Source organism: Amia ocellicauda, chromosome 15, assembly GCF_036373705.1.
Source record: "Amia ocellicauda isolate fAmiCal2 chromosome 15, fAmiCal2.hap1, whole genome shotgun sequence".
NCBI lineage: Eukaryota > Metazoa > Chordata > Actinopteri > Amiiformes > Amiidae > Amia > Amia ocellicauda.
In genome coordinates, this window is record NC_089864.1 from 21781715 (window position 1) to 21853803 (window position 72089).

General features: G+C 37.2%; 4 protein-coding genes across 4 annotated transcripts; all 4 read left to right on the forward strand.

Annotated features, from left to right (window-relative positions):
* The first annotated feature begins 4698 nt into the window (after window positions 1-4698).
* On the forward strand, window positions 4699-7169 carry LOC136771942 (sulfotransferase 6B1-like). Its single transcript, XM_066724525.1, has 6 exons — window positions 4699-4878; window positions 5089-5297; window positions 5431-5557; window positions 5909-6003; window positions 6141-6327; window positions 6654-7169. The coding sequence occupies exons 1-6, from the start codon at window positions 4740-4742 to the stop codon at window positions 6773-6775; spliced, it is 879 nt and encodes a 292-aa protein (XP_066580622.1). The 5' UTR covers window positions 4699-4739; the 3' UTR covers window positions 6776-7169.
* A 7448-nt stretch (window positions 7170-14617) lies between these two features.
* LOC136771929 (sulfotransferase 6B1-like) lies at window positions 14618-17018 on the forward strand. Its single transcript, XM_066724507.1, has 6 exons — window positions 14618-14838; window positions 15049-15257; window positions 15390-15516; window positions 15868-15962; window positions 16100-16286; window positions 16613-17018. The coding sequence occupies exons 1-6, from the start codon at window positions 14700-14702 to the stop codon at window positions 16732-16734; spliced, it is 879 nt and encodes a 292-aa protein (XP_066580604.1). The 5' UTR covers window positions 14618-14699; the 3' UTR covers window positions 16735-17018.
* Window positions 17019-22355: 5337 nt separating this feature from the next.
* On the forward strand, window positions 22356-26601 carry LOC136771937 (sulfotransferase 6B1-like). The gene is made up of 7 exons (XM_066724521.1): window positions 22356-22455; window positions 24011-24302; window positions 24513-24721; window positions 24855-24981; window positions 25331-25425; window positions 25563-25749; window positions 26076-26601. The coding sequence occupies exons 2-7, from the start codon at window positions 24164-24166 to the stop codon at window positions 26195-26197; spliced, it is 879 nt and encodes a 292-aa protein (XP_066580618.1). The 5' UTR covers window positions 22356-22455; window positions 24011-24163; the 3' UTR covers window positions 26198-26601.
* A 7430-nt stretch (window positions 26602-34031) lies between these two features.
* LOC136771947 (sulfotransferase 6B1-like) lies at window positions 34032-36562 on the forward strand. The gene is made up of 6 exons (XM_066724534.1): window positions 34032-34262; window positions 34473-34681; window positions 34814-34940; window positions 35301-35395; window positions 35533-35719; window positions 36046-36562. The coding sequence occupies exons 1-6, from the start codon at window positions 34124-34126 to the stop codon at window positions 36165-36167; spliced, it is 879 nt and encodes a 292-aa protein (XP_066580631.1). The 5' UTR covers window positions 34032-34123; the 3' UTR covers window positions 36168-36562.
* The last annotated feature ends 35527 nt before the right edge of the window (window positions 36563-72089 follow it).

Genomic DNA, 72089 nt, shown 5'->3' on the forward strand with positions numbered 1-72089 from the left:
GTTTTTTATTTTTAATAAATTTGCAAAGATTTCAAACAAACTTCTTTCAAGTTGTCATTATGGGGTATTGTTTGTAGAATTTTGAGGAAAATAATGAATGTAATCCATTTTGGAATAAGGCTGTAACATCACATAATGTGGAAAAAGTGAAGCGCTGTGAATACTTTCCGGATGAACTGTAGCAGTACAATTATAAAACATACAAAATAACCAGGCCTACAGAAGCATAAGACTGAAATAGAACTTCTTTTGCAAAGTGAAAGAGCTTTGAAATGTCGCTGTCTGTATTACAACTGCATCCATCAATGCTGAAAATGCACTTTTCTACACTACAGTACCCTATGTAATTGATTCAGAGACCTGATCAAGATTGAATTCCAAAGGGAAGTTAAAAGAGAGGTATTATCAGGTGCAAATCTGCTAATAAAATACATTATTATTATAATATATGAATATATGGATTATAGAAAATCATGTGTTTCAACAATCAACATGATTCACAATTACTAATTTTATTACAAAACCCAGATTTTCAGACAGATTATATTCAGTATAGCCTACCGCAGATAGAGTTTGAGGAGTTTACAACTGAAACACCTTATATATTTAATTCAAATATTTAGTAACATATAAGAATGGATATGCGGGAGAAATTCACATACGCAGAGAAATATACTTTTTAATTTGAAAAAGCCACACAAAAAGCGACTCTGGTGGTTCTAGTATTAACAGCGAAATGCATTACTAATAGGTCATTTCATATTCAGCTATTTCATAGTTCTTTTATTGAAGAACCAAAAAGTGCAAAAACAGTTTCTGAACAAAAATTTGTGATATACAAAACTGATCTGACAGTTTAGCTTAGTTTCTGATGTGATGGTTTGTAACCCTGTCTGGTGTCATAACGAACCCCTTATTCCTTCAGCAGTTTCATCAGTAGTTTCATTGATTGGATCAAGATTGCCCGGCAACCGTGGTTTTATAGTACAACATCTGGCCACCAGATGTCACTGTGGTGCGATGTTTAGAAAGCTTGAATCTCTTTCCGAATCAATCGTTTCAATTGTTTCCATCGCTCAAAAGCCCCATTTATGCCATCGTTAGCAAAAGGTCACACCCTTGTCTTGAGTCTGATTCTCACCTTTGTTCCTCTCACACCTGCTCACCTCCAGCTCCTACACACCCAACAGGCTAGGTGTTCTGGCTTCCTGTGTTCATGCAGGAGCCCGGCCTGTCAGGGCAGTCCTGCAGCTCAGGTGCTCAAGAGCTTATTCATCACCAGCGACTCTGGGTGAGGCAGTGCGCGTCTAGGCGGCCATTTTTATTTTCTATTAATCAAATTAATATATTTAAATAAACTCCATTCAATCCACATGGTTTTTTTTATGGGAATTGTATGTATCTCAATTATTTATTTCAATAAAAAATGTTAACCTTTGACAAAGGTTAAATAAGAATTACCCATCCAGCTGTACATTTTCAATAAAACGTGCATTCTGCTTGTTGGACTCTGTAGCGTTGTCGTAAAATATTATTATTCTGTAGACAAATGTTGTGATTTGAGGTGGCGGGCCTGGCTTCAGAAAAAACAACATAACACTTTGATAACGGATGTGATGAACGGGAGTCATCCCCCGACTGGTAATAATGCGCACATATTGCGCCATGTTCTTATTCATGAAACATGTCAACTGTTTGTTATTGCTAGCAAATTCACAATCCTCCTTTTCATTTTGGTACTGAAGAGCATAGACAAATGCTCATTTCCAGCATTGTTTACCCACTGTTTTCTTTGTCCCTTCCTATTTCACTAATGCGATCTACACCAGTGATCAATGTGTCTTCCCTTACGTCTCATTGCTGTGGGTGGCGATCCAACTTGATGAACTTGGGAACTGGCGGTCACTCAGGTTTGAGGATTAAAGAAAGTACACAAAGCTTTCCTATGCCTTTAGTTTTGAGATGCACACTGCAGGTTTATGCCTCTCTTACCAGTCTGGGGAGAAGCCGCAATTGCAGTCTATAGCCACAGAGCGGCGTCTCCGCACTATAATGAATGTTCCTGTTGTACTATGGCAGCGTTAAAGGGAAATGGGTTTATAATACTTACTATAGGTAAACCCTGATTTTAACCACTAAATTGTGACATCATGAAAGTTATTTAAATTACATCTGTATGCTTCCCTAAGTAATCAGTTCTTAATCTATATTTCAACCATTTATTTTCCTGTAAAGCTACAAGGTGATGCAATACTAGACTAAGTATTAGATCAAAGCATAGCCACACAAATAATAATGAGAACCAGCTACATTAACATGATGAAATGTATTCATTACTAGTATAATATGGTTAACAATGTTTAACCCAACAGCTGACTCAGCTGACAGATAGATGCTGAAGCAAAGTGCAATGCTGTACATTACTACTGACAATGTTGTGATATAATGTGTTTGTGATGTAATATTGTTTGTGCAGCCAGGATGCTGTGATGCAATGTTCCTATAGGGGTCCTGCATCACAGCAGAGACACTCAGATATCAATGACTTCAGAACACATCGACTTATGTCCTGATATTGATATTATTGCTCAATTTATACAATGTCAGATTCTGCTTTTCCCATCTAGACAACCAGCTGTCTATTTTGGAATGTGAGACCTCAACTGGACAAACCGGTGAAAACTGGGCAATTCAGTCATCTGCCTACTACTATAATATTCCCATCTTTGTACAACTTTCAGCATTTAAACTTATGCAGTTACATAATTTTAGCTGTAATTCCTCATCTTCCCCCTTGTGTACACATATCTCTTATAATCCCTATATGTGTCTGTCCCTCGAGTCTTTTTCCAGAGGTGTTTGGTAAAGTGTCAATTCTAGCACTTAACACTTCATAAATTCACCGTTTGTTTTTGCTAAAACCTTCCATTCCCAAAGGATCTTAGCAGATACTTTACTCCTGATTATTTAACTATATCATCACCCCCATATGTTTTATGTAAATTTGATGCCATTATTTCAGATAGAAAAAACTGTCTAGAAATGAGCGTGAGAAAACCGGGAACTACCTCTCTATTGAAAAAGGGAAATTGTTCCATGACGTGTCGTTTCCTGACTGTGTCTGTGGTCAATGACTGAGGGTTTCTGGCATTTCTTTGCCAATTACTTTCCAATACCGTTTCTGACCAGAAAATGCACCAATTGCTATTCTCAATTCAAATTATTCATTTTTCAATTAAAATTGAATTCCTGCTCCATAACTATTTGTTGAAAGTCAACTCTACTTCCATCCATAAAAGTTAAACTCTAATTCCAACCCATAAAACCTAACAAGTTGTGCAATTAAATATACAGACTTGCATTCATGTCATGTACACATCTTACTATGTTGTTGTGTTCTTAATTTTAATATACATATTTATATTTTCTTATCTTAACCATACCATAATGTAAAGTAGAAATATTATATAATTGTATTACAATGTACATATGTATATCATGGGATACCTAAATATTATGAAAACCTCAGGGCTGGTTCACCTTGAATATTTTGAATATGTTATTATTAGACCAGACTTCACCAGGATTACCATAAAGTTTAAAATGCAAAAAATGTAGTTAAGATTTTAAATATAAGTATCATGCATTAGTACATTGCGATAAATATATAGTATTAAATATAAAAATAATTTTAAATCAACTTAGAATACAAATGGGTGAAATGGTTGATTTATTCAAGCAATTCAGTGCAACTGATTTGTTCAAATTTAATTGGAATTGAAAGGATTGGAAATGGAAATGATCAATTTCATTAATTTCAAAATATTGTCACCAATACCAGTTCCTATTGGAAGTGACCTAAACTCTCTTTCTGATATTAACAGAAACTTTCAACATTGAATGGAATGATAATAGTTTTACTATTAGTTCATGAAAACACATACATACAAAGTCAGATTAATCTATGTTTACTGTATTTGAAGTCTAATACATTCAAATATAATGCACCAAAAATGTATAAATTCAGGAACATCACGCTGTCAGTTGACAGAAGTATAGACTTTATTAAATGAATTGTAAATAATTATTACAACAAATATTTTCAGTTTAATTCAAGTTAAGTTTCTTTGACAGCTGTTCATCACTCACAGAACATGAGCTAAAAAGGAAAACATACTTTCGTCATTAAATGTCACACAAAGCATTAGAAACGTTTGTAAAAATACATATTGTCTGGTTTTGAAAGTGAATAGATACATTTTGTATTATTGATTACAATTTGATCGTAGTCAGTTGTTGAATTCAACAAAACAACAACTCTGTGGGCCAGATTAGCGCTCTTAAAGATATTCTCATGATTACACATTGGAATGTTAGACAGTTTAATGACTCTTTTCAATCTTGGGAAGCACAACATTGATTCTCTTTTGTTTGTCAGGGATATAATTTAAACATGTATTTATTCCTGATGCATTGGATCCAGTCCATGAGTGTAACTAGTATGGAGTTTGTTTTGGAAATCTCTCTCTCAATGTTTCTTCATTTACACTCTTGCTAAATGCACCATTTCCTTCTGCTTCCTCAGAGACAATACGACACTCATTTGTGATGTCAGAATGTGCAGCTCCATTTTTCACTTCACTGAGGGATATATAAGGGCAGGAAGATCTCCAGATCAATACCTAGCTAGTCACAGTCCATCCAGAGACACTAACTGTGAGGAAAACATCCATCTCAAGATGCCAGAACAGACAGAGCTGGTCCACAGATTCAGAGGAATCCCTTTCTCCACCAGAGCCTCCACAGAGCTGCTACAGTCCCTGGATGACTTTGAGGCCAGAGAAGATGATGTGCTGCTAGTGTCTTATCCCAAATCCGGTAAGAACATTACAATTTACAATGACTCTTTAAAGATTATTTTATCTTTTAAATCACAACAAATAATTATGTAAACTCTTGTCATTTTAATGATGAGTCCTGACGAATGGAAAAGCACCACATGAACTACATGAGACATTAGATTTAGCCACAGAACTGGAGCACTAGACCTGTTTCTGATTGATTGCTGACGCTCTGTTCTCTTCATAGGGACACACTGGCTGACCGAGATCCTGAGGAATCTGTACAACTGCCACACTGAGAACAACACGACCAGCCAGGTGACTCTGACATCGTCTCTGGAGTTCGGAGATCTCTCCAAATTCCAGGAGCTCAGAAACCTCCCCAGCAAGAGGCTCATCCCAACACACCTCAACTGTGACATGGTCCCCGTGCAGTTCAAAACAAAGAAATGCAAGGTAGGTTGGCCAGTCCTGCTGTATTCTCCCACATGTCCTAAGGGCAGCTGATGAAGCGTTTTGTGAGAAGAAGTGAAATGAAGTGAAGTGAAATGAAAATGTAAATATCTGTGCTTTCTTTTTGTCTTCACAGATGATTTATGTGATCAGAAACCCCAAGGACACGGCAGTCTCTATGTTCCATTACTATCAACAGAATCCCCACCTGCCCAAGATTGACAAATGGTCAACCTTTCTGGAGATGTTCCTGAAGGGTGAAGGTAAATGTTTGGACACATCTTTAATATAGACAAACTTTGTTATGAAAAAGGAAACTAGACCCTGTTATACTGGTGCTCTCTAATGACACACAGTGTCTTCTGAAACACAGCACGTCCATTAACCCCCGTTCTGCTGTTCTCTTCATTCACCTGAATGCGGACAATTTGTTTTTAGAGGAAGAGGGGTGTTTTACACAGGAAAACAAGAAGCTAATGATAAGAAAGTAGTCCTGTTGAACATGTTTTTCATGACCTGTAGAACTATCAATGTGAAAGTATTGCTTATATATCCTCTATTTAATACTTACCTATATAATATTTACAATTAGTTTGTCTTTCTTTACATTGCAGTGGTTTATGGTTCCTGGATTGATCACGTCCTCAGCTGGGAGAAGAAGGAAAATGATGAAAACACACTCTTCTTGTATTATGAGTCCATGAAGAAGGTGAGTTTGAAATGAGATTTCTTCTTTCACAGTTGTGGATGAAGCTGGAATAAGCAGTGAATATCATTCAACAGATGTCTTTCAGTTGAACCAGGAATGAAAGAGCACAAACTAAACTGTGAAATTTGTGTTTCCAGGATCTCCCCACATATGTCAAGGAGATCAGTTCATTTCTGAACATCAGTGTCACGGAAGATCAAATCAAGGACATCTCAAAGAAATCATCATTCAGTGAAATGAAGGAAAAAGCAGAGAAGGAGAAAGTGAATTCAAACCACACAGTGTGCGCACTGACAGCTGACAGGAAGCTCATCTTTAGGAAAGGTAAGGATCTCTAATCAATCCTCTGACACAGCACGGCTGACATAGTAAATAATCAGGATGAATGAAGTGCCTTATTGGTAATAACATTGTTATTTAGAATTCATGACTTCCCTAAGAAAAATCCAACTGAAACTAGGAAGTTTAGATTGAACTTGGAATTCATTTATTTAATATACTTCTATCTCTCCATACTTTTATTACTGACTTATTTGTTTGATGAATAACAGACATGTGACTTTGAAAATGTCAGGTTGTTGTCTAGATAATCCACAGTGTTTTAATGGACATCTGATTCCTAATTGGATCCAATCTCTGTCTCTGTGCAGGTGCCGTTGGTGACTGGAAGAACCATTTCACCTCCAAGCAGAACACCCAGTTTGACGTGCTGTTTAAAGAGAAGATCAACTCTAGTGTATTAGCAAGCCGTGTTCAATATGAGTGTCAGTGAGGGAGACGGACAGATCCACTCACTTTGCTGTTCTTTCATTATTTATTATTGTCAAGCACATTTTCATTTTCTGATCGATTGTCAAAACTGACTTTTATCGTACAAAATTGATGTGTTAATTAAGTTCATCTTATTTATTCAACGTAAATCTTGATATCTCTTCAAACACTTTATATGAACTATACATTAATCTGTTACAATGAATGATTTTTTCTCAGATTGGTGACTGTATTGTTAATGTGTTTTTGTATTGTGAATTATACATACTGTACATATTTAATGGCTGTGCATTTTTAATATTTATTGAAATGTAGATAGATTTGTACTGAAGGTTTCTATGTTTTTTGTATTTTATTCATCTGAATTATTAGTTTGAACAAAATAATATATTTTTCATAATTCAGCTTCTTCTCTTGTGTTCATTTATTATCTGAAGCTTACACTATTCACACAATGCTGTTGTGTGAAATATACGCCACAATACATCTCATCCTATCTTGTTCTACAAATGAATTCTATATATAGGTTTGTCCCAAATTACTCATAACTGTCATTTCTTCACCCCACACGTCACCAATTCACCACCAGAGGTTGTCATGTCCCACATTCTAGCTCTAGTCTCTAACATTTCATTCCTCCACTCCATGTGCAATTCGTTCTCTCTCATTCGTCCAGCAGTGCCAGCCAGTGGCGTATTTAGGAAGGGGACACAGTTTTGAAAGAAATAAGTCCAGACGGAGATCCCTGCTAGGAATTCGACCCACGCACCTCCAAGCGCCTTAGTACTGCATTACCCACTAGACCATTTGGGCTCATATTTTAATGCAGAAGGCTTAATGTGCTGAGGGTTATGCCACCTGTAATGTACTTATATATCATACCAGTCACGACAGCAACAGGGAAGCAATCATTAAGTGTTCTAAAACTACTCTAGACACATTTGCGCACCACTGGGACTGAAGAAAGACTTTATGGGCTACCAGTGCACCTGTGTAAGGATTTCAAACTAATTGATGTTGATATTATTGATGAATTCGGACGTCACAACAGGAGACTTGCATTCACCTACAATCTCCTACATCAGTGGCAGAAACGGCTTATTTCCACTGAAGACGCATATTTGTAGCAGGTGCACTAATCGAATGTTGTACATGCTCACCCATTTCAATTACAGAGCTCCACCAAAATGCATCTCTGTCATTGGCAAAGCACCGGAAACTGCGTCCAGGTTGCCTGTATAATGTTGATTAATGTGTGATTTTTCACTGGATGTGTCCCATAGTGATATGTGGTAGTGAAGCAAAGATATGTTTGAGTCAAAATCTGCTTAATTTAATGGATTTCAGAGATTTTGAGCTACGTTTTTCGACAGACCAAATCATTGTTTTTGTTGAGTATTTAAATAATGATGTATAATACAATAATAATATTGAATGATGTTCAGCTCCTTTATGAAACAGCTGTGAGACAAAAATGAAAAACAAAGAGTTGGATAAAACTTTTTTACCTATGAATATCACAACATTTTCATGGCCAAAACACTGCATTTACATTGACAATTTAGTGTTTTCCTTATTTTGTCAAAACAAGCACACATACATAAATATGAAAATTAACTTTACACAATGTGTACAATGGTATGGAAATCAGTATGCACATATCTTAGCAGACTTACAGTGCATCCGGTAGGTATTCACAGCACTTCACTTTTTCCACATTTTGTTATGTTACAGCCTTATTCCAAAATGGATTAAATTCATTATTTTCCTCAGAATTCTACAAACATACCCCATTATACCCCATAATGACAACGTGAAAGAAGTTTGTTTGAATTCTTTGCAAATGTATTCACAGTCTTTGATCAATGCTTTGTTGAAGAACCTTTGGCACCAATCACAGCCTCAAGTCTTTTTGAGTATGATGCTACAAGCTTGGCACACCTACTTTTGGGCCGTTTGAAGGACCTCTCAAGCTCCATCAGGTTGGATGGGGAGCGTCGGTCACAGACATTTTCAGATCTCTCCAGAGATGTTCAATCGGGTTCAAGTCTGGGCTCTGGCTGGGCCACTCAAGGACATTCACAGAGTTGTCCTGTAGCCACTCCTTTATTATCTTGGCTGTGTGCTTAGGGTCGTTGTCCTGTTGGAAGATGAACCTTCGCCCCAGGCTGAGGTCCAGAGCGCTCTGGAGCAGGTTTTCATCAAGGATGTCTCTGTACATTGCTGCATTCATCTTTCCCTCGATCCTGACTAGTCTCCCAGTTCCTGCCGCTGAAAAACAGCTCTAGGAAGAGTCCTGGTGGTTCCAAACTTCTTCCATTTACGGATGATGGAGGCCACTGTGCTCATTGGGACCTTCAATGATGCAGACATTTTTCTGTACCCTTCCGCAGATCTGTGCCTCGATACAATCCTGTCTCGGAGGTCTACAGACAATTCCTTGGACTTCATGGCTTGGTTTGTGCTCTGACATGCACTGTTAACTGTGGGACCTTATATAGACAGCTGTGTGCCTTTCCATATCATGTCCAATCAACTGATTTTACCACAGGTGGACTCCAATCAAGTTGTAGAAACATCTCAAGGATGATCAGTGGAAACAGGATGCACCTGAGCTCAATTTTGAGTGTCATGGCAAAGGCTGTGAATACTTATGTACATGTGCTTTTTTTGTTTTTTATTTTTAATAAATTTGCAAAGATTTCAAACAAACTTCTTTCAAGTTGTCATTATGGGGTATTGTTTGTAGAATTTTGAGGAAAATAATGAATGTAATCCATTTTGGAATAAGGCTGTAACATCACAAAATGTGGAAAAAGTGAAGCGCTGTGAATACTTTCCGGATGAACTGTAGCAGTACAATTATAAAACATACAAAATAACCAGGCCTACAGAAGCATAAGACTGAAATAGAACTTCTTTTGCAAAGTGAAAGAGCTTTGAAATGTCGCTGTCTGTATTACAACTGCATCCATCAATGCTGAAAATGCACTTTTCTACACTACAGTACCCTATGTAATTGATTCAGAGACCTGATCAAGATTGAATTCCAAAGGGAAGTTAAAAGAGAGGTATTATCAGGTGCAAATCTGCTAATAAAATACATTATTATTATAATATATGAATATATGGATTATAGAAAATCATGTGTTTCAACAATCAACATGATTCACAATTACTAATTTTATTACAAAACCCAGATTTTCAGACAGATTATATTCAGTATAGCCTACCGCAGATAGAGTTTGAGGAGTTTACAACTGAAACACCTTATATATTTAATTCAAATATTTAGTAACATATAAGAATGGATATGCGGGAGAAATTCACATACGCAGAGAAATATACTTTTTAATTTGAAAAAGCCACACAAAAAGTGACTCTGGTGGTTCTAGTATTAACAGCGAAATGCATTACTAATAGGTCATTTCATATTCAGCTATTTCATAGTTCTTTTATTGAAGAACCAAAAAGTGCAAAAACAGTTTCTGAACAAAAATTTGTGATATACAAAACTGATCTGACAGTTTAGCTTAGTTTCTGATGTGATGGTTTGTAACCCTGTCTGGTGTCATAACGAACCCCTTATTCCTTCAGCAGTTTCATCAGTAGTTTCATTGATTGGATCAAGATTGCCCGGCAACCGTGGTTTTATAGTACAACATCTGGCCACCAGATGTCACTGTGGTGCGATGTTTAGAAAGCTTGAATCTCTTTCCGAATCAATCGTTTCAATTGTTTCCATCGCTCAAAAGCCCCATTTATGCCATCGTTAGCAAAAGGTCACACCCTTGTCTTGAGTCTGATTCTCACCTTTGTTCCTCTCACACCTGCTCACCTCCAGCTCCTACACACCCAACAGGCTAGGTGTTCTGGCTTCCTGTGTTCATGCAGGAGCCCGGCCTGTCAGGGCAGTCCTGCAGCTCAGGTGCTCAAGAGCTTATTCATCACCAGCGACTCTGGGTGAGGCAGTGCGCGTCTAGGCGGCCATTTTTATTTTCTATTAATCAAATTAATATATTTAAATAAACTCCATTCAATCCACATGGTTTTTTTTATGGGAATTGTATGTATCTCAATTATTTATTTCAATAAAAAATGTTAACCTTTGACAAAAGTTAAATAAGAATTACCCATCCAGCTGTACATTTTCAATAAAACGTGCATTCTGCTTGTTGGACTCTGTAGCGTTGTCGTAAAATATTATTATTCTGTAGACAAATGTTGTGATTTGAGGTGGCGGGCCTGGCTTCAGAAAAAACAACATAACACTTTGATAACGGATGTGATGAACGGGAGTCATCCCCCGACTGGTAATAATGCGCACATATTGCGCCATGTTCTTATTCATGAAACATGTCAACTGTTTGTTATTGCTAGCAAATTCACAATCCTCCTTTTCATTTTGGTACTGAAGAGCATAGACAAATGCTCATTTCCAGCATTGTTTACCCACTGTTTTCTTTGTCCCTTCCTATTTCACTAATGCGATCTACACCAGTGATCAATGTGTCTTCCCTTACGTCTCATTGCTGTGGGTGGTGATCCAACTTGATGAACTTGGGAACTGGCGGTCACTCAGGTTTGAGGTTTAAAGAAAGTACACAAAGCTTTCCTATGCCTTTAGTTTTGAGATGCACACTGCAGGTTTATGCCTCTCTTACCAGTCTGGGGAGAAGCCGCAATTGCAGTCTATAGCCACAGAGCGGCGTCTCCGCACTATAATGAATGTTCCTGTTGTACTATGGCAGCGTTAAAGGGAAATGGGTTTATAATAATTACTATAGGTAAACCCTGATTTTAACCACTAAATTGTGACATCATGAAAGTTATTTAAATTACATCTGTATTTATATATTTAAATGTAATCTGTAGCTGTAGGAAAGTGTAGATTACTGTTCATTAATAGTTCACTCTGTATCCTATACTTTTGCTTTGATCCATCAAGGGAAGGGTGTGTATGTAAGGACCAAGGTTAAGATCAGACGGGAGGCATTTAGTAATGGAGACTCTCATATGAGTTATGATGAACTGTTTACGCCAATGGTTCTTTTTCAAATAGTAGAGCAGCTACCTTTTTTGCTTGAAATTAGTATTTGTTTTCATTTTTATTTATTTGTATTATTATTGTTTTGTTTGTACCTGATGCCTGGCTGGCTATACTCCAATAAACAGTTCCTGGTTCATGGATTCACTACCATCCTTGTCTTTTTGAATGGTGACTCTACCAACATGGCTGATCAACCACATTAAGTGAAGACATGATTGACATAATTGACTAAGGGACGTGTCTCATGTTCAGTTGGAAGGTGATTCTTCACAATGGACAATGGCATTTTTCTGTCAATGCTTCCCTAAGTAATCAGTTCTTAATCTATATTTCAACCATTTATTTTCCTGTAAAGCTACAAGGTGATGCAATACTAGACTAAGTATTAGATCAAAGCATAGCCACACAAATAATAATGAGAACCAGCTACATTAACATGATGAAATGTATTCATTACTAGTATAATATGGTTAACAATGTTTAACCCAACAGCTGACTCAGCTGACAGATAGATGCTGAAGCAAAGTGCAATGCTGTACATTACTACTGACAATGTTGTGATATAATGTGTTTGTGATGTAATATTGTTTGTGCAGCCAGGATGCTGTGATGCAATGTTCCTATAGGGGTCCTGCATCACAGCAGAGACACTCAGATATCAATGACTTCAGAACACATCGACTTATGTCCTGATATTGATATTATTGCTCAATTTATACAATGTCAGATTCTGCTTTTCCCATCTAGACAACCAGCTGTCTATTTTGGAATGTGAGACCTCAACTGGACAAACCGGTGAAAACTGGGCAATTCAGTCATCTGCCTACTACTATAATATTCCCATCTTTGTACAACTTTCAGCATTTAAAGCAAAGGTAATTTTAAACTTATGCAGTTACATAATTTTAGCTGTAATTCCTCATCTTCCCCCTTGTGTACACATATCTCTTATAATCCCTATATGTGTCTGTCCCTCGAGTCTTTTTCCAGAGGTGTTTGGTAAAGTGTCAATTCTAGCACTTAACACTTCATAAATTCACCGTTTGTTTTTGCTAAAACCTTCCATTCCCAAAGGATCTTAGCAGATACTTTACTCCTGATTATTTAACTATATCATCACCCCCATATGTTTTATGTAAATTTGATGCCATTATTTCAGATAGAAAAAACTGTCTAGAAATGAGCGTGAGAAAACCGGGAACTACCTCTCTATTGAAAAAGGGAAATTGTTCCATGACGTGTCGTTTCCTGACTGTGTCTGTGGTCAATGACTGAGGGTTTCTGGCATTTCTTTGCCAATTACTTTCCAATACCGTTTCTGACCAGAAAATGCACCAATTGCTATTCTCAATTCAAATTATTCATTTTTCAATTAAAATTGAATTCCTGCTCCATAACTATTTGTTGAAAGTCAACTCTACTTCCATCCATAAAAGTTAAACTCTAATTCCAACCCATAAAACCTAACAAGTTGTGCAATTAAATATACAGACTTGCATTCATGTCATGTACACATCTTACTATGTTGTTGTGTTCTTAATTTGAATATACATATTTATATTTTCTTATCTTAACCATACCATAATGTAAAGTAGAAATATTATATAATTGTATTACAATGTACATATGTATATCATGGGATACCTAAATATTATGAAAACCTCAGGGCTGGTTCACCTTGAATATTTTGAATATGTTATTATTAGACCAGACTTCACCAGGATTACCATAAAGTTTAAAATGCAAAAAATGTAGTTAAGATTTTAAATATAAGTATCATGCATTAGTACATTGCGATAAATATATAGTATTAAATATAAAAATAATTTTAATTCAACTTAGAATACAAATGGGTGAAATGGTTGATTTATTCAAGCAATTCAGTGCAACTGATTTGTTCAAATTTAATTGGAATTGAAAGGATTGGAAATGGAAATGATCAATTTCATTAATTTCAAAATATTGTCACCAATACCAGTTCCTATTGGAAGTGACCTAAACTCTCTTTCTGATATTAACAGAAACTTTAAACATTGAATGGAATGATAATAGTTTTACTATTAGTTCATGAAAACACATACATACAAAGTCAGATTAATCTATGTTTACTGTATTTGAAGTCTAATACATTCAAATATAATGCACCAAAAATGTATAAATTCAGGAACATCACGCTGTCAGTTGACAGAAGTATAGACTTTATTAAATGAATTGTAAATAATTATTACAACAAATATTTTCAGTTTAATTCAGGTTAAGTTTCTTTGACAGCTGTTCATCACTCACAGAACATGAGCTAAAAAGGAAAACATACTTTCGTCATTAAATGTCACACAAAGCATTAGAAACGTTTGTAAAAATACATATTGTCTGGTTTTGAAAGTGAATAGATACATTTTGTATTATTGATTACAATTTGATCGTAGTCAGTTGTTGAATTCAACAAAACAACAACTCTGTGGGCCAGATTAGCGCTCTTAAAGATATTCTCATGATTACACATTGGAATGTTAGACAGTTTAATGACTCTTTTCAATCTTGGGAAGCACAACATTGATTCTCTTTTGCTTGTCAGGGATATAATTTAAACATGTATTTATTCCTGATGCATTGGATCCAGTCCATGAGTGTAACTAGTATGGAGTTTGTTTTGGAAATCTATCTCACAATGTTTCTTCATTTACACTCTTGCTAAATGCACCATTTCCTTCTGCTTCCTCAGAGACAATACGACACTCATTTGTGACGTCAGAATGCGCAGCTCCATTTTTCACTTCACTGAGGGATATATAAGGGCAGGAAGATCTCCAGATCAATACCTAGCTAGTCACAGTCCATCCAGAGACACTAACTGTGAGGAAACATCCATCTCAAGATGCCAGAACAGACAGAGCTGGTCCACAGATTCAGAGGAATCCCTTTCTCCACCAGAGCCTCCACAGAGCTGCTACAGTCCCTGGATGACTTTGAGGCCAGAGAAGATGATGTGCTGCTAGTGTCTTATCCCAAATCCGGTAAGAACATTACAATTTACAATGACTCTTTAAAGATTATTTTATCTTTTAAATCACAACAAATAATTATGTAAACTCTTGTCATTTTAATGATGAGTCCTGACGAATGGAAAAGCACCACATGAACTACATGAGACATTAGATTTAGCCACAGTACTGGAGCACTAGACCTGTTTCTGATTGATTGCTGACGCTCTGTTCTCTTCATAGGGACACACTGGCTGGCCGAGATCCTGAGGAATCTGTACAACTGCCACACTGAGAACAACACGACCAGCCAGGTGACTCTGACATCGTCTCTGGAGTTCGGAGATCTCTCCAAATTCCAGGAGCTCAGAAACCTCCCCAGCAAGAGGCTCATCCCAACACACCTCAACTGTGACATGGTCCCCGTGCAGTTCAAAACAAAGAAATGCAAGGTAGGTTGGCCAGTCCTACTGTATTCTCCCACATGTCCTAAGGGCAGCTGATGAAGCGTTTTGTGAGAAGAAGTCATATAAAATGAAGTAAATGAAAATGTAAATATCTGTGCTTTCTTTTTGTCTTCACAGATGATTTATGTGATCAGAAACCCCAAGGACACGGCAGTCTCTATGTTCCATTACTATCAACAGAATCCCCACCTGCCCAAGATTGACAAATGGTCAACCTTTCTGGAGATGTTCCTGAAGGGCGAAGGTAAATGTTTGGACACATCTTTAATATAGACAAACTTTGTTTTGAAAAAGGAAACTAGACCCTGTTATACTGGTGCTCTCTAATGACACACAGTGTCTTCTGAAACACAGCACGTCCATAAACCCCCGTTCTGCTGTTCTCTTCATTCACCTGAATGCGGACAATTTGTTTTTAGAGGAAGAGGGGTGTTTTACACAGGAAAACAAGAAGCTAATGATAAGAAAGTAGTCCAGTTGAACATGTTTTTCATGACCTGTAGAGCAATCAATGTGAAAGTATTGCTTATATATCCTCTATTTAATACTTACCTATATAATATTTACAATTAGTTTGTCTTTCTTTACATTGCAGTGGTTTATGGTTCCTGGATTGATCACGTCCTCAGCTGGGAGCAGAAGGAAAATGATGAAAACACACTCTTCTTGTATTATGAGTCCATGAAGAAGGTGAGTTTGAAATGAGATTTCTTCTTTCACAGTTGTGGATGAAGCTGGAATAAGCAGTGAATATCATTCAACAGATGTCTTTCAGTTGAACCAGGAATGAAAGAGCACAAACTAAACTGTGAAATTTGTGTTTCCAGGATCTCCCCACATATGTCAAGGAGATCAGTTCATTTCTGAACATCAGTGTCACGGAAGATCAAATCAAGGACATCTCAAAGAAATCATCATTCAGTGAAATGAAGGAAAAAGCAGAGAAGGAGAAAGTGAATTCAAACCACACAGTGTGCGCACTGACAGCTGACAGGAAGCTCATCTTTAGGAAAGGTAAGGATCTCTAATCAATCCTCTGACACAGCACGGCTGACATAGTAAATAATCAGGATGAATGAAGTGCCTTATTGGTAATAACATTGTTATTTAGAATTCATGACTTCCCTAAGAAAAATCCAACTGAAACTAGGAAGTTTAGATTGAACTTGGAATTCATTTATTTAATATACTTCTATCTCTCCATACTTTTATTACTGACTAAATTGTTTGATGAATAGCAGACATGTGACTTTGAAAATGTCAGGTTGTTGTCTAGATAATCCACAGTGTTTTAATGGACGTCTGATTCCTAAATGGATCCAATTTCTATCTCTGTGCAGGTGCCGTTGGTGACTGGAAGAACCATTTCACCTCCAAGCAGAACGCCCAGTTTGACGTGCTGTTTAAAGAGAAGATCAACTCTAGTGTATTAGCAAGCCGTGTTCAATATGAGTGTCAGTGAGGGAGACGGACAGATCCACTCACTTTGCTGTTCTTTCATTATTTATTATTGTCAAGCACATTCTCATTTTCCTATCGATTGTCAAAACTGACTTGGAAGACATTGTATTGGACAAAATGGATGTGTTATTAAGTTTACATTATTTATTCAATGTAAATCTTGTAATGGCTTCCAACACTTTATATGAACTGTATATTAATCTGTTGTATATTAAACATTGAATGGGGTTTCATAAGTGACAGCATTTGTTAATGTATTTTTATATAATAAATCATGTGTACATATTTAAAGGCTGTGGGTTATTTTTGATTATGCATTTTGTATATTTATTGAAGTGTAGGTATATTTTTACTGTAGGTGAATATGTCAATTATTTATCTGAATTGTTAGTAATAACATACCTTCATTATAATTAATCATATCTTGTTTGAATTTCAATGTGTTGTTGCCACTGATGAACACAATGTCCATAATGTCAATGTGAAAAATGTGATGTTGAAATAATTCTAAATTAATTACAAATATCTGAAGTATAAGGCGCCAAATACAAACTGAAGAGAACTACAAGCTGATGTACACACATACACATTATACACATGAATAACCAGGAACAGAACTGTAAGTGTGTGTCTACTCTGATCTTTGAGATGTTTGGAAGAACACCAAAATGGTATTTCCTAGTGAATAAACAGGAAACCTCTGTAAAATGGAATGAGGGGATTTCTGGAAAAGATCAATATTATACTGGGAAATGCTGATAAATTATGATTTTTTTGGAAGGCATTTCATTTCAGTTTCTGAACGCTAAGGTACACAGCTGCTACAATAATCCTGAACAGGCTGCAATTTGATGGTTTTAAATGAAGACAGTCATAGGGCAGATTAAAAGAAGGCCTCTGGTCTGTGTTGATCACTTATAAGAATGCATTTACTGAATTATGAACGGCCCCTGGTAATGCCACTAGAGGACCATTCTGCTTGGAGAGGGATCTCAGACGCGGATGAATAATTGTGTTGAATGTCTCAGTACTGCGCACAATCATGTGTTCATTGATCTGAAGTGTATTGTGCTAGGTGTGTCTCAGCACTGTGCTGTAATCCCTGGAGTGTCCAGACAGTCCTGGAGAGTTGATCAGCCTGTTATTGATGAGGCAATAAAAACAATCACAAGACAGGGTGAGGTGTAAACTTTTTATTATGTGGTTTCCACCAGCTCTGGGTTTGCCTTTTGTGCAAAGTATCACTGATGCAGGAAGACCTCATTCAGTGTCATCTCCCACAAGGAGCCAAAGAAATATTGGAAGGCCACCTCCAGCTCATCCTCCTGGTCAGAGTCTTGCTGGTCCTCGTCATCCTCCGCCATTATTGTAGGGAGGAAAGGCTCGCACTGCTTCCTCCAAGCCTGGCTGTAGGCAGCAGGGGGATACTGGAGACCCTGGCAGTAACGAGTAAAGAGGTTGAGCAGGGGAGCCACAATGAGACAGTTGCTACCTTTTCGATGTTGACGATCTATTTAATCTTTTAACGATAGCTGGTTACATTATACAGGAGAACCCTATGACATTGTCCTTATAATAATCCTAAGCAATGTAATGCACTCAGTGACTCACGGTGTTACTGTCATCCACATGCTTCTCCAGGGCCCTGCAGCTCACGCTGTCCGCCCAGGTGTCACGGGCCGGGCGACATTTCTTAAGCTGGATGGGCTCCTGAATACTGTCCTCAACACTGCTGCTACTGCATCCTGGAATCACAGAGCATTTTCATTTACAAATCATCGTTATTGTTAGTGTCGTACATTACAATAAACAATACAATCTGATTGTGAAATGACAGGTTAAGAATTGTAATATATGTATGGACACATTCATCACTAGAGAAACTCACTCACCGGTGAAGGAAGGAGCATTTCTCTTACCTGGATTTCTGCCAGTGCAGCCAGAGAAGAGGTTTATGAAGGCCAGTAAGCCTGCTGCCCTGCGCTTCCTCTCCTTCTCTCCCATCATGACCGCATCTTCGCCAAAACCCAGCTGGGTGTTCTTTGCTGGCAGCGGCTTCTCATCCAGAGCTTTCTGGGTGTTTGAATTAAACTGGGCACTGTTTTTCTGACCCATTGCTGAACTCGATGTACAGAGATCGTTCAATAAATGTTCAGTAAATTGTAAATTTAATCCGTAACTAATTAAGAAGTAAATAATTCAGTTAACAGTAAATTCTATCAGTAAATAATTAGGAAATAAATAATTCAGTAAATAGTAAATTCAATCAGTAAATACTAATTAAATAATTCAGTAAGTAGTAAATTCAATTAGTAAATAATTAAAAAGTAAATGATTCAATAAGTATTAAATAATTAGGAAGTAAATGATTCAATAAGTAGTAAATGATTAGGAAGTTAATGATTCAACAAGTAGTAAATTCTATGAGTAAATAATTAGGAAGTAAATGATTCAACAAGTAGTAAATTCTATGACTAAATAATACGGAAGTAAATGATTCAACAAGTAGTAAATTCTATGACTAAATAATTAGGAAGTAAATGATTCAACAAGTAGTAAATTCTATGAGTCAATAATTAGAAAGTAAATGATTCAACAAGTAGTAAATTCTATGAGTAAATAAATCGGAAGTAAATTATTCTATGAGTAGTAAATTCTATGACTAAATAATTAGGAAGTATATGATTCAACAAGTAGTAAATTCTATGACTAAATAATTAGGAAGTAAATGATTGAACAAGTAGTAAATTCTATGACTAAATAATTAGGAAGTAAATGATTCAACAAGTAGTAAATTCTATGAGTCAATAATTAGGAAGTAAATGATTCAACAAGTAGTAAATTCTATGAGTAAATAATTAGGAAGTAAATTATTCTATGAGTAGTAAATTCTATGACTAAATAATTAGGAAGTATATGATTCAACAAGTAGTAAATTCTATGACTAAATAATTAGGAAGTAAATGATTGAACAAGTAGTAAATTCTATGACTAAATAATTAGGAAGTAAATTATTCAACAAGTAGTAAATTCTATGACTAAATAATTAGGAAGTAAATACTTATGTAAATAGTAAATAATTAGTATGTAAATAATTCAGTAAGTAGTAAATTGCTGTAGTAGTAGTAGTAAGTGCGTAAGTCGATAGCTGATGCCAGTGCAACTGTGGGCTTCTTACAGGCTGCACACAGTGACATCATAACACCTCGGAATTCTATTCTGACATCACAGCACATCATGTAATGTACATACACACATACATTTGAGTTTCATATGAGAAGTAAATTAAGTCAATATTATTTTTTTTAATTGACCTTTTTCTGCAGGAATAGCAACTATGTATGTGTAAAACAGCAGCAATAACTTGTACTATGTGTTGATTTCAGAAATGAACATTTAAACAGCCTAAAAATAAAACTACAGTAAGACAGCAACACCGCATATACAATTTGGTGACCGCCAGCATAATGATGGATGTAACCCTGGCCTGCAGCAAAGTTTAGCCGTGCTGATATCATATGAACTGGTTTCATTCTTCACTGTTAGATCTTATTTTCTTCACCTTCTTTACTTTGCTTCTAGACTTCGGCTCCCTTATTCTTCCAGTTCTTCTCTCATTTTAAGACAAATCTGTTTCAGACTTAGTTTTTCATTATAACATTTTGATCTCGTTCAAATTCACATACACATTATAGCAGAAGTTATTGCAGGTGTACTGAAATGTGTGTGTCCCTTTGCTCCGCCAACATTGCAGTACACCAATCTAGGACATATAACAAGTCAAATACAATTAAAACAAAAACAAAAGTGCAAGAAAGGGCAAGAAAAGGAGGGGTGGGGAGAACTTGGCAGGCAGGCTAATGGTTCAGCAGTCTGATGACCAGGAGATAAAAGCTATTCTTCCATCTCTCTGTCCTGGCCATCAGGCATCTGAACCGTGTCTGCCTGCTGGATGGAGGTAGTGTAAACAACTGCTGGCTCGGGTGACTGGGGTCCGTGATGATTCTAGCAACCTTCCTGAGACTACGTGTCTAGTACATGTCCAGGAGGGCTGGCAGTGCGACCCCTATGGGTACTAAGTGTACAGTACTAACTACAGATTAGGAGTTGGTGTGGTCAGACAAATCGAGGTCCTCACTGATGTGCACACCCAGGATCTTAAAGCACTGTACCCTCTCCACGGCACCCCATCAATGTATAGAGGGGCATGCTCTCTCAGCCGGCTCGTGTAATACACCATCAGCACGATGGGTTGATATGGCCTCATTTTTAATCTTTCTTATGTTCTTATGTTATTTTTTGACGTTAAGGGAGAGGTTGTTCCTCTGACACCACTTCATCAGCACCCTGACTTCCTCCCTATAGGCTGTGTTGATGAGCACGTTATTATGTGTATAGTACTGTGTGCAACATTATGGTAAGCGCTACAATTACATGTACAGAGGAATAGAAGTGATTAGGAGTTGCCAAAGTCAGACACAGGACAGGTGAGAGAGAGCTATTTTGTTGTGTTTCTAGTTTCAGACAGTCTTAGCATTCCTAATCTTGTTTCTGTTTGCCTTGATTGTAGTTAATTCTGTACAACTGCTGTGTTGGTTATAGCAAAAGATTGAAGGGAAGGTGATCTAGGAATTTGGAGGAATTTGGAGGTGGAGCCAGTTAGGTGGTAGTTAGCTAAAATAGAGGTGTAAAGGTATTGAGAAATAGATGTTCTGTTCAAAGTTTGATGTAACAAGTCAAATACAATTAAAACAAAAACAAAAGTGCAAGAAAGGGCAAGAAAAGGAGGGGTGGGGAGAACTTGGCAGGCAGGCTAACGGTTCAGCAGTCTGATGACCTGGGGATAAAAGCTATTCTTCCATCTCTCTGTCCTGGCCATCAGGCATCTGAACCGTGTCTGCCTGCTGGATGGGGGTAGTGTAAACAACTGCTGGCTCGGGTGACTGGGGTCCGTGATGATTCTAGCAGCCTTCCTGAGACTACGTGTCTGGTTCATGTCCAGGAGGGCTGGCAGTGCGACCCCTATGGTGCGCTGTGCCGACCTCACCACTCTACTCAAGGCCCGGCGGTCACGGGCATTACAGTTTCCATACGAGGTGATGATGCCCCCACAAGTATGCTTTCAATGGAGCTTCTATAAAAATGAGTTCAGGACCTCTGGGACAAGAATTCATACTCAGCTGTACATTTTCATAAATTGTATTGCTCTTCTTCAGTACCGTTGAAGTAACATGTTCATTATTTCTCTAGACACATATTGTAATTCATGGTGGGCAGCCTGGATTCAAGAGAAAACGTATCAAACTTTGTTAACGGACAATTTTCTCTAAATGGCAACAAAAGCAATTAATCAATTAAACCATTAATAACCCAATTACCAAATTAACCATGAAAATAGAAACAATAAGGAAGTAAAAAAACATACTTCGTAAATAAAACAATCATGAGTAATAAACACAGTGCACAACACAATAATTTCATGAAAAGAGTGATAATAAGTAAATAAATAATAAGTGATCAATTAACGCTAATGGCCAATCTCGCCCCGCCCGTGACAAATACTCTTCTGGAAATTACTGGAACTCTTCTACTGCCCTACCCCTGCCTTTTTAACTTGCTTCCAAAACCTCTACTTTGCCATTTCTAGCCTTCAATTTCCTGATCATCCTGTCCTCTCCTGCATACCTCTGGATTTACCCTGCAATTGATCTTCCCTCCTGACGTGAGTCCTCTCCCTGTGTGTTCCCAGTTCCCTTCAACCACTATTGAGGAGGCTGTAGCAGATTGCTTATTTGATCAAGTCACTTTAAGCCCAGTTGCCTAAAGCAAGCACTCTTCCTTCTGCCGTGCACCTTTTCCACCACAATTAGTGAGTGAGTCTCCACTCCCTCTCATATTTGTGGGCTTAGTGGTTGTTGAGCATATTGGTCTGGCTAATGTGATTATGGTTGTGGTACGGATAGATTCATGTCTTGGTTCTCGTAAGTAGTTGTTGGTCGCTCACTGGAGTTTTCTTCATTTTATACGGCTGCCGGCAATAATGCTGTCCTTTGGATTCATCACATTCACTTTTTGGTTAATCTATTATTTTAACTCTAAGGAAATAAATTAGAGGTGGCATTAAAATACTCATACTCATATCATATCAGCTGCCAAATCTGAACTCTTCAGCTCGTTTTGACTCTACCACATATGCTCTGTGTCATGAGCTTGGGATCACTTGTCGAACACGATACATTCATCGTAGTAATAAACAATATTTTTTGGTGTATAACTCTTTTGGTGTATTGCAGCACGGAGCAAACCTCTGCTTCCCGCAATCTCTTGTGGAAACAGACATTTCCAAAAATGTCACTAGTACTGGTGTTAATTTAATATAGTCTCCAGATTACTTTAATACTCTGTGTGGTCTTGGGTTTCTTCACCTGAATATCTGAAGCTTGCTTCCAAAAATGTACTTAACTAATATATAGTCACAACAGGCCAACTCGGACATTCTTGTTATTGCAGAGTCATGGTTAAAGAAATCTCTTTCCAATTTTGATGTGTCTCTGGATGGTTTTAATGTGAACAGAGCTGATTGAAGAGACAGATGTGCAGGTGTAGCGATCTGTGTTAAAAGTTGCTTTAGTGTGTCCTTGCTAGTTTCCTCCTCAGTTCTCAAAACAATATGAAAGTCTGGTCTTAAGAATCCAACCAGGCTTCTGACAATACAGTAGTATTTGGAGTTTATTGTCCACCCTCGGCTGTGCCTTGAACTGTAAATAATTTTTTGGATGTAATAGCCACTATTTAATTCAATTCAGAGGTTCTCATTGTGAGTGATGTAAACTTAAATTGGCTATCACAAACCAGCTGAAGGAATTATGTGTTGATTTGAATTCAGAACAGTTCATATCCAGGGAAAATATTTTGGAGTCTTTTCAGTCTGGTTTTAGACCTGGTCATAGAACTACACCATCACTTCAATACTGGTAATTTCTGCAGGTAGTTAATATTGGCCAATATTTCATGTCAAGTTGATGACATTATTTCAGATTTTCATGAAGACAAGGTCTAGAAATTATAGTCTTGAAGTGAGTGTGAGAAAACCGAGAACTGTGTTTCTATTGAGAAAGGGAAATTGTTCCGTGGCGTGTCATTTCCTGACTTTATTCCTTACACATTAAATCCAGTCAATGAGTGTAACTAGTATGGAGTTTGTTTTGGAAATCTCTCTCACAATGTTTCTTCATTTACACTCTTGCTAAATGCACCATTTCCTTCTGCTTCCTCAGAGACAATACGACACTCATTTGTGACGTCAGAATGCGCAGCTCCATTTTCCACTTCACTGAGGGATATATAAGGGCAGGAAGATCTCCAGATCAATACCTAGCTAGTCACAGTCCATCCAGAGACACTAACTGTGAGGAAACATCCATCTCAAGATGCCAGAACAGACAGAGCTGGTCCACAGATTCAGAGGAATCCCTTTCTCCACCAGAGCCTCCACAGAGCTGCTACAGTCCCTGGATGACTTTGAGGCCAGAGAAGATGATGTGCTGCTAGTGTCTTATCCCAAATCAGGTAAGAACATTACAATTTACAATGACTCTTTAAAGATTATTTCATCTTTTAAATCACAACAAATAATGATGTAAACTCTTGTCATTTTAATGATGAGTCCTGACGAATGGAAAAGCACCACATGAACTACATGAGACATTAGATTTAGCCACAGTACTGGAGCACTAGACCTGTTTCTGATTGATTGCTGACGCTCTGTTCTCTTCATAGGGACACACTGGCTGGCCGAGATCCTGAGGAATCTGTACAACTGCCACACTGAGAACAACACGACCAGCCAGGTGACTCTGACATCGTCTCTGGAGTTCGGAGATCTCTCCAAATTCCAGGAGATCAGAAACCTCCCCAGCAAGAGGCTCATCCCAACACACCTCAACTGTGACATGGTCCCCGTGCAGTTCAAAACAAAGAAATGCAAGGTAGGTTGGCCAGTCCTGCTGTATTCTCCCACATGTCCTAAGGGCAGCTGATGAAGCGTTTTGTGAGAAGAAGTGAAATGAAGTGAAGTGAAATGAAAATGTAAATATCTGTGCTTTCTTTTTGTCTTCACAGATGATTTATGTGATCAGAAACCCCAAGGACACGGCAGTCTCTATGTTCCATTACTATCAACAGAATCCCCACCTGCCCAAGATTGACAAATGGTCAACCTTTCTGGAGATGTTCCTGAAGGGCGAAGGTAAATGTTTGGACACATCTTTAATATAGACAAACTTTGTTTTGAAAAAGGAAACTAGACCCTGTTATACTGGTGCTCTCTAATGACACAGTGTCTTCTGAAACACAGCACGTCCATAAACCCCCGTTCTGCTGTTCTCTTCATTCACCTGAATGCGGACAATTTGTTTCTAGAGGAAGAGGGGTGTTTTACACAGGAAAACAAGAAGCTAATGATAAGAAAGTAGTCCAGTTGAACATGTTTTTCATGACCTGTAGAGCAATCAATGTGAAAGTATTGCTTATATATCCTCTATTTAATACTTACCTATATAATATTTACAATTAGTTTGTCTTTCTTTACATTGCAGTGGTTTATGGTTCCTGGATTGATCACGTCCTCAGCTGGGAGAAGAAGGAAAATGATGAAAACACACTCTTCTTGTATTATGAGTCCATGAAGAAGGTGAGTTTGAAATGAGATTTCTTCTTTCACAGTTGTGAATGAAGCTGGAATAAGCAGTGAATATCATTCAACAGATGTCTTTCAGTTGAACCAGGAATGAAAGAGCACAAACTAAACTGTGAAATTTGTGTTTCCAGGATCTCCCCACATATGTCAAGGAGATCAGTTCATTTCTGAACATCAGTGTCACGGAAGATCAAATCAAGGACATCTCAAAGAAATCATCATTCAGTGAAATGAAGGAAAAAGCAGAGAAGGAGAAAGTGAATTCAAACCACACAGTGTGCGCACTGACAGCTGACAGGAAGCTCATCTTTAGGAAAGGTAAGGATCTCTAATCAATCCTCTGACACAGCAGGGCTGAAATAGGAAATTATCAGGATTAATGAAGTGCCTTAATGGTAATAACATTGTTATTTAGATTTGATTACTTCCCTAAGAAAAATCCAACTGAAACTAGGAAGTTTAGATTGAACTTGGAATTAATTTATTTAATATACTTCTATCGCTCCATACTTTTATTACTGACTAATTTGTTTGATGAATAACAGACATGTGACTTTGAAAATGTCAGGTTGTTGTCTAGATAATCCACAGTATTTTAATGGACGTCTGATTCCTAATTGGATCCAATCTCTGTCTCTGTGCAGGTGCCGTTGGTGACTGGAAGAACCATTTCACCTCCAAGCAGAACGCCCAGTTTGACGTGCTGTTTAAAGAGAAGATCAACTCTAGTGTATTAGCAAGCCGTGTTCAATATGAGTGTCAGTGAGGGAGACGGACAGATCCACTCACTTTGCTGTTCTTTCATTATTTATTATTGTCAAGCACATTTTCATTTTCTGATCGATTGTCAAAACTGACTTTTTATCGTACAAAATTGATGTGTTAATTAAGTTCATCTTATTTATTCAACGTAAATCTTGATATCCCTTCAAACACTTTATATGAACTATACATTAATCTGTTACAATGAATGTTTTTTTCTCAGATTGGTGACTGTATTGTTAATGTGTTTTTGTATTGTGAATTATACATACTGTACATATTTAATGGCTGTGCATTTTTAATATTTATTGAAATGTAGATAGATTTGTACTGAAGGTTTCTATGTTTTTTGTATTTTATTCATCTGAATTATTAGTATGAACAAAATAATATATTTTTCATAATTCAGGTTCTTCTCTTGTGTTAATTTATTATCTGAAGCTTACACTATTCACACAATGCTGTTGTGTGAAATATACGCCACAATACATCTCATCCTATCTTGTTCTACAAATGAATTCTATATATAGGTTTGTCCCAAATTACTCATAACTGTCATTTCTTCACCCCACACGTCACCAATTCACCACCAGAGGTTGTCATGTCCCACATTCTAGCTCTAGTCTCTAACATTTCATTCCTCCACTCCATGTGCAATTCGTTCTCTCTCATTCGTCCAGCAGTGCCAGCCAGTGGCGTATTTAGGAAGGGGACACAGTTTTGAAAGAAATAAGTCCAGACGGAGATCCCTGCTAGGAATTCGACCCACGCACCTCCAAGCGCCTTAGTACTGCATTACCCACTAGACCATTTGGGCTCATATTTTAATGCAGAAGGCTTAATGTGCTGAGGGTTATGCCACCTGTAATGTACTTATATATCATACCAGTCACGACAGCAACAGGGAAGCAATCATTAAGTGTTCTAAAACTACTCTAGACACATTTGCGCACCACTGGGACTGAAGAAAGACTTTATGGGCTACCAGTGCACCTGTGTAAGGATTTCAAACTAATTGATGTTGATATTATTGATGAATTCGGACGTCACAACAGGAGACTTGCATTCACCTACAATCTCCTACATCAGTGGCAGAAACGGCTTATTTCCACTGAAGACGCATATTTGTAGCAGGTGCACTAATCGAATGTTGTACATGCTCACCCATTTCAATTACAGAGCTCCACCAAAATGCATCTCTGTCATTGGCAAAGCACCGGAAACTGCGTCCAGGTTGCCTGTATAATGTTGATTAATGTGTGATTTTTCACTGGATGTGTCCCATAGTGATATGTGGTAGTGAAGCAAAGATATGTTTGAGTCAAAATCTGCTTAATTTAATGGATTTCAGAGATTTTGAGCTACGTTTTTCGACAGACCAAATCATTGTTTTTGTTGAGTATTTAAATAATGATGTATAATACAATAATAATATTGAATGATGTTCAGCTCCTTTATGAAACAGCTGTGAGACAAAAATGAAAAACAAAGAGTTGGATAAAACTTTTTTACCTATGAATATCACAACATTTTCATGGCCAAAACACTGCATTTACATTGACAATTTAGTGTTTTCCTTATTTTGTCAAAACAAGCACACATACATAAATATGAAAATTAACTTTACACAATGTGTACAATGGTATGGAAATCAGTATGCACATATCTTAGCAGACTTACAGTGCATCCGGTAGGTATTCACAGCACTTCACTTTTTCCACATTTTGTTATGTTACAGCCTTATTCCAAAATGGATTAAATTCATTATTTTCCTCAGAATTCTACAAACATACCCCATTATACCCCATAATGACAACGTGAAAGAAGTTTGTTTGAATTCCTTGCAAATGTATTCACAGACTTTGCTCAATGCTTTGTTGAAGAACCTTTGGCATCAATTACAGCCTCAAGTCTTTTTGAGTATGATGCTACAAGCTTGGCACACCTACTTTTGGGCCGTTTGAAGGACCTCTCAAGCTCCATCAGTTTGGATGGGGAGCGTCGGTCACAGACATTTTCAGATCTCTCCAGAGATGTTCAATCGGGTTCAAGTCTGGGCTCTGGCTGGGCCACTCAAGGACATTCACAGAGTTGTCCTGTAGCCACTACTTTATTATCTTGGCTGTGTGCTTAGGATCGTTGTCCTGTTGGAAGATGAACCTTCGCCCCAGGCTGAGGTCCAGAGCGCTCTGGAGCAGGTTTTCATCAAGGAGGTCTCTGTACATTGCTGCATTCATCTTTCTCTCGATCCTGACTAGTCTCCCAGTTCCTGCCGCTGAAAAACAGCTCTAGGAAGAGTCCTGGTGGTTCCAAACTTCTTCCATTTACGGATGATGGAGGCCACTGTGCTCATTGGGACCTTCAATGCTGCAGACATTTTTCTGTACCCTTCCGCAGATCTGTGCCTCGATACAATCCTGTCTCGGAGGTCTACAGACAATTCCTTGGACTTCATGGCTTGGTTTGTGCTCTGACATGCACTGTTAACTGTGGGACCTTATATAGACAGCTGTGTGCCTTTCCATATCATGTCCAATCAACTGATTTTACCACAGGTGGACTCCAATCAAGTTGTAGAAACATCTCAAGGATGATCAGTGGAAACAGGATGCACCTGAGCTCAATTTTGAGTGTCATGGCAAAAGCTGTGAATACTTATGTACATGTGCTTTTTTTGTTTTTTATTTTTAATAAATTTGCAAATATTTCAAACAAACTTCTTTCAAGTTGTCATTATGGGGTATTGTTTGTAGAATTTTGAGGAAAATAATGAATGTAATCCATTTTGGAATAAGGCTGTAACATCACAAAATGTGGAAAAAGTGAAGCGCTGTGAATACTTTCCGGATGAACTGTAGCAGTACAATTATAAAACATACAAAATAACCAGGCCTACAGAAGCATAAGACTGAAATAGAACTTCTTTTGCAAAGTGAAAGAGCTTTGAAATGTCGCTGTCTGTATTACAACTGCATCCATCAATGCTGAAAATGCACTTTTCTACACTACAGTACCCTATGTAATTGATTCAGAGACCTGATCAAGATTGAATTCCAAAGGGAAGTTAAAAGAGAGGTATTATCAGGTGCAAATCTGCTAATAAAATACATTATTATTATAATATATGAATATATGGATTATAGAAAATCATGTGTTTCAACAATCAACATGATTCACAATTACTAATTTTATTACAAAACCCAGATTTTCAGACAGATTATATTCAGTATAGCCTACCGCAGATAGAGTTTGAGGAGTTTACAACTGAAACACCTTATATATTTAATTCAAATATTTAGTAACATATAAGAATGGATATGCGGGAGAAATTCACATACGCAGAGAAATATACTTTTTAATTTGAAAAAGCCACACAAAAAGTGACTCTGGTGGTTCTAGTATTAACAGCGAAATGCATTACTAATAGGTCATTTCATATTCAGCTATTTCATAGTTCTTTTATTGAAGAACCAAAAAGTGCAAAAACAGTTTCTGAACAAAAATTTGTGATATACAAAACTGATCTGACAGTTTAGCTTAGTTTCTGATGTGATGGTTTGTAACCCTGTCTGGTGTCATAACGAACCCCTTATTCCTTCAGCAGTTTCATCAGTAGTTTCATTGATTGGATCAAGATTGCCCGGCAACCGTGGTTTTATAGTACAACATCTGGCCACCAGATGTCACTGTGGTGCGATGTTTAGAAAGCTTGAATCTCTTTCCGAATCAATCGTTTCAATTGTTTCCATCGCTCAAAAGCCCCATTTATGCCATCGTTAGCAAAAGGTCACACCCTTGTCTTGAGTCTGATTCTCACCTTTGTTCCTCTCACACCTGCTCACCTCCAGCTCCTACACACCCAACAGGCTAGGTGTTCTGGCTTCCTGTGTTCATGCAGGAGCCCGGCCTGTCAGGGCAGTCCTGCAGCTCAGGTGCTCAAGAGCTTATTCATCACCAGCGACTCTGGGTGAGGCAGTGCGCGTCTAGGCGGCCATTTTTATTTTCTATTAATCAAATTAATATATTTAAATAAACTCCATTCAATCCACATGGTTTTTTTTATGGGAATTGTATGTATTTCAATTATTTATTTCAATAAAAAATGTTAACCTTTGACAAAGGTTAAATAAGAATTACCCATCCAGCTGTACATTTTCAATAAAACGTGCATTCTGCTTGTTGGACTCTGTAGCGTTGTCGTAAAATATTATTATTCTGTAGACAAATGTTGTGATTTGAGGTGGCGGGCCTGGCTTCAGAAAAAACAACATAACACTTTGATAACGGATGTGATGAACGGGAGTCATCCCCCGACTGGTAATAATGCGCACATATTGCGCCATGTTCTTATTCATGAAACATGTCAACTGTTTGTTATTGCTAGCAAATTCACAATCCTCCTTTTCATTTTGGTACTGAAGAGCATAGACAAATGCTCATTTCCAGCATTGTTTACCCACTGTTTTCTTTGTCCCTTCCTATTTCACTAATGCGATCTACACCAGTGATCAATGTGTCTTCCCTTACGTCTCATTGCTGTGGGTGGTGATCCAACTTGATGAACTTGGGAACTGGCGGTCACTCAGGTTTGAGGTTTAAAGAAAGTACACAAAGCTTTCCTATGCCTTTAGTTTTGAGATGCACACTGCAGGTTTATGCCTCTCTTACCAGTCTGGGGAGAAGCCGCAATTGCAGTCTATAGCCACAGAGCGGCGTCTCCGCACTATAATGAATGTTCCTGTTGTACTATGGCAGCGTTAAAGGGAAATGGGTTTATAATAATTACTATAGGTAAACCCTGATTTTAACCACTAAATTGTGACATCATGAAAGTTATTTAAATTACATCTGTATTTATATATTTAAATGTAATCTGTAGCTGTAGGAAAGTGTAGATTACTGTTCATTAATAGTTCACTCTGTATCCTATACTTTTGCTTTGATCCATCAAGGGAAGGGTGGGTATGTAAGGACCAAGGTTAAGATCAGACGGGAGGCATTTAGTAATGGAGACTCTCATATGAGTTATGATGAACTGTTTACGCCAATGGTTCTTTTTCAAATAGTAGAGCAGCTACCTTTTTTGCTTGAAATTAGTATTTGTTTTCATTTTTATTTATTTGTATTATTATTGTTTTGTTTGTACCTGATGCCTGGCTGGCTATACTCCAATAAACAGTTCCTGGTTCATGGATTCACTACCATCCTTGTCTTTTTGAATGGTGACTCTACCAACATGGCTGATCAACCACATTAAGAGAAGACATGATTGACATAATTGACTAAGGGACGTGTCTCATGTTCAGTTGGAAGGTGATTCTTCACAATGGACAATGGCATTTTTCTGTCAATGCTTCCCTAAGTAATCAGTTCTTAATCTATATTTCAACCATTTATTTTCCTGTAAAGCTACAAGGTGATGCAATACTAGACTAAGTATTAGATCAAAGCATAGCCACACAAATAATAATGAGAACCAGCTACATTAACATGATGAAATGTATTCATTACTAGTATAATATGGTTAACAATGTTTAACCCAACAGCTGACTCAGCTGACAGATAGATGCTGAAGCAAAGTGCAATGCTGTACATTACTACTGACAATGTTGTGATATAATGTGTTTGTGATGTAATATTGTTTGTGCAGCCAGGATGCTGTGATGCAATGTTCCTATAGGGGTCCTGCATCACAGCAGAGACACTCAGATATCAATGACTTCAGAACACATCGACTTATGTCCTGATATTGATATTATTGCTCAATTTATACAATGCCAAATTCTGCTTTTCCCATCTAGACAACCAGCTGTCTATTTTGGAATGTGAGACCTCAACTGGACAAACCGGTGAAAACTGGGCAATTCAGTCATCTGCCTACTACTATAATATTCCCATCTTTGTACAACTTTCAGCATTTAAAGCAAAGGTAATTTTAAACGTATGCAGTTACATAATTTTAGCTGTAATTCCTCATCTTCCCCCTTGTGTACACATATCTCTTATAATCCCTATATGTGTCTGTCCCTCGAGTCTTTTTCCAGAGGTGTTTGGTAAAGTGTCAATTCTAGCACTTAACACTTCATAAATTCACCGTTTGTTTTTGCTAAAACCTTCCATTCCCAAAGGATCTTAGCAGATACTTTACTCCTGATTATTTAACTATATCATCACCCCCATATGTTTTATGTAAATTTGATGCCATTATTTCAGATAGAAAAAACTGTCTAGAAATGAGCGTGAGAAAACCGGGAACTACCTCTCTATTGAAAAAGGGAAATTGTTCCATGACGTGTCGTTTCCTGACTGTGTCTGTGGTCAATGACTGAGGGTTTCTGGCATTTCTTTGCCAATTACTTTCCAATACCGTTTCTGACCAGAAAATGCACCAATTGCTATTCTCAATTCAAATTATTCATTTTTCAATTAAAATTGAATTCCTGCTCCATAACTATTTGTTGAAAGTCAACTCTACTTCCATCCATAAAAGTTAAACTCTAATTCCAACCCATAAAACCTAACAAGTTGTGCAATTAAATATACAGACTTGCATTCATGTCATGTACACATCTTACTATGTTGTTGTGTTCTTAATTTGAATATACATATTTATATTTTCTTATCTTAACCATACCATAATGTAAAGTAGAAATATTATATAATTGTATTACAATGTACATATGTATATCATGGGATACCTAAATATTATGAAAACCTCAGGGCTGGTTCACCTTGAATATTTTGAATATGTTATTATTAGACCAGACTTCACCAGGATTACCATAAAGTTTAAAATGCAAAAAATGTAGTTAAGATTTTAAATATAAGTATCATGCATTAGTACATTGCGATAAATATATAGTATTAAATATAAAAATAATTTTAATTCAACTTAGAATACAAATGGGTGAAATGGTTGATTTATTCAAGCAATTCAGTGCAACTGATTTGTTCAAATTTAATTGGAATTGAAAGGATTGGAAATGGAAATGATCAATTTCATTAATTTCAAAATATTGTCACTAATTCCAGTTCCTATTGGAAGTGACCTAAACTCTCTTTCTGATATTAACAGAAACTTTCAACATTGAATGGAATGATAATAGTTTTACTATTAGTTCATGAAAACACAATACATACAAAGTCAGATTAATCTATGTTTACTGTATTTGAAGTCTAATACATTCAAATATAATGCACCAAAAATGTATAAATTCAGGAACATCACGCTGTCAGTTGACAGAAGTATAGATTTTATTAAATGAATTGTAAATAATCATTACAACAAATATTTTCAGTTTAATTCAGGTTAAGTTTCTTTGACAGCTATTCATCACTCACAGAACATGAGCTAAAAAGGAAAACATACTTTCGTCATTAAATGTTACACAAAGCATTAGAAACGTTTGTAAAAATACATATTGTCTGGTTTTGAAAGTGAATAGATACATTTTGTATTATTGATTACAATTTGATCGTAGTCAGTTGTTGAATTCAACAAAACAACAACTCTGTGGGCCAGATTAGCGCTCTTAAAGATATTCTCATGATTACACATTGGAATGTTAGACAGTTTAATGACTCTTTTCAATCTTGGGAAGCACAACATTGATTCTCTTTTGCTTGTCAGGGATATAATTTAAACATGTATTTATTCCTGATGCATTGGATCCAGTCCATGAGTGTAACTAGTATGGAGTTTGTTTTGGAAATCTATCTCACAATGTTTCTTCATTTACACTCTTGCTAAATGCACCATTTCCTTCTGCTTCCTCAGAGACAATACGACACTCATTTGTGACGTCAGAATGCGCAGCTCCATTTTTCACTTCACTGAGGGATATATAAGGGCAGGAAGATCTCCAGATCAATACCTAGCTAGTCACAGTCCATCCAGAGACACTAACTGTGAGGAAACATCCATCTCAAGATGCCAGAACAGACAGAGCTGGTCCACAGATTCAGAGGAATCCCTTTCTCCACCAGAGCCTCCACAGAGCTGCTACAGTCCCTGGATGACTTTGAGGCCAGAGAAGATGATGTGCTGCTAGTGTCTTATCCCAAATCCGGTAAGAACATTACAATTTACAATGACTCTTTAAAGATTATTTTATCTTTTAAATCACAACAAATAATTATGTAAACTCTTGTCATTTTAATGATGAGTCCTGACGAATGGAAAAGCACCACATGAACTACATGAGACATTAGATTTAGCCACAGTACTGGAGCACTAGACCTGTTTCTGATTGATTGCTGACGCTCTGTTCTCTTCATAGGGACACACTGGCTGGCCGAGATCCTGAGGAATCTGTACAACTGCCACACTGAGAACAACACGACCAGCCAGGTGACTCTGACATCGTCTCTGGAGTTCGGAGATCTCTCCAAATTCCAGGAGCTCAGAAACCTCCCCAGCAAGAGGCTCATCCCAACACACCTCAACTGTGACATGGTCCCTGTGCAGTTCAAAACAAAGAAATGCAAGGTAGGTTGGCCAGTCCTGCTGTATTCTCCCACATGTCCTAAGGGCAGCTGATGAAGCGTTTTGTGAGAAGAAGTCATATAAAATGAAGTAAATGAAAATGTAAATATCTGTGCTTTCTTTTTGTCTTCACAGATGATTTATGTGATCAGAAACCCCAAGGACACGGCAGTCTCTATGTTCCATTACTATCAACAGAATCCCCACCTGCCCAAGATTGACAAATGGTCAACCTTTCTGGAGATGTTCCTGAAGGGCGAAGGTAAATGTTTGGACACATCTTTAATATAGACAAACTTTGTTTTGAAAAAGGAAACTAGACCCTGTTATACTGGTGCTCTCTAATGACACACAGTGTCTTCTGAAACACAGCACGTCCATTAACCCCCGTTCTGCTGTTCTCTTCATTCACCTGAATGCGGACAATTTGTTTTTAGAGGAAGAGGGGTGTTTTACACAGGAAAACAAGAAGCTAATGATAAGAAAGTAGTCCAGTTGAACATGTTTTTCATGACCTGTAGAGCAATCAATGTGAAAGTATTGCTTATATATCCTCTATTTAATACTTACCTATATAATATTTACAATTACAAATTACAGTTTGTCTTTCTTTACATTGCAGTGGTTTATGGTTCCTGGATTGATCACGTCCTCAGCTGGGAAAAGAAGGAAAATGATGAAAACACACTCTTCTTGTATTATGAGTCCATGAAGAAGGTGAGTTTGAAATGAGATTTCTTCTTTCACAGTTGTGAATGAAGCTGGAATAAGCAGTGAATATCATTCAACAGATGTCTTTCAGTTGAACCAGGAATGAAAGAGCACAAACTAAACTGTGAAATTTGTGTTTCCAGGATCTCCCCACATATGTCAAGGAGATCAGTTCATTTCTGAACATCAGTGTCACGGAAGATCAAATCAAGGACATCTCAAAGAAATCATCATTCAGTGAAATGAAGGAAAAAGCAGAGAAGGAGAAAGTGAATTCAAACCACACAGTGTGCGCACTGACAGCTGACAGGAAGCTCATCTTTAGGAAAGGTAAGGATCTCTAATCAATCCTCTGACACAGCACGGCTGACATAGTAAATAATCAGGATGAATGAAGTGCCTTATTGGTAATAACATTGTTATTTAGAATTCGTGACTTCCCTATGAAAAATCCAACTGAAACTAGGAAGCTTAGATTGAACTTGGAATTCATTTATTTAATATACTTCTATCTCTCCATACTTTTATTACTGACTTATTTGTTTGATGAATAACAGACATGTGACTTTGAAAATGTCAGGTTGTTGTCTAGATAATCCACAGTGTTTTAATGGACGTCTGATTCCTAAATGGATCCAATTTCTATCTCTGTGCAGGTGCCGTTGGTGACTGGAAGAACCATTTCACCTCCAAGCAGAACGCCCAGTTTGACGTGCTGTTTAAAGAGAAGATCAACTCTAGTGTATTAGCAAGCTGTGTTCAATATGAGTGTCAGTGAGGGAGACGGACAGATCCACTCACTTTGCTGTTCTTTCATTATTTATTATTGTCAAGCACATTTTCATTTTCTTATCGAATGTCAAAACTGACTTTTCATTGTACAAAATTGATATGTTCAATAAGTTTATCTAATTTATTCAACGTAAATCTTGTAATGGCTTCCAACACTTTATATGAACTGTATATTAATCTGTTACAATGAATGGGTTTTTGTGGGATTTGTGACTGCAATGTAAATTGATTTTGGTTTTATAAATCATATGTGCATTCTTCTTTCTTATGCATGTTTAATATTTACTGAACTTTGGGTACATTTGTACTTAATGTTAATGTGTATTTTGTAATTTATTACTCTGAATTGTTAGTAATAACAATAAAAATACCTCTATTAAATTCTTCTTCTTCTTCTCTTTTTTTAATTTGATGACTTCAGTTTTAAGTAATCAGACAATGGTGTTTTGTAAAATATATGCTACAATATTTTGGTCCTCTCTGTGAATTAGTACGTATCTTTACAGATTGCTATTTCGTGATTTAGGTAATGCAGTGAACATTCAGAGGTTACGGTTTAACTGGTCCAGCCCTTTATTAAACCTTCATTCACGAAGCAAGTATTTGAACATCACCAAACAAACAAAAACATACAGTAGCTATCTTAACAAAACCCAAAAGACCTTTCAAGCTCAACCCACCTCCTTCCAGCTTAAGTTTCGCTTGTTAAAACATTGCCTAATTGTAACAGTCACACAGCAAACCACTAGTAAGTCAGTACATACATTTCTATACTCCACAATATCTTATCCAATAATTGTTCACAGATAAATCATGTACATATATAGGTTTGTCCCAAATTACTCAAACACTTTTCTCTTTTCCCATCAGAGGTGTTTTAAATCTTCATCCTTGTATAATGTATGTTTACACTGCAGTGTTTTGATGTAAAGTATTCAACATTACCTTGATACAGTATCTCAAAACCTTTTCTTTCTTGCAATCAGAATGATTTGAAGCACAATATCAACTTACATGTTTTAACTTATTTTATATGAAAGTACTGAAAATAATCTACCTTTTATATGAAAAGTTTGTGTGATCTGAAATTGTTGTTTGATATCGAACAATACGATAGTATCAATCGTATGAATTAAAGTTGACCAAATTGTCAATTTGTGTCAAGTTAGAAATTAAATTACAATTGATACAAATGGTTTGTATTTCATGATTTTATCTAAATCTTGATGGAGTATTCCAAGTTATTCTAAATGTAAGTGTAATTTAATGTACTGCTCTACATACATATCCCATAGTATTGCTCCTCTGTTTTCCGTTTTTCTTGTATTCTAGCCACTGGTATTTCAGATACCAGTTACTGTTAAAACATCTTCGCTTGGTTCTAAACTAAGTGTAAGGATAGCATCGAACACTGGTGTAGTGGGACCCATTCTCATACATTCATCTCTTGCCAGTTGATCTTTTAGCACAATTAAACTTGTCTCCATTTCAGATTACAAAAAAAAAGAAAAAGGTATTGTACAAATTATAAGAATAATTAGGGCAATGTAATTGCAACTGAAGCTTTTTACAAGTTCCCACGTTAATGTATTAGTAAAGCTTTATTTTGTATTTGATCACCACCTCCTACATTTCTGAATCTCACTGGTTCTGCTACTACAGCTGGCTTCAGAGGAAATTTCAGTCACAGGGGCTTGCTCAAGATACTATTTGTTCATCTACATCTCTGTAGCACATCACATTTTACCAATTGTAAATGCACAAAAACCCTGCAGATTTGTTTCTACTCGATTCAATGCATGTTAGTTTTTTTGATAAAAATACATGCAACTATAAAACACTAAAATTATAATGACCTCAGGGACAAGGACGGCAAATCCAACTGGAGGCTTACTAATTAGAGTGAAGAATGGCAAACAATCCAACATGGGGGAATCCAAAATGCAAAAAACAAGGACAATCCAGGGGTCAGTCGATTGGACAAAAAGGCTAGACAGGGAGATCCAAGAGAGGTAGTCACAAAAGCGAAGACACCGGTCAACACCATTCATACCAAAGACAGCCATAATGACTCTCAGAATGCAAGACTTCACAAAGTACCTGAGCAACAGAGAGGAATATATACTGTGTAGAGGGAGGCAGATAACACGATTGTGAGTGCTGGACCAATGGGAAGAGGAGGAGGATGGAACAAGTGCACATGGGTTGTGAGGAATGTTAATCGGATGATTGATCCTGGTGCTGGATAATGTGAGAGACAGGGTTTAGTATTCAGGTGAGAAGGACCTCTGGTGGTGAACTGAAGAAGGGTGAAGTGAAGCTGTGATTAAAACGATCGGTGTTAGATATCGCAACAAAACATTTCAGTCTTAAGTTTATTGGATTTGAATGTTTATAGTATGGATAATTTTGAACAAATATGCAAATATGCTGGACAAGTGCAATACTGAATGTCTGAAAATATGAATGTTGTCATTCATTAATGAAACATATACTGAATGTACACTTGCATTTATGTCGCTAAAACACACTAGTCTATGAAGGATATGAATAATTCTGTACTAAAGATCTAACCTTTTTTTTCTTGTCTTCTCTGCTTAAGTTTAGGAATTGAAATTTGGGAAAGCCCCATAACACTTAAATAATAATACAGCACCAAAATTTAAATGATTGACAGCAATTTGTGCTGTACACTATGAGAGGCCATTCATGTCACAATTAAAGCTTTTTGGATATGACATATGGTGAAATGGATATGGTATATCGTGAAATGGATATGGATATGTCAGCTTTTTCTGTGGATATGACATATGCCAAGAAGCACGTGACATTTTCAGCCGTGGCAATGAAAACATTGAAATAGTGTAGACAAAAAGATCTATTTATACTTTGGTAGCCTACAACTTAATTTTAATGAAAGAACATATCCACAGAAGTCTTGGTTGTGCTGAGGATTATAAAATAATAAAAACAATACATTGTAGAGGTTGGCTAACACAGTCCGTTGTACCATTTGGCGTTCAAATGACCAAGGTTTCTTTTTACTCAATAGGTATCAGAAACAACATTGTTATCTTAGATAAAAAGTAGAAAATATTATGAATATGCAATAAACACATGCCTCCGACAGCTGTTGAAACAGTTTCACGTTAAACTAACTAAATGGAACATCAAACTTTGAACAGAACATCTATTTCTCAATACCTTTACACCTCTATTTTAGCTAACTACCACCTAACTGGCTCCACCTCCAAATTCCTCCAAATTCCTAGATCACCTTCCCTTCAATCTTTTGCTATAACCAACACAGCAGTTGTACAGAATTAACTACAATCAAGGCAAACAGAAACAAGATTAGGAATGCTAAGACTGTCTGAAACTAGAAACACAACAAAATAGCTCTCTCTCACCTGTCCTGTGTCTGACTTTGGCAACTCCTAATCACTTCTATTCCTCTGTACATGTAATTGTAGCGCTTACCATAATGTTGCACACAGTACTATACACATAATAACGTGCTCATCAACACAGCCTATAGGGAGGAAGTCAGGGTGCTGATGAAGTGGTGTCAGAGGAACAACCTCTCCCTTAACGTCAAAAAATAACATAAGAACATAAGAAAGATTAAAAATGAGGCCATATCAACCCATCGTGCTGATGGTGTATTACACGAGCCGGCTGAGAGAGCATGCCCCTCTATACATTGATGGGGTGCCGTGGAGAGGGTACAGTGCTTTAAGATCCTGGGTGTGCACATCAGTGAGGACCTCGATTTGTCTGACCACACCAACTCCTAATCTGTAGTTAGTACTGTACACTTAGTACCCATAGGGGTCGCACTGCCAGCCCTCCTGGACATGTACCAGACACGTAGTCTCAGGAAGGCTGCTAGAATCATCACGGACCCCAGTCACCCGAGCCAGCAGTTGTTTACACTACCTCCATCCAGCAGGCAGACACGGTTCAGATGCCTGATGGCCAGGACAGAGAGATGGAAGAATAGCTTTTATCTCCTGGTCATCAGACTGCTGAACCATTAGCCTGCCTGCCAAGTTCTCCCCACCCCTCCTTTTCTTGCCCTTTCTTGCACTTTTGTTTTTGTTTTAATTGTATTTGACTTGTTATATGTCCTAGATTGGTGTACTGCAATGTTGGCGGAGCAAAGGGACACACAAATTTTAGTACACCTGCAATAACTTCTGCTATAATGTGTATGTGAACTTGAACGAGATCAAAATGTTATAATGAAAAACTAAGTCTGAAACAGATTTGTCTTAAAATGAGAGAAGAACTGGAAGAATAAGGGAGCCGAAGTCTAGAAGCAAAGTAAAGAAGGTGAAGAAAATAAAATCTAACAGTGAAGAATGAAACCAGTTCATATGATATCAGCATGGCTAAACTTTGCTGCAGGCCAGGGTTACATCCATCATTATGCTGGCGGTCACCAAATTGTATATGAGGTGTTGCTGTCTTACTGTAGTTTTATTGTTAGGCTGTTTAAATGTTCATTTCTGAAATCAACACATAGTACAAGTTATTGCTGCTGTTTTACACATACATAGTTGCTATTCCTGCAGAAAAAGGTCAATTAAAAAAAATAATATTGACTTAATTGACTTCTCATATGAAACTCAAATGTATGTGTGTATGTACATTACATGATGTGCTGTGATGTCAGAATAGAATTCTGAGGTGTTATGATGTCACTGTGTGCAGCCTGTAACAAGCCCACAGTTGCACTGGCATCAGCTATCGACTTACGCACTTACTACTACTACTACAGCAATTTACTACTTACTGAATTATTTACATACTAATTATTTACTATTTACATAAGTATTTACTTCCTAATTATTTAGTCATAGAATTTACTACTTGTTGAATAATTTACTTCCTAATTATTTAGTCATAGAATTTACTACTTGTTCAATCATTTACTTCCTTATTATTTAGTCATAGAATTTACTACTTGTTGAATCATTTACTTCCTAATTATTTAGTCATAGAATTTACTACTCATAGAATAATTTACTTCCAAATTATTTACTCATAGAATTTACTACTTGTTGAATCATTTACTTCTTTATTATATAGTCATAGAATTTACTACTTGTTGAATCATTTACTTCCGATTTATTTACTCATAGAATTTACTACTTGTTGAATAATTTACTTCCTATTTATTTACTTATAGAATTTACTACTTGTTGAATAATGTACTTCCTAATCATTTACTACTTATTGAATCATTTACTTCCTAATTATTTAATACTTATTGAATCATTTACTTCATAATTATTTACTAATTGAATTTACTACTTATTGAATTTTTTACTTAGTATTTACTGATTGAATTTACTATTTACTGAATTATTTATTTCCTAATTATTTACTGATAGAATTTACTGTTAACTGAATTATTTACTTCTTAATTAGTTATGGATTAAATTTACAATTTACTGAACATTTATTGAACGATCTCTGTACATCGAGTTCAGCAATGGGTCAGAAAAACCGTGCCCAGTTTAAATCAAACACCCAGAAAGCTCTGGATGAGAAGCCGCTGCCAGCAAAGAACACCCAGCTGGGTTTTGGCGAAGATGCGGTCATGATGGGAGAGAAGGAGAGGAAGCGCAGGGCAGCAGGCTTACTGGCCTTCATAAACCTCTTCTCTGGCTGCACTGGCAGAAATCCAGGTAAGAGAAATGCTCCTTCCTTCACCGGTGAGTGAGTTTCTCTAGTGATGAATGTGTCCATACATATATTACAATTCTTAACCTGTCATTTCACAATCAGATTGTATTGTTTATTGTAATGTACGACACTAACAATAACGATGATTTGTAAATGAAAATGCTCTGTGATTCCAGGATGCAGTAGCAGCAGTGTTCAGGACAGTATTCAGGAGCCCGTCAAGTTTAAGAAATGTCGCCCGGCCCGTGAGACCTGGGCGGACAGCGTGAGCTGCAGGGCCCTGGAGAAGAATGTGGATGACAGTAATACTGTGAGTCACTGAGCGCATTACATTGCTTACGATTATTATAAGGACAATGTCATAGGGTTTTCCTGTATAATGTAACCAGCTATCGTTAAAAGATTAAATAGATCGTCAACATCGAAAAGGTAGCAACTGTCTCATTGTGGCTCCCCTGCTCAACCTCTTTACCCGTTACTGCCAGGGTCTCCAGTATCCCCCTGCTGCCTACATCCAGGCTTGGAGAAGGCAGTGCGAGCCTTTCCTCCCTACAATAATGGAGGAGGATGACGAGGACCAGCAAGAATCTGACCAGGAGGATGAGCTGGAGGTGGCCTTCCAATATTTCTTTGGCTCCTTGTGGGAGATGACACTGAATGAGGTCTTCCTGCATCAGTGAAACTTTGCACAAAAGGCAAACCCAGAGCTGGTGGAAACCACATAATAAAAAGTTTACACCTCACCCTGTCTTGTGATTGTTTTTATTGCCTCATCAATAACAGGCTGATCAACTCTCCAGGACTGTCTGGACACTCCAGGGATTACAGCACAGTGCTGAGACACACCTAGCACAATACACTTCAGATCAATGAACACATGATTGTGCGCAGTACTGAGACATTCAACACAATTATTCATCCGCGTCTGAGATCCCTCTCCAAGCAGAATGGTCCTCTAGTGGCATTAACAGGGGCCGTTCATAATTCAGTAAATGCATTCTTATAAGTGATCAACACAGACCAGAGGCCTTCTTTTAATCTGCCCTATGACTGTCTTCATTTAAAACCATCACATTGCAGACTGTTCAGGATTATTGCAGCAGCTGTGTACCTTAGCATTCAGAAACTGAAATGAAATGCCTTCCACAATAATATTAATTTATCAGCACTTCCCAGTATAATATTGATCTTTTCCAGAAATCCCCTCATTCCATTTTACAGAGGTGTCCAGGTTATTGACAAGGAAATACCATTTTGGTGTTCTTCCAAACATCTCAAAGATCAGAGTCGACACACACTTATAGTTCTGTTCCTGGTTATTCTGTCACGTTTACAATGTGTATGTGTGTACATTGTTTTCTTCAGCTTGTATTTGGCACCTTATATATATGATTTAAATTCATATATGATTTTTTATTTGCAGACACCCTACTGTTTTCCACTTTTCCACACCTTGGACTTTTAACATCCGTACCACATTGCATTCCCTGCTGTGGTTAGGGATGATGGTACTGCAGCTAAACATGAATAAATAAAGAACTTCAAAAACAAGCATGAGAATTGTGTTCTGATTGTGTGCATGTAACAAGATTTTAGCAGATTTCTTTCAGCTGAAACCAAACATCAGATTAGAGATAGTTACAGAGACATAAATTTAACTATAGATAAATAGATAGATATTGTAGTAGAGTCAGCCCCAGCATTGTAGAAATAAATAAAAATCTTTAAATTACACCAGTTGTCCAGTTGCAAAATCATGTCCTTCCAACACATTTGCCTCTTCAACACAAGCACTATTCTTGTTTATCTCTCCACTTCCCAAAATATATTCTTCTTTTGCCCTCTGTTATATAAACCATCACTTTCCCAGTTTCACAAGCATATCTGTCTAATAAAGAAAATTTAGGCTAAACTTGGATCATTACACAACCACATCCCTAGATATATGAAGAGGAAATACATACACATGTAGACTATATGCAGACTACACTTATAGTTAATTGCATTTATTTGACATCGCTACATACTTAACATATAACATTCATCACGTAATTATGATTGCCTACTATAAGCTAACACCCAGTCTTGAGTCTCTGTATTGATCACAGAGCTAAACTATTACATAACATTACTTATACCTTGGTGACAAAGCAAGATTTCTGACTGCATATGTTTGCATATGTACACATCGACACATTATTGTCACATAACCTTTACTGAATCACAGATCAACGATGGGTTCACTTGTATATTGCCTCGCTGATGTGTTGAGGACTGTTGTCTTTCGAATCACTCGATACAGTCGCAATACCATGTACTGACCAGCAGTGGAGAGCCTGTATCGAGCGCAATGCAGTGAACCTTTTTTCGGTACAAAAACTTCAAATGGTTCAATGCTTCGAAATGCTTAGTTTCCCCCATCACTACTAATTACTTAACCATAAAGCAAATGAACAGGAATGCACTGCAGAAATTAAATATGATATTGCACAGTTTAAATTGGTGTTCTACACTCCACATACCCATCTATGTTGCCATCTCTCCTTTGAATGAGCACTAACTGATCTTGGAATCTCTGGGACTGCTCTCACCTGGTTCACAGTCTGTGAGCCCCCTCATCTCATCTCATGGCTTCTCCTACGATTTCTATGCTGATGATGCCCAGATATTCTTGTCTTTTCCCACTTCTGACCCTCTCATCCTCTCCCACATCTCTTCCTGTTTGTCTGCTATCTCTGCCTGGATGCACTCACACCACCTCAAGCTCAACCTCTCCAAATCTGATCTCCTCTCCGCCCCCTCCTCCTCACCTTCTGCTGACCTCTCCATCTCAATCCCCTTGGAATCAACGACAATCTCTCCTTCTTCCGCTAAGAATCTAATCGAGTCGCCCTCAATCTTGCACTCTCCTATCACCACACTGACACGCACCTGCAGATTCTTCCTGAGCAACATACGCCGAATCCGACCCTTCCCCACCAACTACTCATCTCAGCTGCTCGTCCAGACCCTGGTTCTCTCCCACCTGCACTACTGCAACTCCCCCCTGGCCGGCCTGCCTGCATTTTTTACCCCCCCACTCCAGCTCATCCAGAACTCTCATCTTGTCTGGTGTCTCTTTTTTCCCCCATTCACACACACTACACCACTGCTGCGCTCCCTCCACTGGTTCCCGATTTCGCACGCATTCAGTTCAAGTCATTGACCCTCACCTACCGCTGTCTCGAAAAGACTGAACAGAGCTACCTTCAGACCCTGACCTCTCCGTACAACCCCTCCAGACCTCAACGGTCTTCTGGTGCCAGAAGACTACCTCTGCCTCCTCTCCACTCCCCTTCCTCCAGAGCCGCTCCTTCTCATCTCTGGCCCCTAAGTGGTGGATGGACCTTCCCACCGAAGTCAAAACAGTAGAGTCCCTGACCTCCTTCCAGTGCTTACTCAAAACACACCTATTCCGACTGTACCTGTAATTGAGTTGTTTATTCCCTTGTGTGGCTCAACTAAATTGCACTTATATAATGTTTTTGTCATACTTCTTGCTTTTGCATTGCTAGTACTCGTGTTGTTTATTTTGATTTCCCCTGTGCCCCCTTTACCTGAGCTAATGACATTTTTAGATCATAATCTAGGATGTAGGACTTGTATTAACTGTATATTTCTCATATGCACTTATGTAATTTTGAACTTGTAATTTTGTACAATGCTTTGATCTGTAATTCTAGACTATATTGCACTTTTATAATGCTCTTATGTTTTGTAAGTCTCCCTGGATAAGGGCGTCTGTTAATAAATAAATATATAAATAAATAAATGCATACATCTGAATGATATTCTCTTGCAGTTCACTATATAAACACTAGGTGGCACCATGTTCTTTCTGTGTGTCAGCTATAGCAATAGTAAATGGTACATTTGTTTTCATGTGACTCCTAAAACAAATAAATTAACATATATTTAACACATTTGGTTCTATATTAATGTCTAGACATACAACAAGTAAGCAGATATGCAGTTTCTGTGACTTAATGAAATTCATGTGACTTAAACCATCGTAAGTGACCATTACATTATTTGTTATTTAGCAGATACTCTTATCCAGGGTGACTTACATTTGTACAGCTGGGCATTTTACTGGAGCAATCTAAGTGAAGTACCTTGCTCAAGGGTACAACAGCACTGCCCCACCCAGGATCTGAACCCACCATTCAGTTATGAACCCAGAGCCCTAACCACTACTCCACAGTGCTACCATCTACAGCTCTGGAAAAAATAAGAGACCACTGCAAATGTTTCTTAAATCAGCATCTCTACATGTATGGCAGCCATTCCATTGCATTCATATTTTTATTTGGAATTCGGGAGAAATGTTGTCAGTAGTTTATAGAATAAAACAAAAGTGTTCATTTTTACCCAAACACATACCTTTTAATTGTAAAACCAGAGAAACTGATAATTTTGCAGTGGTATCTTATTTTTTTCCAGAGCTGTAAATGTCTCTCTGCTTATATATATATGAAGGAGTGCTTCTCTGGGTAAACCTTCTCAGATTCCAACCAGGTATCCCGAAACCTATAAGACCCCAGTGCAATTTCTACACTATCAAGCAGGTAATCTATGCTGTACTCTCTTGCCATCTGCCGAGGCCCATTCTGAATAATATCTTTAAAATTATTCTGGAATCCCAAAAGGACAACTTGTTAAAGGACAGAAACTATTATTTCATGAAGGGAGAAAGTCATAACTTGACGGTTTGACGTGTGTGTGTGTGTGTGTGTGTGTGTGTGTGTGTGTGTGTGTGTGTGTGTGTGTGTTGTGGGGGCACTGGGGAGAGACACTGAAACCTTCCTTTTTTCTGCAGAAAAAGAGCATTGCACATAGTACCAGTGTAAATTAAATGAATCACATTTCCCTCATGGATTCTGCCCACTTTCAAACCACGGCTCATTCATTACTTACACATTTGGAACTCCATTCAACAAAGGTGGGCATGGAAATCAATTAAACCTGAATATAAAGGAAAGGAACAAAAGAAACCTCCAAAAAGGTAGGAACAATCTTAAATGGGAAGAGTAGATTTCAAAATACCAGCACTTGAAAGAGTGATAAAAACACGTTTTGGGTTGGCAAGGAAGAAATCATAGGGCTGTCAAGGCATTAGACAAATGTTCAGGCTTGAGACATTCAAAATCAAAAAGAGGGTGACCTTTGCATTTTCTGTAGGCAGTTTTTCTTCTGAGATACATTATTTCATTTCATAATACCCATGATACTTAAATAACATTGCTAAGGAATGTGAGCAGGTTTAAAGTGTCGATTCACAATATGGATGATACAATTGAAGCAGGTCCCACAACTGTTTAGGATTATATTGCCTAAAGACTAAAAAGCATCACTCATTCTTCTTATTTCTTTTCCTTATAAATACCATAAAACCACACTTGCTTACTGATTTTACTGATGGGCCCTTGAGATATGTATTTTATTAAATCCTACGTTTGCTATCGAGCATATTTGGTTTGCTTCACATACTGGAATTGAATGTGCTCACTCAGCATAAGGGTGAAATACTTGAGGTATTTAAAATCATAAAGTATGGATTTATATTTGGCTTTGTTAATTCCAAAGGATATTGGAAAAGCAGTTTTAATTAAAGTGGGTGATTTATGCTATTCTTAATAGCCTTTGTGGCAGTGAGTATATATTATAATTAATTTAAATGCTTTTGTCTAAACTCACAGAGATAGAATGTATGATGAGTTGCAGGATCTGGAAACCTCAGCAATGACCTAATATGTCTAGATGAAATGTGTGTGTGTGTGTGTGTGTGTGTGTGTGTTTATTTGCATTTGTATTTATTTACATTTCAATAAGGATTAAATTGCACCATAGCAGATCAAGGGAAACAACCATAACTCACACAGTACTACTAATTCAGTTTGTTTATTTCTTATTTTGAAACAATCTTTAGCAATAATACTAATTTAAAAGATAATTATCAATTCACTAGGCTGAAAACATGAAACTATATTTCAAGCCACAGTTTAATACAAAAGCTCAGCATTGATGTAGTTCACAGATACATCAGTGTGGAAAAATATTTAGCCATGCTTTGTTAAAAAAAGATTCAGGCATGTTAACTATTGCAGCCTGTGGTCTACCTATCATGCGCACAATTTGCTAGTATTAACCATGGTGGTGAACACAAATCTTCTCAGTGCTTTTTCACACACATAGCCTATTTTAAGAGATGAATCAGTTTTTATTAAAATGCATCTCTTTTAAAGCACTGCTGTCTGAATCTGCTATTTTTCCTTTTTTACCGCTTTGGTTTTAAAGAGCAGTTCCCATCAGCAAGATAAATATGTAGGCCTTTTTTTTTTTTGGTCCTTTTTGCTTTCAAGATCATAAAGTACAAAAGGAAAACCCTTCATTCTGAAAACCTTGAATACCCACAAGAAAGGTTGACTAACAATTGTTTTATGCTGAGTAATTTGTAGAAATGTCATTAATTACAGCATCACGGAGTGTCTCATTTGATTTGATTTGTACCAGCTGTCTACAAGTGTTATTGAAGCCGCAGCTCTGCTGCTGTTCATCCTCAAGGGACTCCCTCACAAGAGAGTTCATTATCAGAGGTCACATTTTCTTCCAAGGTAATATAAAATGCATATATTTTATTTTATACATTTATCTTTATAACTGTTAACCATTTTTTCTACTGATAACATAAGACGTCTCTAGTATATGACCCACATAGAGATTTCAAGCCGTTTTGCTTTTAACCTACTGTAAAATGGTGTCTGTATTGTAGATTGTGTGTCCCTGTTTTGTGTTGTGTTGTGTTCTTGAAAGCAGCCTGCTCACATGGTTGTTTATTACGTTAGCAGATGGGCCCACAATCCTTTTCAAGCTCCCCAGGGAGAACTGTGGCAACATTCCTGGCTTGCATTCAATGACAGATTTCTGTGGATTTTAAGTTGACAATAATCATTGTTATACACTTAGGCCCAAGGACTCCTCATATATATGTTTATATATGAGATAAATCATCAGCATGCCTGACCACAAAGTCCTTAGATATGCTGTTGAGGCTTTATGCAATATACACTATTGGCCAAACATCTGGAAGTTAAAAGTGCTGCACAGACTAACTAGAGTAGACCACAGAACTGGCCTGTTGACTTTTTCTCTGTGCTCCCTGGATTATTAATATCCTCGTTTTTTAATCATCTGCATCCTCTGAGAAAATAAACAATTTTGGTTGCAGTCCAATATTTGCTTCTTTTTAAGTCATGATTGCCCTTATTGTAACAATATACTGCAATATTGCACCAAACAATAACACTCTGCTTTTCCATTAAATGCAGAAAACTGATTGGCAAAATTAACCATGAAAAGAACAGTCAGCATTCCAACTCCTACAGCAGCTTATTTTGTAGGAGAAGCTGAACACACATTCCTGAATCAGCAGGAAAGACTCCACCGATAGGTGGAAAAAGGCAATTATTCACAAATATTTCAGATAATTAGAAGAAGAAAGTAACTATGTGTTCAGAGAAACCAAGACATTTAAAATGCAAGCACCCTATTTTGATTCATCAGGCAAGGCACATGCCCTCCTCAGCAGTATCACTTTCCAAGTAAAATCAGGACAAACTGGACTGCCATTGCACTTCAGTGGCACATTGTCCAGCCATATCTATAGTGTCTATATACTATATTTTGAAAGAGGAGTCAGATCACTGTTTTTGAAAGGTTAGATATTAGTAATCCAGGAAGTACAGAAAAGAACCAGAAAATGTGGAATCTCCCCATGTAAATCTGCAGAGCACTTTTTGTTTCCAGATTCTTGTCAATGTAGTTTATATTCAAATGTACAGCAGTTGTAGATTACAGGTGATCTAAATACATTATTTAGTTATTTTTAAATTTCATATATATATATATATATATATATATATATATATATATATATATATATATATATATATATATATATATATATATATATATATATATATATTTAAAAAGGTTCATCTGACAACAGGGAAGTAAATGACTTGTTTCATAGAACCTGCCCCTACCCCCACACAACACAGGAAGAACAAAGGCAGACCAGTGAATCTGTTCTTGTAACCCTTATTATCTCATAAGACCTGACCACTGTGGCCCAGTAACTGTAACTGCTTCTGTGTGAACAGTGTTATCAGAGTATTTAGTAATTGGAAGTGATGAGTTTGTGTTTGTTAACAGATCTGATTTGAAGGGACTATTTTAGACATGAGGAACTTGTATTTTAAATGTCATACCCTGTTAAAGAGTTTTCAGATGAGAAACTTCAAAAGCAGATGCTACATTGGTCTTAGTCTCTATAAAAAAAATAGGTAATAATGCTAAGATTTATAATCTTAGACATGTACAATGAAATGTAAAATTTAAGCTACAGTGTTTTCTATAATAATAATAATTAAATCATTGAAAAAGCAATAACCATGGATCATGAACACAGGACCCGTTTTGAAGGGCATAAATTGTGTGCATGGCAGATCATGCATATAAGATCAAAATTATGATGTCAGAATGTTCTTCCTGGCATGCAAGCGCTATATTAAGTCGGTGCTTCATTGTTCCCAGGAGACAATGAAATGGACCGTAAATCCTAATTGGCATCATGGCCTATATTTCCCCCCAAAATATATCCAGTCATTTGTCAACTCAGAAGTGAATAGATGTACATGTTCAAACTTAACACTGCAGCTGGCCAAAAAACAATGACTCATAAAATGCTCAATATATATAAACGACATGCGCAGTATTTTATCAGAAAGGTAAAAACTGTAGTATGTATATGAATAATTATAATTACATGAACAGTATGCATCAGAATACAACAACAACAACAACAATATCACGGGCACATCCCATATATACAGGTACAGAGAACCATGAAACGCAGGCAAAACAGTCAAACATTGTGATGAGTAGGTGTTGGTAAGAAGTTAAAAGTGTGCAACATGTCAGGAGTACCAAACAATCTACCCAATCATCACTTATAGTTACCAAAACATCCAGGACCAAATTTTGTCCTTCGTAAGAAGCTTGTTGCAGTATAACAAACATGTCCCTCTCTTTTCTCAGCACAGAGAAAAAGGAGTCTGTCAACAGAAACAGCAGAGCTAATCGGGTAAACCGTGATGATGGATGGGCCCTTGCTCTGGCTGAACTTGTCGCCATAAAGAATATGGCAGTGTTGTGCTCAGCTGGAAAAATGCTGGACTGCCTTCACCTTATGCGACTGTGGCCTCTTCATTTTACCTTTGTGCTGATTTTGATTCTGGATATCATCTTGTGTCCTGTACTGGATGAATCGGTTATTGAATATGGATGATTGAATGGATATTATCTAATGTGTTAACAATGTGTATTTCTACTGTTTTTTGTATTATCTCAGTTCATTATCTCATTTTAATTAATACATTTGATTAGGGACTGAATACTTGTTTATTTCGTTGAAATATAGATTTTGAAATATTTATGTGAATATTTGTCTATTTCTTAGCCAGAAGAGAAAATCTGCTATTTGGAGAGGATATGTATTTCCTTTTAGTGATATAGTGTACATATGCAACATCACCACCCATTATTATTCAGTGATCAGGAATGTGATAAAAGCAGCTACAAATGAAAGCATTGTGTTAAATGTTTCTGTGCTGAGCAATACCTACAGGAATATTGTGCCTAAAACATAACTCTCCTGGTGGTAAAAGTAACCTCAAATCAGTTTTATCTGAGAATTGGGTAAATGTCCTATGTTGTATCTGCTGGGAAAAAGGAATTACTTAAAAAACAAGACTTTCAGATGTAGGCCCGTGTGGCGGGATTTGTTTGAAAGGAATAATCCCAGTGAGATGAAACAAGAATTGAATATCTGTGCAAGGAAGCCTCCTCGACCCATGATGTAATGATATAGCGCTTTATATTGCTTCTCATCTGTCTGCTAAATAATTCAGAGGTATTATCTCAGCAATTTATAGTTTACATTTAATGGATTACAGTTAGGACACCGAGATACGCTTTCTTGGTTTCTTCTGAGTTGCAAACCAAGGAAAAGTTAGGTTTTAGAACAAATACAGCTGAACGCTTTACAAATACTGATTTCCAAGATCTATTGTATTCTGGACAGCATCAGAGGCATGGAATTTTTATATGAAGTATGCTGCAAACTTTCATTCATCTCCATAAATAAATGTTTAATCACTATTCAACACAAGCACCAGTCCTCCCACTACCCACACACAATTTCTTCTGTGACAAATTTAAGTTTGGTTCAACATATGGTTGGCAAATGGCAAATGTATTTCTAATTTCACCCATTAATTTGTATGTTAAAATTGAAACATGTTGCTAGGTAGTCACTAGACATTCAATCCAATAATGGTACATTTTAAGCTATGGTTGGACCTTTTCCATAGAAGAAGAAAAACATTGTTTAGGTTTATTAGGATTTCTAAAATCATTTGAACATTTTTATTTAAATTTTTATAGTTCAAAATTAAACTAAGCTCTGAATTATTTTTTTCTGAATAACAAGAACATCTTTGCAAAGATTTGTGGTGTTTTTTTTTTCTTCCTGCCTTTTATTTAGTTCAGTCTCCTTTCATCTACCAGATTTTGCTCAGCCTATTTATTTCAGGAAGGAAACAGTCTGTGATAATTCTTTCCATTCCTTGTTACAATACATCTCTCGAGTGCTGGGCGCTGTGGGGTCATAGTCTCAGAGCGTAGTCGACAAACATGTAACGCCATGTAATGCCAGATCTTTGTTTTAATTGCACAATTACACCTTCTGCATAGTCCTCTCATTCTCCAACGATCATACACACACAACTTGTATATACTTAAAAGAAAAGCAAAACAATTAAACAAGACCGAATAATCGTCCCTTCATAATTCACTTTGTCCCCACTGGCTCTTCTGGCTCTTTTCAATATAGACCAGGTCCAAAGCTATAAAAGTTATAAAAGACAGCACCTGGATTGCAATCAGCATAGCCAATTAGTAAATATGAATGAGGTCATCTCAAATGTATTACATAAGCAGTACTATTAGATGTCTTATAAATTCAGAATGATGCAGAACTGTACTACGTTAGTGTTACAGTGTAAGTTAAGTGTTGCACTGTATATTTAACTTTATTGTTTTCCCTTTTTTGTTCCCCACTTTTGCTTCGCTAATATTTTTGTTTTGTGCTTATTATTACTTAACAGCTGACATACTCAAAAATACATGTTATGCATTGATGCATTTGAGAGTCACATACTATGCAGGTCTCTCCCCTTTCACACATAGGAAGCATAGTTGATAGACAGGGTGGCAGTACCTGAATGGGTAATTGTAATTTAAACTATATGCTCCTGTAATATCTTGATTAGTCAGTCAAACATTTAAAAGGCCAGCTGGAATGCAGAGGAAAGATGGAAGGAAGGAAGAGTAACAAAAAAAAAGAGACAGAGGCCTGCCAACTTTAAGCATGGATCCTGATTTGCTATCCTGGATCAGATTAGCGGGGATTACACAGGCCTGTGAAAGGGCAGATGCCACTGTACTATTTCTCTGGTGTTTGTTATTCCCCAAAGTCTGTCTTTGACAAAATCCATAATTGCTGGATAAATGAGCTATTTCTACCTCGCAAGCCATAAGAAAGAAATTCAGGCCTTTAGCTACTGTGATAATGATTCAGACTAGATGATTAAATGAGGTATAGACTAATGCAGGAGCAGTATTATGACTGGGGAGCTGTGATCGCAGGCATGGCTACTGTGCCTATTTTACTACGGTTCAGGTTTCCACTGCAGTGCAGTGCCTCTGCAGAGGAACATAAAGTTGCTGAGTGGCTGAAAGTCAAATCCCCCCAGTGCATTGGGCTTATCATTACTACCTCATAAACCGCCTCCCTCAAGACTCAAGAGCGCCTGTTCGTTCCCAGACTCTAGCTCAGTTAAAGTATAAATAGCTTCTTGTATATGGCCTGGCCTCAGACTTTCACTGAATTCTCCAAGTCTAAAATATGATTTATAATGAATTCTCTTCATGAAGAGAATGTCTATCTATTTCTTTATTTTTTAACAAGAAATGTGATGTAGTTGTTTCTATTTCAACCTTTCTTGAATGTGATAATACATTATATTATCTGACTAATTGGGATATAATCAGACATGTCACAATGTCATTAACTGGGTGAAGGCCAACCTTTGGCCTTAATGACTGAAGCACTCCTTTTGGCAGATGGTCAAGGCAATACAGCGTCATTCACCCCACAGTTTAGTGTAAAGTGCCGTGTGAGTGAGAAGATGGAATGTATAGCTTATTCCCGACTCTCCAGTTCAGTTCCTTCCAGAATTTTGTTTTGACTTTGTTTTTTAATCTGTTCAGGATTCTGAGCACCACAAGAAATGTTACATAGCTCCTCTCCTTGAACCACTGTGTCACACTAGTTTAACTGTATGACAACAGGTATGGGTGGTCATATTGCCCTTCACAAAAAGCACCTAGTTGTCTACACAACACATAAGCACAAGGCTTGGCCCATGCTTCTTTGGTAATGTGGTGTGTGCCTTGATGACAGGCTGACAAATGTTGCAGTCTGGTCAACAAACCAACCAAAAACATATCCGGCAGATCAGTGGATGCATTGGCACAGGAATCACCTAAACCAAAAACATTTCTCCCAATTTACAGACTACGCCACTCTGATTATAACCCTGACTCAGAGAACTCAAATCACACCCTCCTCGCACAGGACCTTCGGATCCGGCACAGACCAATGACACTACAGGTAAATTACACAGAAGTTTATTTTTCACATATTCATTAGAATGCAAAAACAGGCAACACAGGGCACAAAATCTGGAGCTGCCTGGACGATAAGTACTGCACATGAATTCAAATACACAGATTCACTGTTGAAACTGAAAGAGTAATAGGATTTATAAAAACCTAATCTAACCATCAAATCCTAACCTAAAAATCCTCTCCTTTCTTATAGAGCATCAAGAGGTTCCCAGAGACTCTCCTAAAAACCTGGACATACATGACTTTTATTAAAGTGCAACAGTAGAGTCTCGTATCGGTAGATACAGATGCATCCATTCACTTTCTCCTGGAAGTCCCGAATCATAACTAGACTTCCTCATCAATAAACTTGGCTTAGACAGCCTCCTGCTGCACCAAAGCTGGACAGCACTTGTATCAGTCTCCTCCTCCAGAAATACAAGTACACAATGCCAATTAGTTATCTCTCCCCTCGAAAGTGCTTAATGTCATGTATCCCTCTAGGTCTGTCCACTTCACGCTCTCTCCGGCAGTCTCGTCCACTGCGTGCTCCCTCCTGATCATGGTGCTCTCTCGGCTCAGGGTATCGGGCACAAAGGGCAGAGACGCAGCTCAAGGCGGCACGGCTCCTGCCTGCCATTTATGCGCTCCCAAACAGGCAGTCAGGGATTCCAGAGAGAGAGGGCACTGCCTGACTTCTGTGATCTCTCTCTTCCAACCAGAATAACCAGCTCGTATCTCCTCACATGGGTCGGGGCAGAGCTGGAGAATATCAACCAAAAGCGTGGAGTAGTTCCAGAGGACACAGGATTGGCTCATTGTGAAAGCAAATAAACACACGTGAAAATAATAAATCAAACAATAAAATAATGCAATAGTGACTTCAGCAACACAACCAACTAATGTCAATTGTGCAAAAAAAGGAATAAATATATTCAAAACATAAACAAGTGAAGTCATTAAGAAAAGTTAATAACAAGTAGTCACAGCGTCTGTGACACTATAGCTCAGCCTTTTATGTGGCTGGAGGTATTTACCTTGGTGTTTGATTGATTGTGCAACACAAATGAGAAATTCAGTTGCTTTCTCCTGCCAGTCAGTACGTCAAACAGACACCCTGGGGGGCAGCACTTGAGTCCATCTGCTCATGAAGGTGACAAGACACCTAAAGCACAAACATTGCAGCTGCAGTGGCCAATTACGGTTCAACAGACATAAGATATGAAGATATGAAGACAGATATACTTCAGCATCAGGGCTGAAAACAGTTGGTCTGGGGTATTCTGTCTGCAAATTAATCCTTTCCTGGACATACCCAGCTAAGCAAATACCATAGTGGCAACATCGCAATGAAATAGTCACCTTAGAAATGTGGCAACATTGATTTGTAGTCTGCAGAGAATATCATCAAGACATGAGGACACAAGGCCGAACCATTCCATGGTGTGAAAAGGGCCACAGGCTGGCGCAGAAGTGTCTGTGAAATGATGACTATGTAGCAGGCTTTCTCTACTCCAATAAACTGTGGGCTTTAAAGACATAAAGAACATAATATTGTATTATTTTGCCTGCAAGCCATGAGCAGCCTTTGGAGGGTCAGAGACATGGAGACAGAGAAGAATGAAAGAATTATCCACTTTGTATAAATGCTTGCCAATTAAAAAGATGTTAAAATATGGTGGTCGCTACAGGGTTTTCCCTAATCTAGCATTTGTTAATTGGAAGTGGTTGTGGAAGTGGGCCTAACAAAGGTGGATTGTAACTCAATAAGCATTAGTACTTCCAGATGGCATGGCAGCCAACCAGTTCACACTAACAGTGCAGAGTAAAACTGCGTACGCTGGTCCAGGTGGTGACACACTCTGGCTTTGAAATGAAACTGAAAATACACATTTGCCAGGTCAGCATCTTCATTAACTAGCAGTATTGGATCAACCTAATTAGCTGTCATGCTAATGACATTTCAGTATCAGTATGGAGTGACAGGCATAGCTCACGTGGGAAAGAAAGCGTAGAAGTATTTTCTTTCACAAATGCAGAGTCCAGAATCAACAGGTTTTATTATAGAGTCCTTGATAGAGTCATGGCACAGAGGGGGAAGTCCCCTCATATGTCTCCCAAACTCTGAATTATTTTACATTAATTTATACACTTAGTTTAGTAACAACCACTCCATATTAGGATCAATGACTACATACTTCTGCTTTCAGCCACGCTTAGTTTATTATTAGGCCAATTGGGACAGACATCAGCCTTGCAGATGTTACAGCAGTTCTATACATTTCAGACTAGATGAGCAGTTTTGGTGAATGAGTAATGCAGTCTGCTTGTATTTTGGGATTGAACTCTGTCTGTACTGTCTGTAAAGCACACAGTGACCAGGGCACAGAGACTTCCACTTACAGCACACACTGTCACACATTACTATAGATAGGGATTAATAGTGTAAAGCATGATTAAACTTATTTCTGATTATAAGTTTGAACTTTCATTCTACAAAAGTTTAAAATCTGGCTAACGTGATATTTGAATTGAACATGAGAAAGTGTCAAGGCTCAGTCTACATTTAACTTACTTATTGTTTATATTGTGTTTCCTAATCTATATTTATTTTATTTTGGTATTTTTTCACGAATGATTGTTTGAATTATTAAATAGATTGTTGCACTTCATTTATTGCTTCATTGGTTTTTGTACTTTTTTTTTTCTGAGTTAAGCCACAGACTGGAAGGCACACCTGTGCTGTTTAGGGTGTAGGATGGCTCCCAACTCCAGAGACCCGCACACCTGTTTCCCTTTTCAATTAGTTGGGTTGCAGCAGATACAGGAGAGCGGTGGCGGACAGCACCCAGTAGAGATGTAAAGGGCTTCGGGAAAAGGCTGTGTAGTATGGCAAAGCCAAATTATCATTTAAAGAGATCTTGAAATACAATTTAAGATATCTCAGACTAACTCAATTTTAAGATGCCTCTAGCTGAATTTGAGATATCACTAATTTACTTTCTGTCCTATTTGAGATCTCAAATTCAATTAAAGATATCTCAAATCGAACCCGAAGTCAATTCGAGTTATCTCAAACTAACTTCCTGTGAAAATGCAGTATGTTTTGTATGGACTTCCTGTCTATTTCAAGGTCTCTCAAATAAGACTTGATAAAGAAACACACACTGTGGAGATGCTCACAACGGTGCAACAGAGGATGCAGCACCAACTGCTGCAGAACCTTGTAAGGAGGAAGAAAGAAAAGAACATTAGATCAGGGTTGTGTAGGGAATTAATTGATCTTTCTCTTTGAAATTACCTGTAGTTACATCAGTGGCAAAGCTCCTATTGATGGCATTGCACTTCCTCCTTGCGTCTGGCTGGGCTCCGGCATGAACACGTGGGGGAGAGAAAAGCAGAAACAGGCAGTGAGGAAGGGACACATACAGTGCAGGAGATTCAGCTGTGAATGTGCATCTACTTATTGTGATAGTGTTAAGATTAAACACTGTGTTCAGACCGCCTGCATTCTCTGTCCGAGGATTGTTTAATTAATGTGTGACTTTAATGAATAAAAACATAAAATGCTTTATGGAACTTGTCTTCTGTTATTTTTATGATTCATTGTTCTCCTTTTTGAATTATCGATAAAGTACTACATAGGTTACTAAACTTCAATTTGCACAGACTATATACAAACATTATAACTAATACTGATCAGCTGTTCCACAAACACATGCTCACACACACACATAATTATGTATGCATCTGTATATATTGTAATAATCAATATAGGAGTGGTTTAAAAACCTGTTCTATGCCAGAGTTTCCCTGGGATTGTGAAGTCCTTTTCTTGGACCTTCACCTGTTTTCTAATAACACACTGCCAACAGTCTGACTGACACACAGTTGTAACATGATGCTGATGTTGAAGACAATGTTTATTATTAGTAATAATCATCATCATCAAAAATTCAAAATATAAACGCCGCTTCCATCGTAATATTCTGTGCCAATTCTTGTCAGAATACCAGGAACTGTTGTATTAAGTTAAATAGAATTGTAATATTGTACGGAGATGAGAGCTTTTCAGCATGAGACATTTCATGTGCTAATATATCCAATAACACATTAGATTAATTGTGTTGGAAGGGAAATTCTCTGAGGCAGGGGAGGAGAGTGAAAACATCAGGACTGTTTGCATTGTGTAACGCTCCAGCCGTTTTAATTTTCGCACAGCTTCACCCTGTAAGAAATCTATTTAATGAAATGTTTAAATGCATGCAGTGGAGAAAAGGAAGTGAAACATGGCAATTGATTCTGCTGTTTTACACATTCCATAATAAGGAGCACAAACAACGTTACATACTGACAAGAATGTGTTGGATTATGGTTTCTGAATAAGATGTGGTATTACAAATAATATATAGGAGTGACTGAAATTATGATATGCCTGGTTGCAATGACCGGATAATGTATTCTTAATTTGCAAACACAATCGCAGCCATCACATGAAGATGGAATCTAGACATATAGGTGTGGAAGCCTAGTAAATGTGTCTACCATAACTAGCAAAACAGCAAACGTTAAAAAAACAGGCCACACTAATAACTGTGGAGCAGAATTTGTGAATCCCCTTCTGCCTCAAGAGCTGCTTGACAATTTCAGTATAGACAGCTCAGTGTTGCCACTAAGTATCTGTCTCCACGGCTCCATGGCGTCTTTTGATTTCCATAACGCTCCCTTTAATTAGTTTGTCAGACTTGAATTGGAGATTCCTTGTTTATGGAGTTTATGCTCACTTTACCTTTTTCTAACGCTGACTTGGGTTAAAATGTTTATACTCCTCCAGTTTACTGAATGGTAAATTAAAAAATAAAAAATAAAAAAGTAAACTAATACAAACCCCTCCATCACCTTGGCTTTGTGTGCTTTGTGTTTGCATTTTCACATTTTGAAATGCCTCACATCTGCAATACCTCACAAGAGCTTAATTCAACTTAGTATCTAATTATTTTGATTTACTACTGTGATGGACTGTAAAGATACATTTCTTAATGAACTAATTAGCACTGTGACAGATGCTGGCAATTATAGACTGCTGACTGGGAATTTTTAAATGAATCTTCATCTAACAAATGTGCAGGGACTGGGGTATGTTAGCCTGTCTGACACTATTGCGTCATGTAAATTTAATCTGGGTGTATTACTGCTTTAATTATTCTCGAAATGTTACGTGCATTTAATTTCATTACTGAACCTGTGTGGATCTGCAAGGGATGGAAACAACCCATAAACCTTGTTGGGGATTTCATTTTCATTATTTAAGTTTGTTTTATTTAATTTGTTATTATAATAACTTTATTGTTCATGAGGTTTTGTTATATTTAATCCCTCACACTGGGAGATGATATTAACTTGATTTATAAACTAATTTACCCATATAGATTTAAGATGAATTCCTGTTTTAACCAATTGTCAATCCTAACCTGATGCTTCTGGTGTCTTTCTGATGTAAATTTGTTCTGGGCCTTCCATTAAACAAAGGTGGTGGTGGCACAAGCTGCTGACTATTAATCCAAGAGCTAAATAAATGTAAAAATGTGAGACCATATGGTCCACTGGCACACGTTGAGACAGGACGGGATTTCAACGTTGCATTTAAAAGAGGGCAAATCCACACCCACTTGGCGGCGGCACCACCGTATTCTCTTTCACTCCCCAGTTCTGCCATTTCTCCTCCTTCCCAACCTCTTGCTGGTATGCTGTGTTTCTCAGGTAACCAATAGGTGCGCTGGATCTAAACAGCAAGTGTGGGAGAGAGGTGCTGACCATTGATTAATGATTAGTGGCTTAGTCAGTTTCAGGTGGCTAGTCAAAAAAAAAAATTGCTATTAGTGCAAAAGAAGGAAAGAAATTCAAGGAAAAAACAATAATGACTTGCCCAATAATAATGTGCCAAACCAATAAGAAAAATAATAATTAATTGGATGCAGTTTTCCTCCTCCTGAATTAACTGAACTGAATTAACCAAACAAATGTATGCCTCTGAAGTCAGACTGTATGAAAATGTAAAATTACACAATGTCTCTCTTTTTTTAAACAGTATCTTTCTCTGCATCTTAATTGCATTGTGGGTAATGACAGGATAAACTCTCCAATGGCTCCAGCAGGAAAAAATATGGGTGTGAGTCATTATAATACAGAGGACCTGGCATCAGCCATCCAGTCATAGTCTGAAATTTACTTTTGCTCTGGCGAAAACTGGTCTCTGGAAGGGACTGGCAGGGAGAATCATGATCAAAGCACTCTGTAATATGTGGTAATACATTTAGGGGATACAAAAAGCATGCTATTCACTGTGAATTAATTGGAGCCATTATAATAGCACAAACAAACAAAAAGCAGATCCTAAAAAGGGTAGTTTAATGATGCAAAGGCAGAGCATCCATTTAAAAAAAATTCTGGTCCTGTCCATGCACATTCCAAATTGCTTGCATATCTCTTCCTCTGCTTATCATACCACCACATGATCATGTGATGATATCTAATTAATTGAGGCGAGCACCAATGAAAGCAGACTATTGTATTTTGTCAGCTGCTTGAGTCCTTGGAAGCTGTTGAATGATGGGCGCTGTTGTCATATTCATGTGATCCATTTCACCACAGGAGGCTTTGGAATTAAAATGCAACCTTTAACTTGAGATCTATCTTTGAAAAGTATTTAAAATTGTACATAAACATTGAAACTGAGCTATATGAAACCAATAACTTTCTAATTAGACTTTGCTGCTCATTGGCTGGGATGAATATGGTTTATTTAGTGTAAGATTGCTGCAGGATGCAATGTCCTTCAGAAATGTGTGACATTGTGCCGTTGATGCTTCATTATCACCAACAAGCAACTCAGATAGACTAGTTATCAAATAATCCTTGGTTTATTTATCTAGAATGTTCCATTATCCTTCAAAACGAAGTTACCGTTGACTACAGATATCAATTTTCCACTGCTAAATACATATTGAACCCAAAAACAGGAACTGCAAGGATCCAGATGCATGACCAGATAGGCATAGGCATATATTTGATAAGCGATACTTCTGTGTCTTTCCTAACTTTTTCTATAATACTACACTAACAACATAACTTTATTCGGCATAATCTTTTAACTTATCTTAACTTTTCTTGCAGTTCAGAGCTTGAAGATGAATCTAAACTCTACGAATCCTGTAAGTCTTCCATTTTACCTGCTTTAATGTTCCCTGCCTTGCTAATGCTGTTAGAATGCTAATTACAGAGAAGCATCACACATCACTGAAACAACACAAAGCTTGCAGTTAAGAGATGAGATTTTCCTTGGATTAAACAGAGTGTTTCTTTTTCTTCTCTTGATTATATGTATCAAATATATCCTTTCCCTCCCAATTTAAATACCAGCCTCTTTGCAATGTCTATAATTCTCCTTACTGACATATTATTTAAAGCTTGGTGCAAAGGAAAGGAAATTTCCCGGTGGTGAATTTTTATTTAATCTAATGGTATTCATGAGTTCTGAATCTAAAGTGAAAAAATAAATGCTGAGTAAATGAACACAATAATTCAGTTATACGGGAATGTTGATCCAGTTTAAAACATTTTTGATTGTGTTGTGTTGCAGTTGTATAGGTGGGAAGTTACAAACAGATTTTTGAGGCATGTAGTTTTGTGAATTTGGGCATAGTTCCTAATTTCTTAAGTGGTTTAATTTCATAAAGCAGTCATTTCTTGTTCTAATATTTGATATTTTGTTTATTAAAATAGATGATGTATGGATCAATTCATAATACACAAGACAAGTAATAATATATATTACATTTTCTAGGACACTATCTCTTTAAAGAATATTAGAGTGACTCCAGTGCAGCCCCACAAAACATAACATGCTGGATGCAAATGAGTTTAAATTATATTTGTCTGGTTTTATTCTTGGATGTAAAACATTATTATGACATAAATATAAAAGAGATAGATAGATGTGCATTGAGTTCACTTCCAAGGTGTCCTTTTTTCTTTAGGGGTTTGTGAATAAACACAGATTTGTTGTGGTGGAAGATAAGACACATGAACTGCAGCAAATTAAAAGATCTGAGTTGATCTATTTATGCTCAGGGTCGGGCCAAGAAGACTGCGGCACCCAGAGTGCCGTTTCCTCCTAAAGGTTGGTTGCAGTGGGAACATGAGAGATAATTTCCGGGCAAGGGGCTGTTCCAGGCTTAAACACCACCCCCTTTCATCCACAATGAGAGGTTCTGTACAAGGTGTATGTTTTACTTACTTTTTAATTGAAGGTGATGGAGATTTATCATTTTGAATATGCACTATACTCTAAAACCAACATTACACACTGGTGTAGTGTTGGGTGGGAAGTGAGTACACTATTTGATTCATTTAAGGTTGAGCAATCAGCCAAATTTGATCAGGTGGGGGTACCTCCTCAATGCTGGGGGATTTCCTCCAGAAACACTTTCTAAATGTAGGTGGATTTAGAGACATTTGTGGTCTGCTTGGTGTGTTCAATGTGAGTTTTATAACAGTAAACACAAAAATAACAACTAAGATGCATATAAAATGAAGTGATTACATCCTATGCCACAAAAACACATGACTACAGCACTGATCACACATTTCAAGGGTAACCTTCATATCAGCCTTTAATCAGTTTAATGGCATGATGTCATCTTGGAAGCAATGAAGCTCATTAGAAGATTGAAAAGGCCCAGTGTCAGCGAAATTTAAAAGCACACAATTTCTTAAAGTCAAAATTGCAATTTATGGCAACGGGTGACTTTAGAATATATATAGATATATTTATATAATATAATCTGATATTGACCACTTCAACAAACTAATTAAAATAAAATGTATCCGTTATTTCCATACCCTTGTTCCCCTGATATAAGACTGTTCCTGCAACCATTTGAAATTCATTCACGCCTTTTTGAATATAAAGAAAAGGGAAAAGTGCTCCCCTGGGGATGCTGGGATATAGCTGGAGACGGGGTTATCCAGCAGGCAGTGCACAAGGAAGATCATAGCTCTTTGTTATATGAGCCATTAGTGTGAGTACTTAAAGGGACCATACCCCATTGGGTAAATGGAAGCAATTCACATTTGAAAATGTGAACCCAGATTTGAGTACAATACAGCACAGCACAGCAACAATGTAGCCTGGGAATAAAATGTAACATTTTTAACATACACGATTCCTACAATTATGGTTTTATGCATCTTCACATGTTGCTATAGTGTATCAGATCAATCCTATCATATAAGCAACTTTTAACTATAACACTTTTCAAATAATGGCAGATGTATGTATGTGTGTGTGGTGCTCCTTCAGGGTTTCAGGATGTGTTGTATCATAACTTCCTGGATACCGTAAAAACTATTTGTCTTCACCGTGGCAACTGAAGTCAATGGAAGTCAACCGAGTGTTAGTATTTCTTACTCCATATTCAAACTCCTAGATAGTAGTTATAGTTCCCATTGACAACATGCAGTATTAGTGTTCATGGCACGTAAACAAAAAAGTGAAATGGATTCCTTTTTCTAAGCCCATTTTACTGTTTGGCAAGTAAACACTTTCATTTCAGTCTGCTTTGCTTTACTTTCAAATCTTCATGGGCCAGATAATATTTTGCCATTAGTTCAGCATCAGCTCTCACACTGTAAAACAAGCCGTAAATTACCCTTTAAATTATTATATTAATTATCATAAAATACCATATGATGTTTTTATGAAACTTTACTATAAATTGCCTGGATTTATATGACACTCATTGTCTTGGAAGGGAAGCAACATTTACCCACAATGTTACCATTTATATTTAGTTTTTGTACTATTTTTTTTTCTTTAGTTTGGGTGGAGTTCTGGGACTGATATGTAAGCATGGAATAGGATCTATATGTATTATGAGCTATCAAGCACTCTTTCACAACATGGTGCATTTGATCATAGGACTTGTGAAGTGTATTCACAAAATCAAGAATGTAATTGATGTATGTGAAAATCGCTAAATTACAAAATGCATGTTGGTCTCCTCCCTAGTGCCACAGGGTGGTTATTGGCAATGTAGGTGTGACACTCATTTCCAATAAGGAAGATTATATATTCAAATCTATGTGGCCATATGCAAAGTTGTGCCAACAGTTAATGTTCTAATTAAATGGGCTATAATAAGATCAAAAAAGCTCTTAACTCTTACCAGCAAACTGCAGTGGAATAATTGCAGTTAACAAATCATTGGTCAAACGTGCAGTACGACTCATTAGATTAACTCCTGTGTTAATGTAACAACCACAGTTACTGACTGGGGAATTTTTTTACATATATATTACAGTTTAGATAGATAACTGAAGTAATTATCAACACTACAGATGCACTTCTTGCCCTCTATCCCTGTTAGTCTTTCAAAGCTACAAAAGAAATGCAATCTGAAGGTGTTTTGCTCATTCAATTAAAAACATAAAAATAATAGTAACCATTACTCCTTATGATGATGATGATTAAGATGAAAATAATAAACACAAAATAAAAATAAAGCATTCCCAAGTGTTATAGTGCCATATACAATATTACATTTTTACTGCCTCCAGAAAATGTCAGCAGTGTAAATCTATATTTTATTTCTGTCCAATGGCTCACAGAGAAACAATAAAGAAGCTGTGTGATATGTCATGCAGTGATCAAGGTGAACTCTGGGATTGAAGACATGTTCTTAATGAAGACTATAAATAAACAGGAAATGGTGGGCCGGCCTCCTGCAGACCTGTAATATTGACATACGCATTCGTAGGGCAGACAGCGAAGGAAAAATGAGGCTTATTTTAACTCAGGCATATTGAGCAGGTGTTCAGTCTGTTGGAAGCTTAATAAATCCCCCCACCAAACCCAAATTGAAATAAATCAGATATAAGCTGTATGTTGCATGTTTTTGCTTCCATTTGTAATATATCAGAAAAAAGACGACCAGGTTTTGATCTTAATCAGGTCAACTAAAATGTCTATGAGAAATAGTCACCATTTAGGCATGCAATTATCCTTTATTTTAATCTTTTTTAGTTTTAGTCACCTTAAATTATATTAATTTTAGTCACATTTTAGTCATGCTATTTAATTTTGTCATATTGACCTATTGATCCAAAGCATTGACATGTTTGTCCAAGAAATAAACACAATACAATGTACACTCACCTAAAGGATTATTAGGAACACCATACTAATACTGTGTTTGACCCCCTTTCGCCTTCAGAACTGCCTTAATTCTACGTGGCATTGATTCAACAAGGTGCTGAAAGCATTCTTTAGAAATGTTGGCCCATATTGATAGCATAGCATCTTGCAGTTGATGGAGATTTGTGGGATGCACATCCAGGGCACGAAGCTCCCGTTCCACCACATCCCAAAGATGCTCTATTGGGTTGAGATCTGGTGACTGTGGGGGCCAGTTTAGTACAGTGAACTCATTGTCATGTTCAAGAAACCAATTTGAAATGATTCGACCTTTGTGACATGGTGCATTATCCTGCTGGAAGTAGCCATCAGAGGATGGGTACATGGTGGTCATAAAGGGATGGACATGGTCAGAAACAATGCTCAGGTAGGCCGTGGCATTTAAACGATGCCCAATTGGCACTAAGGGGCCTAAAGTGTGCCAAGAAAACATCCCCCACACCATTACACCACCACCACCAGCCTGCACAGTGGTAACAAGGCATGATGGATCCATGTTCTCATTCTGTTTATGCCAAATTCTGACTCTACCATCTGAATGTCTCAACAGAAATCGAGACTCATCAGACCAGGCAACATTTTTCCAGTCTTCAACTGTCCAATTTGGTGAGCTTGTGCAAATTGTAGCCTCTTTTTCCTATTTGTAGTGGAGATGAGTGGTACCCGGTGGGGTCTTCTGCTGTTGTAGCCCATCCGCCTCAAGGTTGTACATGTTGTGGCTTCACAAATGCTTTGCTGCATACCTCGGTTGTAACGAGTGGTTATTTCAGTCAAAGTTGCTCTTCTATCAGCTTGAATCAGTCGGCCCATTCTCCTCTGACCTCTAGCATCAAGAAGGCATTTTCGCCCACAGGACTGCCGCATACTGGATGTTTTTCCCTTTTCACACCATTCTTTGTAAACCCTAGAAATGGTTGTGCGTGAAAATCCCAGTAACTGAGCAGATTGTGAAATACTCAGACCGGCCCATCTGCCACCAACAACCATGCCACGCTCAAAATTGCTTAAATCACCTTTCTTTCCCATTCAGACATTCAGTTTGGAGTTCAGGAGATTGTCTTGACCAGGACCACACCCCTAAATGCATTGAAGCAACTGCCATGTGATTGGTTGGTTAGATAATTGCATTAATGAGAAATTGAACAGGTGTTCCTAATTATCCTTTAGGTGAGTGTATATTGCCTTGTTAGGTCAATTAAGGTTTCAATTAAGCAATTAAGAGATTGGTTGGAACAAAAACCAGCAGGGCAGGGGGTACTCCAGGACCGGTTTGAAAACCACTGCATTAGAGTTATCAATAAAAAGGGTTGAAATTAAAGAGTTGAAAACCAGACTACAACTGCCATGGGTAACGAGGATTTAATAAAAGACTGTTTTGGAATTGTAGGACATTAAGAAATATTCGATCTAAATCAAGGTGACGATTATGTCAATTGGTGATGAACTGTCACTCGTGATGATCGTCGCTGGCGAGGAAAAGCTTCTGGTGAAAAGTGCCCGATGAAAAGACAGGATCCCTATGATTACATCCTAGGGTTCCAGACCCCTGGAACCCCTGGAACCCTATTATTTGTCAGCACAGTCTGTGAAACGCCCCAAGAACAAGCAGGAACTAAAGACAGCTGCAGTGCAGGCCTGGCAGAGCATCACCAGGGAAGAAACCCAGCATCTGCTGATATCTATGGGTTCAGACTTCAGGCAGTCATTGACTGCAAAGGATTTGCAACCAAGTATTGAAACTCACAATTTAATTAATGATTATGTTAGTTTGTCCAATTACTTTTGAGCCCCTAAAATTGGGGGGACCACATATAAAAATGGGTGTAACACCATTCACATCCATTGTGGTGGCATGCAGAGCCAAAATGATGACAATTGAGTCACCGTCCAAATATTTATAGACCTAACTGTAGGAACAGTGCTCAATAACAAATAAATAATAGCATAAGAAATAACCAACAACAACATGAAATAAACTACTCTCATGCAACAAAAACATTGAAAAATAACTAATAATTGTGCTCACACATAAGAAAAGGAAATAATACGTAAAAAAGTGATCAAGAAAATGACTCCATTGGCACCTTCTGTGACAGAAGTATGGGATGAAACTATCATCTGGCTGAACATCTAATATCTGACCCAACTGTAAAGCCACCTGGTTTTGACATGCTGTTAAAAAATGCAGATTCTCTTAATCAGATCTAAATCTGGTCACTGAAGCCACGTGATTCATAATCGCCAAATTAAGAATTCCACACAGGGTATGATTTTGGCAACCCTGAACAAATTATGGACACAAATAACAACACTCTGTTCCCTGCACAAATTTGACAGTGACATTACTGAGAAAAACTCTCTCATCTCAAGAGCATTAGACTGGTTAAATAACTTCAAACTGAACTTAAAACAGTTTCTCCAAAGCAGCCATGTGAAAGAAGAATACCAACAATTTGAAACCTAGAATACATTAATTATACTTTGTATCAGGCTTCAAACTGAGTTCTAGTGAAAAATTGTTGCTTTCTATTGCTATTACAACTTGCCGTCAGTATTTAAATAAATTCATAATGAATCTATTTTTTTCTTTCAGTGCTTCATTGAAACCATAGCAGCACATCGTCTTTGAACAGATGTTTAATTGTCTACAAGCAAGATATCATCCAAGACATAAAAAGATAATTGTGGTTACTGAAGCTATTATTTTTGCAGTTATTTTTAATTTTGTGTCTAGACATAGCCCATGAAAAAACAACCAGGACCATACAGATGACTTTCTCAGAGGGTATGCTGAGCAAGTTTAAACCATTTAAAGTACAGATATCAAAGTCATAGGCCAAATAGTAACAAACAATCAGGACCTACCTGAACTGAGTTTTTCTCCCAATTCTGACTTTTTGATGCAGGCTAAGGTTGTCCCAGTTGCTTTTCTCTTTTTTTAACTTGTATTACATTAACCAGTTCAAATGTGCACATATTCCATGATGAAGTCCAGAGCTGCCTTTTCCCTGGCTGTACAAAATATGGATTTGCAAACACAGTATTCGAAAAAGAAAAAGATGGATGGAAATGTAGGCGTCTATTTTTGTGTACATTTTCTGTGTTCCATCTCTGGTCTAGTTTACCATCCTGAAGTTGTTGTATGCCTTTTGTCTTTCAATATTTTACTATTTGCATTGGCTTGTAATGTCTGAAAAGATTTCATATTTCTTAAGTAATTTATTTAGCTGGTCATTTGCTCAGTCTTTCACACACCTGTTAATTCATGTGTCAGTCAGGCTGTTTATCAACAGCATCTGGGCTCAGAAAATCAAACCTCAATTTACTTAGTCCCTTGGCCAAAGTCCAAATTGGTTCAAATCCCTTCAGTTGAATATATCTGTAGCACAAGGGCACTTTTATCAGTGCACCTGAATGATGGACATGCTGTACAGTTTGATGACACCAGCAGTAATTTAATTTGAAAGCAGGGGACACACAAGGATACAGAAAAGGATTAGGCTAAAGGATTAAGAGGCTGCCATTAATCACTTATAATGCTGTCATTTTCTGACTGTGTTTAACCAGCATCCCTGTGATTGAAAATCATAGTGCTGAATGATCAAATACAAATGCAAGAAGTGAAACTGGAGCATTATAAATATGGAGAAAGAAAAATAAATAAAATCAACCTGACATTTTTTAACAAAAATTTTACAGTTCCTTTCCCCTGGCAATCACACATTCACTCCTTCAAACAAGACATCCTGAGCTCTGAAACTAAGAACTATGCAGTGTATTGTTTCTGGTGGCAGGGGAGGGGGGAGAACATTGAATAATAATAATAATAATAATAATAATAATAATAATAATAATAATAATAATAATAATAATAATTAAATGCTTAGAGCTCAAACTTTATATTATTAATAAAAAAATATATAAAATAATAATTCTATACCATGTTGCTTCAGTTTTGGGAGAATAAAAAGATTAATTTTCATCATCCGTTTAACTGCCGCAGTCCAGGAATTGTAGTTTCAGTTTTGTTCTCCATCTACCATTATTACATAAGCTCTATTTGAGTGTGTGTTTGTGTGATACTGATCTCCTTTGTTTCTGTAATTTTTTCTTTGGAACCCCTATGGGAATAGGGATGCTCCCCAGTTTCTACTTGCCGTCTGGCATGGTGCCTTGTTGTGGGGATTGAAGCACTTTCCAAGCTCCCTTTGAACCACTTCAGTCAGCTGAGTTGATGAAGGCTCTGCAGGGGTGGCCAACATTTTGTTGATGACAAAAATGTTTGTCAATGAACTGTTTTTTTTTTTAATTAATGAAGATGAAAGATGACAACGATGATGACTAATTGTTTTTGCATTTTCGAGATAAAATCAGCAGTTTGACTAACACTCAAATTGTTTTTGCACTTTCTGTGATATAGCAGCCAATCCCAGGCATGCGCCATGTTGCTGCAATGCAGTGCAGCTTATAATTGCCTGAACACAACTGGATTCCACAGCACTGGTGAAGGAGGAGTGGGAAAAGTTAAGGAGAATCAAGAGTGTTGAGAGTGCGATAATTTCCTCCAAAATAAATACAAATATTTGATCAAAAAGAGTGTTCGATAAAAGCTAGTTACATTGTCTATAATGTTACTGTTATTATGATCATCATTAGCTATTATACACAAACTGTTTTCTGTTTTTTGCTTTTGTTTGGCGTGGCTGCGGCCAACACATCTGGGCTACCTAACATGATTGATTCAACTGGTTCCTAGTTTGTGAGTAACTATTCATTCAGTACTTGGGAGAAAGAATTCTGCAATCTGGCAGTATTTCAAATATGATGAAAAAATTAAGAAAGCGTCTTTTAAGATATTAACTGCAGGAAACGAAACCAAATGAGGCTACAACATGACTGGAAAATATACAACGAATTTGAAGCGACATCTGAAGAGTTAAATTAATCAAATTCTGTTTGTAAGATTTTTGTGTTTATTTATTTCTTAGACAAACATATGAAGGCTTTGGAGGTCAAATAATTATTTTTAATATAAGTTAATCTGTGATTATTATATATTCTTAGAGTAATAGTTAAGATTCCTTATCTGTTTTATTAATTTGTTCATTGCTTAAGTTGTTTTGGATAAGTAAGTTGCCACACAATTATTGTATGAATTTAAATGCTAACAAATTAGAACTGTCTTAATTCTAAAGTAAAATTAACATAATTTATTTAATATTCCAAAGACTAAAACTCAATTAAATGTTTGCAGGTTTTAGGTCAATATGACTAAATTAAATTCCATAACTAACATGTGATTAATGCTAATTTAATAAACGTTCACTAAAACGAACAAAGATGTGAGTACATTTTTAATATGACTAAAAATAAAGAAAAGTGCATGGCTGAACTGTGACTATATCTCATAGTCATTTTAGTCAACCTGACTACGACAAAATAAAAAACTGATGCCTAAATGAACACTGGGCTGGTGGCATATTTGACCAGAGGCATGGCTGCATCCAGGGCCCTCTTTCAAGTAGGCCACCAGAGCTGCTTAAAGCCTCAGGTCTCTGACTGTGTCATTTGTCTCAGTGGAGGTCATATGTCCTTGCAGGCCCTGTGGCCTCAGACAGGGGGTTTCCCTTGGTTGCCAAATGTCCTCCCTTGTGATTTCCTGGTTACTTTTCTAAGGGGCCCCTCAGACCTATCTGTCTGTGGCAAAAGAGGAAGTGTATGGCGAGCCAAATTATCATTTAGAGAAATCTTTAATTCATTTAAAGATATCTTCAAATATTTTGAGATATCTCTAAATGATTTGCATCTTTAACAGCTTTGTTTTATCTAAGAAAATCAAAGTAGATCAACAGATACTGAAAGAAGTCAGAAGTTATGTTTACCTCGGATAGCATATCAGACATATTATGGAAGAAATTAGTGAAAATGGGATGAAGTGCATTTGGAAGAAAGCACACTGTTGAATGGAAATCTACCCATTTGCCTGAAGAGAAAAGTATTTGATCAAGGCATATTACCAGTGCTGATTTACGGTTGTGAAACATGATCACATGCTAAAATGATAAACTGGTGACACAATGGATCATGGAAAGATGTATACTTATGTACTTACTTACGCTCTTTGCTCCA

Bases quoted from the DNA above. Each gene is read 5' to 3' on its own strand.
- LOC136771942 (XM_066724525.1), top strand. From the start codon at position 4,740: ATGCCAGAACAGACAGAGCTGGTCCACAGATTCAGAGGAATCCCTTTC. The intron at 4,879-5,088 runs GTAAGAACATTA...TTCTCTTCATAG, and splicing joins AGTGTCTTATCCCAAATCCG to GGACACACTGGCTGACCGAG. The intron at 5,298-5,430 runs GTAGGTTGGCCA...TTGTCTTCACAG, and splicing joins TCAAAACAAAGAAATGCAAG to ATGATTTATGTGATCAGAAA.
- LOC136771929 (XM_066724507.1), top strand. From the start codon at position 14,700: ATGCCAGAACAGACAGAGCTGGTCCACAGATTCAGAGGAATCCCTTTC. The intron at 15,963-16,099 runs GTGAGTTTGAAA...TTGTGTTTCCAG, and splicing joins ATTATGAGTCCATGAAGAAG to GATCTCCCCACATATGTCAA. The intron at 16,287-16,612 runs GTAAGGATCTCT...ATCTCTGTGCAG, and splicing joins GAAGCTCATCTTTAGGAAAG to GTGCCGTTGGTGACTGGAAG.
- LOC136771937 (XM_066724521.1), top strand. From the start codon at position 24,164: ATGCCAGAACAGACAGAGCTGGTCCACAGATTCAGAGGAATCCCTTTC. The intron at 24,303-24,512 runs GTAAGAACATTA...TTCTCTTCATAG, and splicing joins AGTGTCTTATCCCAAATCAG to GGACACACTGGCTGGCCGAG. The intron at 24,722-24,854 runs GTAGGTTGGCCA...TTGTCTTCACAG, and splicing joins TCAAAACAAAGAAATGCAAG to ATGATTTATGTGATCAGAAA.
- LOC136771947 (XM_066724534.1), top strand. From the start codon at position 34,124: ATGCCAGAACAGACAGAGCTGGTCCACAGATTCAGAGGAATCCCTTTC. The intron at 34,263-34,472 runs GTAAGAACATTA...TTCTCTTCATAG, and splicing joins AGTGTCTTATCCCAAATCCG to GGACACACTGGCTGGCCGAG. The intron at 35,720-36,045 runs GTAAGGATCTCT...ATCTCTGTGCAG, and splicing joins GAAGCTCATCTTTAGGAAAG to GTGCCGTTGGTGACTGGAAG.